Source organism: Ruditapes philippinarum, unplaced genomic scaffold (genome assembly GCF_026571515.1).
Source record: "Ruditapes philippinarum isolate M1 unplaced genomic scaffold, ASM2657151v2 ctg4105_1_1_1_1, whole genome shotgun sequence".
NCBI classification, from domain to species: Eukaryota; Metazoa; Mollusca; class Bivalvia; order Venerida; family Veneridae; genus Ruditapes; species Ruditapes philippinarum.
Window position 1 is genome coordinate 96,952 of NW_026862381.1, and position 72,089 is coordinate 169,040.

At 30.4% G+C, this 72,089-nt stretch overlaps 1 protein-coding gene across 1 annotated transcript; it reads left to right on the plus strand.

Moving 5' to 3' along the window:
* The first annotated feature begins 11,349 nt into the window (after positions 1 to 11,349).
* LOC132718934 (corticotropin-releasing factor-binding protein-like) lies at positions 11,350 to 41,865 on the plus strand. Its single transcript, XM_060702639.1, has 8 exons — positions 11,350 to 11,655; positions 33,306 to 33,369; positions 34,783 to 34,940; positions 37,191 to 37,401; positions 38,124 to 38,299; positions 39,304 to 39,412; positions 40,470 to 40,608; positions 41,645 to 41,865. Exons 1-7 carry the CDS (start codon positions 11,578 to 11,580, stop codon positions 40,604 to 40,606), a joined length of 933 nt encoding a protein of 310 aa, XP_060558622.1. The 5' UTR covers positions 11,350 to 11,577; the 3' UTR covers positions 40,607 to 40,608; positions 41,645 to 41,865.
* Positions 41,866 to 72,089: the final 30,224 nt, after the last annotated feature.

The following is a 72,089-nucleotide window of genomic DNA, read 5'->3' on the forward strand; positions in this document are numbered from 1 at the left end:
AGAACAAACTATCAAACAAGCGAACGAAAAATAATAAGACACGTGACCGAATACTAGGATCAATGACAAATAGCCAGGCCAACAACTTATATATTGACTGAAATAAATACCATTGTTTACAAACATTCGATGTATAAACAATTAAGATATAACATAATAACCGTACAATCGTTTCAAATGTGTATTGTTTTAGTTATTTACCGTTCCAACGCGGTGCCCCATCTTGTTCTTTCCTTTTGACTTGTCAAATTTTTTACATCTGCGTTGCTTTTTATGTTCACCTTGAATTTCTCTCCTTTCATATGACATCTCCATCCCACCCTTCCAAACACTGATACGTCTCATTATCCCTACAATTGTCTTCATAAATATTAAAAAATAAGATCCTATTTGGTTTACAATTGGCCCCTTCTCCGTCTCGTTTGTATTCGCGTTCGGCGGCTCTTTGGTTGCCGTTGTTGTACGATATTGCCGGGGTTTCGCTTAGTTTATATTGACTGTCATGTATTTGTTGTTGATCTGTATTCTCAAATTGCATGGATGATTTGAAATCAATTGCTACCCTCAGAATCATATTTATCAAATTGTTCTAGCAACTATAAATCTACATAATTTCTTCAAGGATGTAGACAATGATTTATTGCTACAATAAGCTCAAAAACAGTACTAAATTGCTTAAAGAAGTCACAAGAGGGACATCGTCTGTTGTTAAATATGTCGACAATTCGTATAATGTACTTCGATTGTCTTAACAGCAAGAATTTCAGGCCCGTTTGAAGCAATACAAAAGAACAAAACTAACGGGAATTAGTGTTTGACTGCTCAGTGCAGAAATAAAATAAATAGTAAATGTTTACTACTCTCGAGTCACTATTAAAGCAATTTTATGGTATATGTATCTTCACCAAATTTGCAATAAAATTGAGATACATCGTAAGTTCGTTTGTATGTAGATTTAAGAAACTTATTTTTAAAAATCTAAAATTTCAAATGAAAATTACAGACAAACATTTGAGGCGCATGGAAGAAAAGGGCTTCATCAATTTTTCAACAAAATTGGAGAATTATTGTAAGTTGTTATTTTGTATGTAACTTTATTTTACTTATTTGAAATAAATCTAAACTTCAATTGACAATTACTGAGAAACAAACATTTTAGTGATTTGGAAGAAAAGCTCAAGTCACTATAATAGTTATATAACATATATCCGTTAATTATCCAATAGAATTAGCAAAATATTGTAAAATAGAAAAAAAAAAAGAATCTCCAAAGAAAGCCCAAAACGACAAAATTGAAAATATTCCAGGCTCGGTTTGATTGGGCCTGTTCATGGACGGTACCGTTAAAGGCAAACTACTTTCCACGCCCCATAGCATCGGCTTAAGCAGAAGCAAACATTTATATATCAAATGGTAAAATTTTGAATTTAGAATCATCCGCAGATGTGTTCGTACGGCGGTTATCATGGAACCTTCAATGTGACACTTTCGTGAAATTCGATGAAAAGCGGCGCATGGTCCCCAAGTAATAGCAAACGTGTGCCCTAAACGAGAAAACAATGGGCGAAACAAATTAAATGGAATTTAATTTTGAAAGGGGTTCATAGGTTATGAAGCATATCACGGAAAAGACGTCAAATGACAAAGCTAAAAAGCAGGCAACATATCCTGCGGGTGATTTAACATTATTTAAGAAAGAATATTGGAACTACCCGAATAGAAAATGTAAGTTCAGTTGTTTGTAAATTCAATATACTTATTTAAAATGAACATAAAACTTAAAATGAAAATTACAGAGAAACAAACGTTTAAAGGACTTGGAAGAAAACGCTTTTTAGAATGAACTCAAATTTATATTGAAATAGTTGCAAACGAATTACTATTATACCAATAACACAATGGCATGTGAAGTGACTTACTTGTTTGTATTTATAAAGATCCTGTTATTCAATTCTTTTTATGGTTTTATAGAATAGATATATTGCTCAAATGAAGATTCATCAATATTGTAAGTTCAAAAAAGCATTATTTGTAAAGATATTAAGAATTTAGATTTCATGTAATTAAAGGCAGGTAATTAGAAATTTACTTTCGATAACGTCTTAGCTGAATCTTTCAGAAAGAAATGAATGCATACGTGCGTGCATACGTGCATACGTTTTAATGATTATTTTCAATGCATATAAACATTGCAGTACATATTTAACATAATCTTCGATGTTTGGAAATTGTTTTAGAAGAATAAATTAAAAACGTATATAAATTTCATTTATTATAAGTGTTGTTACATCCTTAATTACAACTAACAAGGAGGTCCAAAGCCCTTGAAACATGAAAGTTTAATATTTTACATAAACCAACTAGACCATTTAGAACGCATATGCAAACAGGAAATAGTTAAGGACAAAACAAATAAAATATCAATTGAAAATCGATTTTGTTTAAATCTTCGCTTGATTTCGAGTAAACACTGTTTAAATATATTGTCTTTTAATTTTGTTTCATTAATTAAAACGATTTCATTGGGAACAAGGGTGCCATATAGTCACAAAATACGCCCGTTTACGAAAGCTTTAGATGGAGATGGGGGCATTATGGATAAGTGTTATCTAGCAAGCAAGTTTTTATTCTTGGCACTGTGTTGTTAAATGAACCTTAAAACAAATCAGTAGGGAAGATATGCACAGGATGTGTGACCTTGACCTTGGTCGCAGGGACCTGAATTTTATGCACGGCACTCAGCCTCACAATGATGAACATTTGTGCCAAATTATATTGAAATCCCTCTATGCATGTAGAGGTTTTGCTCCAGACAAGCGTTTTTCTATGAGCTCTAACTGTGACCTTCACCTTTGACCTAGAGACTTGGTTCATGTGCAGGGCACTACGTCTCATGGTGGTGAACAATTCTATAAAGTAACATTAAAATTCCTCCATGCATGTAGAAAATATGCTCCGGACAACATCTGGATATTTAATCATCTCCAGTGACCTTGACCTTGCAAATATTAACCTAAATTAAATGTGTCACACCTGTAGTCATGATAGTTACCATTTGTGCTACAATCCATCAATAAATGATGACTAAATGGTCCCTATACACATCTTCAAATTTTTATCTGAACTTTGACCTCTATGTGTAACAGGGATCTGAATTTTGCGTGCGACTCTCAGCCTCACAATGGTGAACATTTGTGCCAAGTTATATTGAAATCCCCCTATGAATGTAGAAGTTTTGCTCCGGACAAGCGTTTTTCAATGAGCTCTAAGTGTGACCTTGACCTTTGACCTGGAGACCTGGATCATGCATGGAGCAATACATATCATGGTGGTGAACATTTCCATAAAGTATTATAAAAATTCTTCCATACATGTAGGAGATATGCTCCAGACAAAATCTGGATATTTCACCATCTTTAGTGACCTTGACCTTGCATATATTGACCTTAAGTACATATGTCACAGCCGTAGTCATGATAATGACCATTTGTGTGTTACAATCCATCAATAAATGATGATTAAATCGTCCCTATACACATCTTTATATTTTTATCTGAACTTTGACCTCTACCTGTGACCTTGACCTTGGTCGCAAGGACCTGAATTTAGCGCGCGACACTCCGCCTCACAATGGTGAACATTTGTGCCAAGTAATATTGAAATCCCTCTATACATGTGGAAGTTTTGCTCCGGACAAGCATTTATCAATGAGTTCTAAGTGTGACCTTGCCCTTTGACCTAGAGATTTGGTTCATGTGCGCGACACTGCTCCTCATAGTGGTGAACATTTCTATGAAGTTTCATTAAAATCCCTCCATACATGTAGGAGATATGCTCCGGACAAAATTGGACGCCGCCTGCCCGCCCGCCAGGGGCGTTCCCATAATACGTCCCGTTTTTCAAACGGGCGTATAAAAAGGAGTGAGCGAGTGAAATGAAATTTTGGACATAAATTATTGGTTATTATGTACATCTCATGGGATGCATTTAAAAAAAATATATATATAATTATATGTATTATACCCTGTAATGTTAAAGATTACCTCAGTTAATCAAGAGGTTTAATTCATTTTGACGAATTCTTCCAGCTAGCATACGATACTTTTTGTTGTTGTTCTTTTATATTAAAGATATCAATTATACTGATTAAAATAAAACAAATAAAAGAGATAATCGGAAATCTTTGCTTATCAACTCTGAGGCAAGATTAGTCTGTTCTAGAAGTCCAATGTCATTTCTATTAATTTTAAGTCTAGTGAGGTAAAGAAATTGTTTCACTGAACAATACGAAAATATAAATGACTTACGTAAGACTGCAATCAATAAAAATGTGTAGTTAATGCAACCCTAAAATGCAAGACAGAGTTGACAGTTTTCAATTGCTTTGGCATTGTATAACGTTTATATGATTATTGTTATAAAATTGTATTAAGTGATGGCCTCATGTCACTTTGTGTTCACTTGATATATTGCAATATTTGACATTATTGAATTAGACTTAAAATTCTCTGATTACTTCTTTTCAGCTCTGTTTAAATTTGATCATGTTGATTCGAGTTTCAAAAGGTTTCACTTGTTTATCTTTGTTCTAACATGTTGAATGCTCCGGAAGATTTTGTTTTTACCAAGCAAAGAGGATAAAGGTGTAAACTGAAAAATGCTTATACATGTATATACACTTAAAATCTGATTTTATTTTTATATTACTATATGGAATTTAAGATTGTACACCAAGATTATCATTTGAAAACAATAGGTCAAAGTAATAGAACATGAACTTCGTGATGGAAGGATTACTGGGTTGTCAATCCTGTATAGGAGAAATTTACAAATATTAATTAATTCATGTCACCTAATGCTTAATTTGGCAGTACGACCTCTATTGCCATTCACTGTCAATATAAAAAAAATAAAAGATGACATTGTTACGTTACTGTTGAATTACATTTCTATCAATGCCAACAATTAAAGAACATGCAATTTATCTAGACTTAATGATAATCGTTTTTTAAAGAACATTACTACTTGAGCTTAAAAACATATCTTAGTGTCACCTTACTTGGTTGACCGGAATAAGTTTAGTAATTTAGTTTTACAATCAAAACATGAATTTACACCAACATGTATGACACTGTCAACGATTTTCAATTAACTCGAGAGTTAGAATATCTTTGAAACTGAGAGTGGCTTTGTGCCTTTGACAGAGCATTCAACTCGTCAGATCAATTCTGTATATTGACGTATTTTAACAATGAACTTGTTGTTCCAAAAGTTGTTAACTTTTAAGAAAGTGTGGATTTAAAAGAGACCATACTATGGTATGATTCGTGTATTAAATGCCATTACAATTTAACATACCAGTTTTTATAATAGACATGAAGCAATTATATCTTAATTATACAATAAGTGGTATATAGTTAGAATATTGTTGTAACTGGCCTTTATTGTAGCGTTATTTGGAAGCCAAGAAAGCTGTTTGCTGACATATATTTACCTAAAATGTATAATCAAATGAGTCACATAAGGAATGGCAATCATCTGTCAAAACCTTTTTGATGTCATTAAAGATACATGCCTCCAGATGAGCGAACGTAATGTAAGACAACACTGAGTAAAATGTACAAAGATTCTTTTATGAAAGTAAAACATTCAAGATCCAAGATATGATGTTAATGTTATATGCAATTTTTCATTTCATTATCATATGTCTAATGCTTGATAAAAGCAGTAAGGCCTAATTTAGTATTTTAGTGCAATCTTTATGCAAACTGCTTTAAAGTAAAAGTGATACAGAAATATAGATATTTAAATACTAACAAAAATATAGCAGTAACATATGATGTTAGAATTGTACTGTTATAAAAGCAAACAGTAGACTCAATCTACGCTGAATACATTTTTAATTTCCAAATGCATGTTTATTTTTCCTTGATTCTTTGTGGAAGATCACTGAAAGCTAAAAGTGATCTTTTGACCGGAATAATAAAGCTCGCATCTTATTAGAAATATTTACAAGATTATCTCTATAGCGGATACTTCTTGGTTAAGGGATTTTACATTATCAGTACCCTAGGGACTCTTATGCATTACACGCTTTTAGGATGAATAAGGTTGTTATTAACTGATGTTAGACTCTTGTTCAAATGGTTCACGGACGTATCAAAGGACAACACTAGTTTATTTGGAAATCAAATCGGCAAAAAGAGATATTTTTAAAGAAATCATATGGTGATTTGCTTTATCAGCGATGACCGACAGATCCTTGTTAAAACTGCTAAATTCTTCAACTTGTATGATTAACACAATAAAGGTCGATAATGATTTGTTAAAGAGTAAGCTTGTATGATCTTTGTAGTTTTGAATCTGTCAATTCGCGTTTTTAATCCGCAATAAAAACAATAGAGCTGCCCGTCACAATATGTTTTTTTTTAATTAGGAACAGGTATGGAAATAACTCAATATGTTTTTATTAAATTTGTTTTGATAACTGTAAATAAATTTAACATTTTTGCGCTTATGTTTTAATGATGTGGATAAATTAGACCTATCTCTTTACCTATCAGAAATGATAAAAGTATTTAGCCTTTTGCTACGAGCATATGAGTGCAGTCTGACGAGGCCCAATTGGTTCAGAAAGATCCTTTATTTTCATATCAAGATAATTTCAGCTTAAATGGAATTAAGTGAATCATTTTCCAACGTTTTTTATCAGCTTCTTTGAGCATTATTGTTGTGGTAATATACTTTACGTTCGTATTTTCTTTTTCAACACTACAATGACATTACTTCGGAACTTAATGTTTTGCATTGTCAAATTCCCAATAGTTTTTAACGACCCATTTAGAATTATAATGGCTAAGAATTATTTTTCTTTCTTTCTGAAATCGTTCATCTGTTTTGTTATTTGGTTTTTTTATGTTAAAGGAACTCGTTCAACCGGTACATTGTTTACCTAGCGTCACCTTAATACTAAATAGGTATATACAATTACAGTAAAAAGCAATTATCGTTTAGATGACGTCATACATACAGTTTCTAAAAGCAAACCATCCCTTATGCGACCGTTTTATGTCATGGAAATGGGATACTCAAATATATGTTAAAGTGGTTAATGACACACGATCATGAATTTGTAACGTAAGCATTTTTAGAAAATATTTGATAAAAATTATGTTTTATCTTATTTTGTCTCTGATTATTGTTTAATGGTGGAACAGTTATTTATAGGAAAAAATATTTTATAGAAATAATAAATGTGCTATTTTAATAGATATTATGTGATTAGAACTAACACTGAGTTTTGTCAAACAAAGTCATGATCATAACTATGTATATTTTTCGTTTGTTTCCCACACGATTCAGAGTATACATATGTGGGTGCCCTTTGTTGTACCAAGGACTAAAATAAGCAATATTCGTTTAGACATTGATGTGTCAAACGCATTACACCTCTTATGACATAGTTAGTTTTCTCTGTGTTCGTATATTTATGACAGAAAACAATGTGCTAAACGGTATCTCATATACTAATTATTTCATTCGTTAAAAGAATTATTCTGAAATTATCAATTTTCACAAATGAAAAGTTGCAAGTCCAGTGTTCCGTGGTCATTTTAAAGCAGACAACTGTTTATGACATGACCATACAACATGTGGAAAGCAATATGAAAATCGACAAAAATTAACTTGCAATGGTATGCACATTTTATTACATTATTTATATTCCGTCACTTTCGCGATAAATTTAAAGTGCCGGAAAAGACATGGCTCATTTTATTACCTGAATAAAAAAATCACCGAACGCAATATTTATTGTTGATGTTTAAATACACTGTACTAAAGTTCGGTTTTATTACTTTAATTTGTAAACGACCCCCTTTAATAAAATCTTTAAGACATTTTTATCGTATAATCGAGAATAATAGTTGTATGTGTGTCATATTTTTACATCCAGAACGAACAGATTAAAGGTTGCCAGCTCCTAGGTTCAATCACATAAAGCTATGACACCAACTTATATATTGACATATCTATGCCATAATTCTACGAACATTGATGACATTGCGCAAAAGTTACAATTATAATTACAATTATTTCCAATGTGTAGTGTTTTAGCTATTGACGTTCCAAAGCGGTGCCCCAACTTGTTCCTTCCTTTTCCCTTCTTTATATTTCTGCCTAGTTAAAAAGTTTCACCTTGTCGTGGAGTAGTTCTCTCATTTTATTCATGTATATTCACCCTTCCTAATCTTGATACGTCCCATTCCCCCTACAATTTTTCTGTATAAAGGATTTAATCTAAGACCCAATTTGGTACATAATTAGCCTGTTTGGTGGTACTTTGGTTTTCGTTGCTTAAGGATATTGCAGGGGTTTCGTTCTGTGTACGTTGCTCTCTATCCGTTGATTTTCTAAAGTTCTAGCAAAATCAATCTACATATTTTTTTCAAGGATGTAGACAATGATTTATTGCTACAATAACTGAAACATAACGATAATAAAATTATTCTTTAAGATGCCACAAGAGGGAATCTCCTGTATAAAAAAATGCCAACAGTTCGTATAATCTACTTTGATTTTTTCAACAAAAAAGAAGTCAGGCTCGTTTGAAATAATACACAAGAATAAAACTAACGGAAATAAGTTCAAGTCTGCTCAGTGCACAAATAAAATAAATAGTAAATGTCCATCAAATTCTTTAAAAGGTTTGGAATGGAGTCTCCAGTCTCTTTTTAAATTTGGTCGCAGCAAAAGTTCCTTCCTTTACTTCCATCTACACATTAAGTTTGTTCATCCCTGGAAGTTTAAGCAAAATCTGCTATCCGGTTTAAGAAGAATTGCGTTCACAAAATTTCTATATGGTATTTATAGTGAAAAAATCAACAAAGGGCCATAATTCTGTTAAATTTGGTCGCAGCAAAAATTTCTTCCTTTACTTCCATCTACACATTAAGGTTGTTCATCCCTAGAAGTTTAAGCAAAATCTGCCATCCGGTTTAAGAGGAGTTGCGTTCACAAAATTTCTACAACATTATATAGTTAAAAAAAAGCAACAAGGGCCATAATTCTGTTAAATTTGGTCGCAGCGAAAATTCGTTCCTTTACTACCATCTATACATTAAGGTTGTTCATCCCTAGAAGTTTAAGCAAAATCAGCCATCCGGTTTAAGAAGAGTTGCGTTCACAAGATTTTGGAACGTACGGACAAACGTACGGACGGACGGACAAGTGCAACGCTATATGCTCCCCACTTTGTGGGGGCATAAAAATTAAAATGACAATAACAGAAAAACAAACATTTTAAGGACTTGGAAGAAAAGGCTTAATAGTTTGAACTAAAATTTATATTGAAACAGTTGTATACGAATTAATATTATACCAAAAGTCAATTACATTTATATCACAATGGGATGTGAAGTGTCTTCCTTTATTGTGTTTCAGGAGGTCCAAAGACATGACAACATAAACATTTGATGCTTTACATTACATTGCAATTAACTAGGACATTTAAAACGCAGGCATGCGCAAACAGAAAATAATTAAGAAAAAGCTCAAAATAAAGTCAATTGAAGATCGTTTTGTTATGAAAAGTCTTCGTCTGCTTTTGAGTAAAATGGAGGAAATAGGAATTTAAACATTTGTTTATGAGTTTTGTTTCATTGATTTTGGAAACAGAATGAATGAGTAAATGATTTGAAACAAACTTTGCACGCAAGTAACTGGTTATTATTTCGTCAAATGTTATTGCATTTTTATAATATATTTGTTATCATGTAACGTTAAAAATAACCTCAGTCCAACAAAATAGAGACTGCTTTTTATTAACAAAAATGCTTTAACTAAATTAGAAAAATTCTTCCAGCTTGCACATGATACATTTTGTTGTTGTTGTTGTTGTTGTTTATATCAAATACAGTTATAGTCTGATTTTAATAAAATAGATGGAAGAAAGAATTTGATATATTTGTCTGTTTTAAGGCAAGATCAGTCTGTTCTAGAAGTCTAATGTCATTTCTATTAATTCTAAGTCTAGTAAGGTAAAGCAAATTGTTTCAATGAATAATACGACAATATAAACAGTTTACGTTAGACTGCCATCCAGTAAATTGTAAAGTAAATGCAGTCCTTTAATAAAAGACAGAATTGACTGCTTTCAATTTCCTTGGAATAGTTTTACGTTTATATGATTATTTTTTATAATAATTGTATTAAGTGATGGCCTCGTGTCATTTTGTGTTCACTTGATATATTGCAAACGTTTGAAATTATTAGATTAAACTTAAAATTCTTTGATTACTTCTGCTCAGCTCTGTGAAATTTCATTTTTTTATTTTAGGTTTTTTTTTATTTTAGATTAGACTTGTTCATCTTTGTCTCCCATGCTCTAAGACCTAAAATGCTCCTAAAGCAGTGTAAAGATTTTGTTACCAAGCAAAGATAAAGATATGAACTAAAATAAATTAATACATAAAAAACAGACACAGATTTTATAAATATTAATATATTAAGTTTTAGACTGTACACTAAGAATGTCATTTGAAAGCGTGGATCAATGATATTTAGTACTTGCTTCCGGATGGAGAGATCCAATGGTCAACAGTTCTGTTTAGAAAAAAAATATACAATTCGTTATATCATTTCACCCAAATTAGTACAATCTATCGCCTAAGTCCTTTACAATCTGGAACTCACTTTAAAACTGATCCATATCTTGAACTATATAACCACATTGCTACTCGGGTGTACGCGTAAATACTCACTTTTATTGTATCGTTTTTATTGTATTGTATTGTTACAGTATTGCATTGTATTGCAAAAGAAAAGGAAGAATGCAATATTGAAATCACTAGTACCACCTATTATATAATCATTATAATGGTTCGACCGAATAATGAAAATATTATAATGTTCAACTTATACTTTTAGATTTTTTTTAATCAAAACATTAATAAATCAAACTTCAGAAAGATTATTTCATTATAAGAATAATAAGAAACAATATATTTAAAAAAAATGTACTTGGCTATTTCTTACAAAACAAAAACAAAACAAAATATCTGTAAATAAATACAAGACTCTGAGTAGGTAACAAAACACGTCTATTTTTTCTCAAATCAAATGCATAATCCCCCTCAATCAGTTCTACAACATTGTAACTCAACTATATCTAGTTATATTACACTATCATTTCTAAGTGATCTCATTTATCGCGAATCCCTTAACTGAAAATGATGTAGAGAATTCATACAAAACGTTTACAGATAACAGTCAAGTCGTTCCTCTGAATTAACCAATCGGATTTGCACTGTCAATTCGTAATTGATTCTGATGCCTTATAAATTGGATTCTATTGGCGATTATAGGAGCACTGTATATTAGGAAAGGCAATCACGCGCTGGATTGGGATCTGCATTAGGTTAAATCTGTTCATTTCATCTATACGCTGATAAGGCTTCATACATAAAATTTTTAGGGATTTAATCTATAAAGTATTTTTACCATAAAAAAGCATAAAACAACATCACGTGTAAATATTTATTTTTTAGTTAGGGTGTATTGATAAAATAATTTCAAAAAATGAAGAAGTTTGTAACAGTGTTGTTATGTGCGCTTCAGGCGGCGTTTATGTATGCTCTACCTGATTTACTATCATTGGTAAGTATTTTTATTTTTTTTCATTTACATATATATATATGATGAGAAAAAAAAATTAAAGTAAATCTGATTAAATTGATACTAATGATATTAACATATTTATTTGTTTTGTGTGTATATTAGTTTTTTTTATTATTATTTTTACTAGTTTTGTCAAATATTTAGTTTTGATTTTTTTAGATGGCCATTCATTAACATTTACATGATTTACAAATATGATGTTTCTTGACAGTTACTATCAGACAATTTCTTTAAAAAGCATATCAAGGACAACATTTATTTGATTTTATTAATTTTCTAGGCAGGTCTTGTAATGATGAATGCACAATTCTTTTAAAGAAATGACTACAAACTATTCTATCAAAGTGTTTAAAGCTAATTTCCTGCTGAAAAAACAACATAGTTTGAATAGTATTTTTTTTAAATATGCTTCAAAAATGATTGTATAAAATCAAATACGATAAATAATTGCCTTACAAGTAAATCGTGCATGCACGGAATCATTGTAAAAAGAAAAACAACTTACTTGAAACAACAGACTGAATTTTGTTCCTGAAAATATTATTTTGTTTACGTACAATATCCATGTGACATATAATGTTACCAAATCTGTCGGGAATCGACCATAAGAATATTGAAGTAATATGGATCTACTGCAGATACATTTTATAAAAACTTTTCATAAGATATACCATTATATTACTTAAGCTTCTGTTGAGATGTGTTACTTTATTTCCACAGTAAAAAGGAAACTGAATAGTTTTTTTTATCAAAGTTGAAAATGTCAATGGAACCATTCTGATTTTATGAATGATTATTTAATGCTTCTTTTGTAATTATTGTGATAACAGAATTTATTGTACTATTAACGACATTGTCTTCTATTTACTAACTTTCAAAAAGAGTAACAAAACAAAGATTATTATGCAGAATAGTATGTATTTACTTTTGATACCGAAATTAATATTCGTTATAGTAGTAACCAATCATTGTTAAGATAACGTAGTAGAAGAGAGTTTTTACAATTATAAAAAAATGCTTACAACATACATTTTAATGATTCAATTCGTGCTTATGTGAACAACACGTGTCTTTTAGAAGCAGTAAATCTTTAAGATGACCTTTAAATCGAGGTATTTCCCGTTATAGACAAGATATGTAAGCTCTAAGTTTTAATCGCTTATGACACGTTTATGGTTATCTATGACATCCGAAAACAACGGCAGTTTTCAGCTACTGTTATCAAGTTTATATAAACGGTTAGAAAGTTATATTCAAAAAGAGTAAAGACATTTAATATTTCCTATTTGCTTTATAATTGTTTAACAGAATATAGGCAAAGAGATGAGTTTTTGCTATACCTATTTAACGCCTATTATTCGCTTAACCAAGATAAATGTATAGATCTACGTTCAGAAAAAACTTAGAAATATGAATTGCGTTAGTTGTATAGTAATTGAAATTATTGTAATAGTTTTGTATAACAATTGTTATGTAATGCAAACTATTGCAAAGCGTATATCATAATTATCTGATGCTTATCCACTAACGTATGTGTAAGATTTTACCATCCGGTTAACACTGATTTGAGATGTGTTTCTGACGTCTGCGTCTGTGTTTATGACATTTTGTCATTAGGGCTTTACCTTTTTATGCAATACTTGGCAGTCAATAGTGGGTTGAAATAATACATACGGTCGGTTAGGTATATCATAATAATATTATATAAGTGTTTTTTTTACTAGCATAAAAATGTATATCGTTAAAACGTATATATTCGTATGTTAATTTTTTTAAATATTATATTAGTATCAAATTTAGAATAAAGGTGTCCGAAAACCACTTTGATACATTAACGTTTTTAAATGATTTAAGGGAAGCGGTGGCCTAGTCTGCCACTTTCAGTCCAGAGGTCTTAACTTCGTACATTATTTGCTTCACGACCATGTTTCCTCACAAGGTATCAGAACAGTACTATTTCAAGCCGATTCCAAAGATGTTTAAATAAGACTACAAGCATCCTTTACGACCAATTTATAATTTGATAATAAAAAGGTTTATCACATACCCGTGCCTATTTTACTACATTAACATTTATACATGGTGTAAAGACGCGCTAATGGATGGCGTTAACCTAAAGACACGTAAATGAAATAAAATATTCGTTTGCCCTTTAAAAAGTGTTTTTGGGATATGAGATAAACAGATTATTATATTCGTGAAGGTTCATAACTGAATTTATAAAACACGTTGGAATATTAAGCTCGCAAGAGACGCGCATAATATAATTGTATTCAACTCGTTCAAAAAATTCAGTACTGAACCAAAACTATTTCAATATCCGCTTTGTATCTTCAAGTTCTCAGTACTAGATAAATTGGCTTGCTTATTGCAAATGCATGTCTTTGCCTTTCAAGAAATGCTAATTGTTTCTTAGGTGTATTTAATTAACCCAATAGACCATCCTCACTATCGGCTTTGCAGTGTTAAGTTATAACAAGTATAACTATAGGAAATAAATGGGCCCGAAGTAACAGACATCTACAAGAAATTTTGCAGTATTTTTTATCAAAAGAATGGTATGCGTAAGCCATCTTAGCCATCTTCTTATTATAACTTTATTTTAGATGTAATCTATTTAACCATACAGCTGTTTGTAAGTAGCGAATACACAAATCCTCTGAATATATTCAACAGCAACGTTCCTATATCTAATGTGTTTCCCAATACCTTCAGATACGTGTTTTACAGAAACTGAACAGATTTAATAAACTTGAATCTGCAATTTTCATATAACATATTGTTGTTTCATTGCTTTTCAGGGATCATATTCTTCAGATTTGTTTTTTAATTAAAGGTTAAATGTTAAGTATTAATAAATCAATGTTGGTAATGTATAAAAATTGTTAACTCATTTGATTTAATTTATTGTTATAAATATTGGTACCAACAAGAACTTTGTTAAATGATGGCTAATTATCATATTTGTCGGTTTTTTAGAAAATTTATTGGTTTTTAATTTAATCAAATTATAACCGTATTATATTAAATGATAAATACATTTTTTATGAATTTCGGCAGTGTTATAAAAAGTTTGTCATCATTGATTTACAAGGAAAAGAAGTTATTAGAAAAATCAATGTACTAAAAGAAGATGTCCTGATAAAAACGTTTCATAATTATTATATTAACATTTCATTAAGAACGTTAGTTTGTAACTAAGAATTGATCAAAAGTATATTTACATGTACATTTAACTGACCATAATGTAAAGTAGGGAACCGTCATGTATCAACAAATCTCTAGAAAAAAAAAACAACAACAACAAAACAAAAGCAAATAGGAAACAAAGTTCAGACATCCAAGAATTATTTCATTAATCATTGAGGAAAAACCATTAAGACTTTCGTTAATGCTTTGGATTATGTCATATAGACACAGAGACAAAGGTCAGACATTCGGAAATTATTTATTTAGATTGTAGATATATCATCCCTTTAAGTGCACTTTTTTCTGGTCCTCCGGGGTTGATCATTGATTGAAACACGTTTAGCAATTCAATGATTGAATTCTGTGCACTAGCCGGTGGTAATGAGCGTAAAATATTGTGCACTTCAGATTATCTCTAAAGGACAGACTTAGTCAAATTGTGTTTGCAATTGTCATACAAATATGTTGTTTAAAAAACTTTCGAATGTTATTTTTAATCCAGAGTTTCAGATAAAGAGGAATCTAATGTTATGTACAATAGATTATTATAGTTGCGGCTAAAACCCAGTGAAAAGGTGATCCTTTTGAAAGCATTAATCACAACACAATAACATGATCACATGAAATTTGCTGACTCGGTATGATTCGGTCTGTACATAAGGGATAATGAATAAAATGCAACATTTCTCACACTACCTAGCACCAGCTTAAGTGGTATTCAATTTTTAACACTTTAAAATGCTTAAACACAAAGACACATATATATCCAAATCGATCATGATTTTTGTCCGGGGATTGTTGTCATGAACAACATTGAATTTCATACATGTATCTATGAAATATATTTGATCCATTGATCTATTCTTTCAAATAGACAATGGTTTGGTATTAAAACATAGCTCAATCATATGCATCATGTTATATATTTGCTTTAATATGATGCTGATGTTTTGTAATTCACGTAAGTAATGGTCACATATTCTTCCACTGATGTTCAAACATGGCCGTAAACATAACAAAGATTCAAGTTTCCAACAGTGATTCTTTTCTTTATAACCTAAATGTCTATCTTTCAAAGATGTAATTGAATCATTCTGCAGAAGCAAGTTATCCTTATCCCAGACTTGTATACCTGCAGCATCACCAGAAAAATCGACACGTCAATACAATTCAATTATCTTTAACTATGAAGACTTTTACACTTGTATTGTCACAATTTGCATACCAACACCTAGTACTATTCTAAGACAATCACGTCTGTAATAAAAACACTCGATTCCAACTGATATTTGTTCAGTCCTAGTCCTTTTCCCTTACCGCCTGTACATACGCCAACTTTTGTAATACTATTAGGATATTCCTTAAAGTTAACAAAATTACTAAAACTGGAAACGTGTATATATGTATCACAGAAATGAATGAGATGTTAATTGAACTTATAATTAAATTTACGTGCACCTAATTTTTACGCGAGACACTCTTAAGGCACAATCAGCAGACTTATTTAATGAAGAACAATTGACATTACTGTTTTCTAGGGCAAGAAAGTAAGGCATTTCAAATTTTAACAAACGACTATTTAAATTGAATATAAGCATTTAAATTATTTACGATATTTTCATCGTGAATGTTCTTAAAGATATACTATGCTCAAAGTTTGTATCTTTAAATATTGATAATTGCTACACAGTCTCTTTTTTAAATATAGAATAAACGCGTTTTGACCAAACACAAAGTAGATGTCTTATGTTCTAAACTCTAGGTAAACACTATAGGTTGACACAATGAGAATATATATATAGTGTCAATAAAACACTGGCATTTTCTTTAAGGGTCAACTTTACTTGAACTGTAATACGATTTGCAGCTTCTAATATTCAGATTGTACATTCTTTTATTAAGATTGAACATATTCAGAAAGAATTACATAGATTTCAATTATTATTTTTGGATACAAATTTTTTACTCTTAGATGAACATAGTATAGCTTTTATTTATTCTTGATTTCTTTTCAATCGCAAATGTTTCATATTGTTTTTCTTGATTGTTTTTTCTCCTGTTTTGGATTTGTGATATCAAGATCTAGCTTCTATTGCGAAAATCTCAGATAATTTAATACTACAGTCATATGATTTTTGCTTATGTCTCAGTCGACCTCCTTGTCACCTTTTTGTTTCGCAATGGTCTAATTCGATTTACACCTACATTTATTCAGTTATTCAGGTCTCTGATAAATCTGTATTGACTATGATCACATCTGAAACGTGTCTTTTTATTGGTCTATATAAACAAGTATTGGTCAGGAAGACTTCAGGCAATTGTACAATAATAAAGTTTATTTTGCTATGTTCCCAGACAATTAAACGTGTATTTTCTTTCCTTCTCTATGGTGTCGGATAATGTTTCAATACCTTTATCTGTGTTCATAAATTTCGCCAAATTATTAAAAAGAAAGGTCCAGAATCGGTCTGGAATCCAGAAGTCTCTTGCTCGATCCCCAGGCGAGGGATTTGTCTCGATGACAATTGGTCTCACACATTAAGTCTAATGGTCATTAATTTTGTCTCTCAATACTGATTCAGAAATCATGTGGGATTAGTAGTATGTCACTTGCTGGAAATTTGATAATTACTTGTTAGATATCCTTTAAAGACGGTTAGAATGACCTATCACCAAAATAATACCAAATGTGTATTAAAATCGTCGTTGAAACCAGTCAGCTTGTATGTAAACTTTAAAAAAAATCTATTTCAGCTTATCATTACAACTAAACATCTTTACCACCCAGCAAAATGTCATTGCACCCTTGTGATTGTGTAGGTCTTTTAATTCATTTCATTTTTGATTACCCCGTATGTTTTTATGATATTCTATTTTGAATGGTTATGGTGGCGTCCCATCCATTTGTTGCCCGTATCATCTGTCCTGTATGGTGTCCTGCTAGACCCATTGCTTTGTGGTTTGAGGGATGCGCGTTCAAGGAATTCTGTCTTTCCTTGTTGATCTTGGCCGGACATGTAATTCAAGTTTTATTTCTATATCAGACCAAAATGATGACTATTGAAATGTCTTGCCTTAACCAACCGGTCTTTTGCTTATACTATTTTACAAAAGTGAACTAACTAGTGGCAATCTCAAACATCTTGAAAGGTGACATACTAAATAAGATGCATATGTTAACAGCATTGAGCGTATATACGTATTTGAGTGGATTGTTTCATATTTCAAATTCAAATTCAAATTTTATTGCAATTAAGTATATACCAACTTATAGCAGATTAAAATGAAAGAAAAAATACGTGTAAAATATATTAAATATTTGTTTCCGCATTTTTTTAAAGGAAAAAAAAAACAAAAAAAAACTTAAACTATTTTTATATTTTACTTTAAAGTGATCAACAGCATGTTTTGAAATATATAATACACTTTCTACAACTAAATAATTAGGTCCTTATTGGTATATGTGAGGTCTTTTCTGTATGTATTGGTCTTTCTGGGACATGGCGTGGTCTTTGTAGTATTTATTGGACTGTGTTGGTCTTTGCCGGTGTTTTAGTATTTAATAGAACCGTTTGGCTCTAGCCGGGCAAATCTGTCAGACAGATCAATATGACATTGGTGTAAATTGTATCTAGGGAGACATTACCATACAATCATATAGTTGTCAGGTCATAAAATCCTTCTCTTTTGGGCATATAATAATATAATAACGATATGATATAATCTAAGTTGACTGATCACAACGCAAACTCGATATCCATTAAAAACACCTTTTATTAAATTTTGAGATACACAAAACGTGATCCCATCCCGGCTTAGCTTTTTCCTAGTCATAATTTATGTATTGTTAATGTTATATCATTCACTAAAGGTCCTTTTCTCTTTTTTTCTCGCTTTTTTTTGTCGTTTGATATAGTTGATATTTTTCGATAAAAAATCGGCTACTAAGCAAGTTGACATAAATACTGATAAATTCTGATGAAGTATATGTTAAATTAGATGTTACAATGTGCTATTAAAATATTAGTTTCTAAACAACTTGAAATAATGACAACTTAGTATTTCGCAATAACTTCATTGTTCACCTAGGTTTTACCGTTTGTTATTTTAAATTCGCTTCTAAAGAAGTTGAAAAATTACAAATTTTACATTTTGCAACCAATGAATTGTAACATTATGAGATGTACTATCATAAATTGACAGCCTGGCATCATAATAATAATAATAATAATAATAATGATAATAATAATAATAATAATAATAATAATAATAATAGTAATAATAACAATAATAATAATAATAATAATAATAATCATCATCATCATCATCATCGTAGTCGTCATTATCATCATAATCATCATCAGAATAATCAAAACATAAATAATAATAATAATAATAATAATAATAATAATAATAACAATCCTTGACACCATAGAGAAGCAAAGAAGAAAAAATGGAACACCTAACTAAGCATTCGCTACAGGACGCTCAAAACGGCACTACTGAAAATGTGGCTCAATTAAATCCTAATTCCTTCAAATTTATATAAGAAAAACCAGTGATATATTCAAAACAGTTTACAGCACCGTCCATAATTAGATACAAGATTGTTCTCCTTTTCCAAAAGTTTCAAATAGGTTTTAAAAGAACACCTTGCTATTCGGATTTCGCCAACGTAGGATCTTCTTCACAAATACCATTGATTATCAAATGTTGAAATTCGGAATTAGGTTCTCATTTCTATAGCAGTAAATTATTGAAAATTTGGGTTATCTAAGAGTACATATGTTTTCACAACAAAAAGGAGTGTACCCTTAGTTAGAGGGGATGATAAACTTGTACAACAGGATATGGGAACGTCATATGTTTTGTCATAGAAATTGTTTGATTTAAAGTGTTCACCATTTTTATGCTTAAATGTTGAATGTCAAATTCTGCTTAATAAGTCGATGTTAAGTGCGTGGACGGTTGTTTGTTATTGCAAGAACAGGCTCGATCAAACAGATCAACATTTTCAATTGTGCTGTTTTGAGCGTTCTTTAGAGATACTATCTTTCTCTATAATTGTATATGAATAACGTAAGGGTAAAACAGTAAATGATTTGTAATACATTGTAGCTGCTTGTTTTGCCTAATGATATTTAAACACAAGGTTCGGATAATTATCAAATTACAATTTAAAAAAAAAGAACTTATACATTTTTTGTGTGCAAAATTTTGATTATCATCACACTAACGAAATGCGCGATTTATTTTATTGTGAGTATACTCGTTGATTGGTTAGGACCATTTAAAGCACTGTAGCAGCAGCGTTGCTACATCTAATGATTTGGAAACCATGGCGTTTATTGACTTGTAATTTAAACCTGATCCGTCTCATTTAAACGCTTGTTCGTACCGGAAACTTACTTGTAGCGTTTAACCTAATTACGTTTAATACCACTTTTCCTTATATGGATTCGTTAAGGCTAAAGTCATATCAACAAATGCATCTGACAATACGGAAAGAAATAGGATACAGTCGTGTTGTACTTTTACTACTAGGTGTGCCTTATTATGATAATGCTATACATTTAACCTATTTGTTTTTGACACGTAATTCTCATATTTTATTCATGATATGTATAAATATGCCTATTTATGATAATACAATGCGTTTCACCTTTTTATAAGTAAAACATATTTTTCACATATTCACATTCTTTCATAATAACAAAATATTATCACCATTTTTCCAACGTGACATATATTCTTTAACTTTTTGTCATGAAAACAAAGCCAAGAAAACACACACATTCTCACTTTTCTTTCACGAAACACATAATTATATTGTTCATATTTTGCATAAAACAAACACTACTTTATCATAGTTTACATGAATGAAAAACATATTAAAGTAACACATATTAGTAACAGCACTTGTTTTCTAGATTACCTACATTACAAAATCCGTATTCCGTAACAATTTGGTTAACCAATTATTATACAAATAGGATTTTGAAATAATTCATTCAATTAAGTAGGCTGGTTCTTGCAAAACTTATGCCAGCTCAGGTGCAGAATCAAGAAAAATTAATGCTTGGCCACCCACAGTTTTATGAACAATTTGCTATTCTAGTGCTTAACCAAATTTCATAAAATAGGTGAACACTTGTGCCTGAATGATTTAAAGCAAGGGTGGCTGCGATTACCTAAGAGTACCATGGTAACAATGATTAAGTATGTGCAAAGTAATTAATAAATAACCAACGCATTATTTAAGAGGTATTTTTTACAAATGATATCGTATAGATATATAAACCTGGGTTAACAGCATTGCTAAGAGCTTTTAAAAAAAATGATTAGAAATGAGGCTTGAACTTTAAATTTCTACTTTTTTCTTAAAATCTTAGTAAATTTTTTCCAAGTTTGATTTTCTAGAGATAATTTTGCTCATCTAGAGGCAAGTGGCAGCTTTTAAAATGATCGGAAATATGGATAAAAATGAAACAACTGAACACATTTGCAGAAGTGTTGAATACGGTTTAAGCTGATGCTAAGGGTTGTGGACGGTAGTTTTCATTTTTCAGTACCGTCCATGAACAGGCTAAATCACACCAAGCCTGAACATTTTCAATATTGTCGTATTTTAAGTTCTTTGGGGATTTTGTTTGTTTGTCTTGTTGTTTTAATTTTTTTTATTTATTTTTTGCATTTTTTGTTTTGTTGTTGTTATGTTTTTGTTTTGTTTATTTGACAAGTAATTTCTCCATATTTATATTTAATTATATTATGATATACGATATGCGAACATCATCATAATGATGATTGGAAATCCTGAAATTATATGATTAGCTAATTGATTACTAGACTTTTAAAGAGTCGCCACAGAGTACAGTTTACTAAATTTTGAACAGTCAATTTAAAAATAAAATTGTTTTATATAGTATTACTTGTTTTATCAAAGAAAGCTTACTAAATATCTATACAATTCTTATTTTAAAATTAAAAAAGTCTACTATACATTGAAACACTTTAATTTGTCTCATCCCTTATTGAACATTTACTTTTTTATGGTGTAAAAAATTATGGAAAAATTGTTAATACTTCTTTTTATATCTACATAAAGAAATTTTGTAGTCTGGTTTTCATATACGGGCTGTAGTTGATTTCTCTGCGGCAATACTAAAGATATTTTCTGTTCTAAAATCACATAAGGACTGATTGATCTCTCGCTATTCTTAGAAAATACACATACGTTCTTTGGGTTGCTTTCAATCATATTTTGACTACGTCATACTTAATGATACCGGTATAGTGATATAAACCTATGCTGGTTGAATCAGGAAGCAAAAAAAATCATTCGGTATCTCTGTCTTTCAGGAATAATTATTTGTATTATTTACTAAGTATATTTATTTTCTCGATAAATTTACTACTCTCGCATATCTTTGAAGTGTCCCAGGTGATTAATGTAAGAAATATAAATTATAAATTATATGTTGTTGTTGTTGGTTTTTTTTTACTTCTGGACCACAGGGGAATCATATGGCACGATCATCCATTAAAATAATATCAAATACCATAAATTCTTATAATTTTTAAAAAGGAATAAATTTATTGGAAACAGTCAGTTATAAAGCATTAAATTTAATGAATTTAAATTATATTAAGACATGAAACTATAGCATTTGCCTCTTAAGTAAATGTCACGTTACAATTCTTAAACCCATTTACAGTATATTTATTTGCCATACATAACGCAAATCAGACTTTGAATGAAAAGCAATTGAAAATTTTCAAGAATTGGAATTATTTTGTTCCACGCAACAAAACACTCTACTTTGCGTGCGTTGAATCAATTAGATAAAAACAAAACAAATTTACTGCGTATTAACTTTAGCACCGAACTATTTGTACTTTAGTTAGTTGAATGAAAATCTTTTTCGTGTTCTAAGTCAATCGAGAATCTCACAAAAATGATGTTCTTAAGTTACAATTTCCGTTTGTTTAAGTTCAGATATTTATATGAGAATATTGTATCTACGAATATTTTATTATTCAATGTAGATTTGTAGTTAACACAAATAAATAGTTATATAAGCGCCGTCTTTGAATAGTGTTGGCCATGAACGGCTTGTGAAACCCACCTCTTTCTTTCTTTCTTTCTTTCTTTCTTTCTTCTTTCTTTCTTTCTTCCTTCCTTAAATTAAACAAGGAGTCGTTTTCCCTTTTCTTGAAAATGTCAACATAACAATTTTGGTGTTAATTTTAGAACAGATTTTGATTACCCCCAGGTAATTTGTTTTTTGTTTATTTTTCCACCTAATATTTATAGTTTGACATTTTAAAAAAACAAACAATAGTTTCAAATGACTTATAATTAAGACATGCGGAGTTGTTTGTTTTTTCCAGCCTTTATTTATTTATTTTGTTTCAGAGACAAATATTACACATCAAATCTTTCTTTTTTCCGTATTTATAGTTCCTATTATGGCATGTAAATATCACACTATTTAGAATACTTCACGAACATGCAAGCTTCAAATTATTTTCAATACAAACACGAAATCACGGAAAGTGGTCGTTCGATTCATATAAAACAACACGTGTAAGATATTCGTTGGCGATTTAGAACAACGGTTTATTTATTTACATTGATTTCTGAAAATGTCAGGCACATCATGCTTATCTGATATAATGTCAATATCAGGCAAAATGTATTGGCATAATTCAATACCTCATTTGTTAATATGTACCCCCAACTGAATATTTTCATCAATTGGGCTTGTCATTTCTTTAAATATGGCAAATGTGCTTGATCAGTTTGAAGTCGGAAGTAATACATGTACATGATTTAGCGACCAGTAATTTAAGATTGTTACGTAACTTATCACTGTCACAACACTTAAAATAATATTGGCTATAAGATTATGAACTTACAAAATCTACCCAGTTATCTGTCACTTACACAAATACTTTAGGATCTGAACCGATAATCTTGCAACGGATTTGCAAGCGACTAATTTTAAAACACTTATCTGAAATGTGTTGATTGTATTTGTCGCCGTTTAGTCGACAATTAAGGCCGGACACCATAAATATACAAATTTTTAAACGAAAATATTTGCGGAATTAAAGAAATTAACATCTAATTACTTAAATTCGTTATAAAAGTGTTATCTGACATTGAACTCGTTTCATTCACACAAAAATAACTATTCTTAAGTAAAACATATACTCTTCAACAAAAGCTCGTGTTACACGTTTTCGCAATTCAAAGTCACACTGACAGGTACAGTATTGGTGCGAGTGATAGGGCCACCCAGTCTAAGAACCAAAAAACATTGATTATGCATTTAAAAAAGTCAAATTAAACGAGGAACATAATTATGTATTTACTATGTGTAAACATTTGCCACTACAGCGAGAAGAAAATGAATTTAGATAAATTGCTACCATCTGCTGTGAAATATGTGCCGTCTTATATTTATTTTTATTTATTTAAAACTAGGAAGAAAGATCTTCTATTATTTTGAGTGAAACGCTTTTTTTAAAAGAACATGTGGATTATCCAATTGTATTTTTTCTGTTATTTTGCATGCAACTGTGAATGAAAAATACCGCTGATATTCACTTGGGAAATGAATTTAATGAGGTAAAAATGCACAATATCGTGTTATTTCTAAATATTTGGCAAAAAGACAATGCTTTTGATAAAAAAAATGTAAAACTGTTTCACCCAAATAGTTTTCAAAACAACAGATTCGTTTTTATTCGATGTTCTTTGACACAAATCGTGTCTGTTTTCTAAGCTTATAATTTCCACATGTCATACAGGATAGAGTGACCTTTAATACAAACTTATCGTTTCTTATTCTAATAAGTTACTACAGGTCAACAATCATAAAAAAATATTTACAAAAACGTAAAAGGGCATCCAGTTAATGCGATTATAAGGTGTACGAGACCTTATGGGCGAAAAAGGGACCAGATGTCTTTATATATTTGACAAAATCAAAAATCTACTTTCTAATTAAATTTTATTTAAAAAAAATATCACTTAAAAAAAATGGGCTAGTTATCTTTTAAATATTCTTTGTAGTGAGTAACCGTTTTAAAAAAGCCAATGGAAGAACCCAATGTCCTCAACATATTGGACAAAGTCAAAAAGCTCAATGGCATTTTGAACCTTTTTATCATTAACTATGAACTTAAGTTTTAAAGACTTACACATTATTCATATGAGAATACAATTTTCGTACCTAATGGCGCGATTTGATTAATTTCAATAAAAATAATGCTATAACTACAATAAATCTTAGAACCGCTCCTGTATACATAAATATTCTAAGCATTAGCTTTTAACCATTGTAATTAAAACTGTTCGTTGATGAAAAAACACGTTGATTTCTTTTTTAATAGCTCCCTTGAGTTTTAAGAAGGAATTTAAAAACCGTGTTTATAATTAACACTGTCTAAAAACGGCATTTTTTTCAAACGATAATGTTAAAGTTCGTGAGAATACAATTGACGATGAAGAAATGTGGCATACAGTTCAATTTTAGATATAATGCATTTATTTTAGATTTTCTGATCGAAAATAGATGTTCTTTTGTATTTCATTTCTTTGGGAAATTGTTCATTCAAGACACTAGCAAAGTATTTCATAGCCAAAAGGCAATCAGTTAACTACAATAACATAACTTTTTTTAAGGGAATACAAGATACCGATTACTTCGCATTGGCTTGGCAATCCAGCAGTCTCTTGTTTGATACAAAGCGGAGGCGAAATTTTCGGTTTCGATTGATATCGGACATTATATCTTACTGTTAAAATAAATATTTAATATTTTCTCAGCGTTCCATTTGCGCTATCTCTATGTGTTATTCTTTTATAAAACCTAATATTGAGAAAGCACGATACGTAGGGTACACAATGATACAAAATATTTTCTTTTGATAAAGCCTATTCATAAAAAGAAAACAAATGAATGGACAGAAAGTTACCAGTAATTGTCTATGCAATCAAACAAGGCAACAACCAATTATCTTAAAGTAAAATTACTAAAATAACTCCATGAATTATATTCGCAGCTTCATTTCTTGAAATTATTGTTGTTCGTAAGTGCTTCAATAAACGGCTGAAGTAACTAAACAAAAACTCCTGCTATCGTAAGGTGCTAATAGCAACTAGCACCCTCAAGCCTTAATAATTTCATATTAACAATAATTTGATTATTGCTGTGCAAAAACAAAACATTATGATGGCTGATTTGTGTCATTCGTATTTTCGCCCAGCGACCCCACAAGTGAAAATGCGAGAATTAACAACTTTAAATGGCGGGGCGCGAGCCGACAGAAACGCTTATGAGCGGGGTCGCGGGGCGAAGTTTAATAGATAAATCTACTCCCTGCGGGGTGCGCGGAGCGAAAACACACTTATTAGCGGGGCGCTAATAAGCATGTGTCCGCTCTTAGCCCCATCCGTTTTATTTTTTTAATCTCACTCAGTGCCCCAGCTGGGCGAAGTTTTATTTATCAAACTTCGCTCTGCGACCCCGCTAATCAGCGTGTTTTCGCTCCGTGACGCCGACATTTTCCCTTGGTGGCGTCGAGGGGCGAAAACACGAATGTCACAAATTAGCCATAATAAAACATACGTTTTTCTAATCCATTGTCCTTGCCATTTTTGTAAGTTTTCTTTATAGATATAGTCGCATGTTCAATCTAATATAAACCTATAATGTTCAAATGGAATGTCTGACTTTGTTTTGAGGTGGTCACGAAAATTACGCGTATGTTTGTTACGAATTTGGATGTCTAGCCGTGACAGATAAGTAGAACTGACATGTTTCGGTGATTTAGTGGTGCAAATAAACAACATATAATAATTATTTATAATAATGCAATGCCTAATATACTATTGCGTGTTACATTGTAAGTGAATTTGTTTGTCAAAAAATGCTCAGGACTAGACTATTACTTCAGAATAACCAATCATTTTCTGCTGGTATAACAAAGTCAAATCAATACTTTATAAAGGTAATGTAGTGACATTCCAGCTTTACTGGTAGATGAAGCCCTCAGGTGCTCCTCTGTTCCTCCGTACTATATTTCAGACACAATAATTCATCTCATTAGTAGAATCCCCGACGGAAAAAGCTAAAGCCATGAAAGCTGGATCATTCATTGACAAAACCAAAAATAACCACTTTCCAATAAACGTTTCTAGTTCTGTTTTCTTTTTGAATTGTGTTTCTTTTCTGTTTGTTTATTTGTTTTGAAGAAAGCATTTTTTGTTCCAAACTACTACCAATGTTTAGGCATTTTCCGCACAAATTGACAAGTTAGCTTTTGGAAAGGGTAGAGATAGAAATGTTGAATGAAACCAAGTTCCTGCACAAAATTTAATGTGAAACAAATTGAAACTGAGATTCATTTTTAATTGGTATGTTCATATTATTATGACGTAAGGAAAGCAAGATTACCTAGATATATTTGCTCATGGCATAATTTAAATAAATGCAGATCAATAATGAAATGTGCAAACAAAAATGTAACTGTTTATTTAGCAAAATTTGTTTATTCAACGATGCAACTAAGAATTGAATCGACTTAATACATTTGTTTGAATTGTTTGAATTATTTTACACTGGAACATATGTATGTGTATAATGAACAAGGTATAGTATAAAATGTAACTTTCTTTTCAGTACATTGTTTCATACTGCCAAAATGTTACTTGGCGATAAACATGAATATGATTTTTGCCAATCAATTATTTGATTTGACTTCTTATTTTATCATTGTTAACAGTATGAAGATTGTTTTGTTATTATAAAAGAAGCAATTCATATTCATAGTTGTGGTCTTTAAAGAGCATTAATTTACAAATTGCACATTATCTGCAAAACCGCATCGCAGTTGCATTTTTTCCGTCTTCCCAACTCATTATATTGAGTAAAAAGGCCTTAATGAATTTAATATTTCCTCTCTTTTTCAATTAGAGAATAAAGAGAGGAATCGAATTTGTATGAATGTAAAAATGCCATTTTTCTGATATGCACTTTATATTGTTGTTATTAGAAACGAAAAGATTATAATATGTGATATGTTTATGGCTTACCGCTATTTATTATGTTTAAAACACGTTATAATTATGCTCATTAAATAAATTGAATTGCATTGCATGTAAAACTATTTTTTTTTGTAAAAACAGTTAAACGTAATCTAAACAAAACAAAAAACTAATCACTCCAATTCTATTACATGGCAAAAGATACAAAAGATAATTCTGCAACCCCTTTATAGAAACAGTATTAGGACAGCAATGATAAAATCGTTTTAGGAATCAGAGTCATTACAGTAATTTCTTCGATGCATGGACCTTTAAACGACCAAGTCATCAGTACCAATTTTATTCTTTTCATTCGTATTTTTTTTCAGTTTTTAGATTGCGAAGATCTGAATCATTTCTTTTATTAAAACCTGAACTAAAAATAATAATATCTGTCATATTTTCCGTTACAGATCGGAATCTGTCCTGAGGGGACCCGCACATGTAACAAGATTTGCCGAGTTACCGCCAACGGGCGGGTTCCCGAGGGACGGATATTCCGATATTTCAGATACTTTTACTTGCATATTATACCTTTTCCCATCATATATAAATTCTTAACCTTAATAAAACAAATGTCCATAGAAATTTATGTCATTTAACCCGTTACTTTTTACTTACAACAGCATATTAAATTGCAACTCCTTTCATAACGGCGAAATTACGTCAACATATGCTTAAATACGCCAAAATGACGTCATTTTAACACCTTTCATTGGTAAATACGCTAAAATGACGCCATTGTATAGCTTATCTGGCACCCCCTATACGAGATGAAATTTCCGGGAACACCAGTCTGATATGCAAGAAAATATTGGAGTATAAAATTAAAGAAATGCGATTTCTAAACTAAATAAACATAAATTTATGATTTTTTTTGTTTAATTCATTTCCTTTGTTCATTATTGTATCTTGTAAATGTCTATTCCTTTGTAAACTTAAAGTTTTGCAATAATGTAAATTGTTCTGAACACATGTTACGACCGCAATGTAAATTGTAATTTTATGTGGCATTTATACAAGTTTCTAAATCAGCGAATATAAAAACATAATAAAAATACGACGCATAATAAAGAAGGTCGGATTGCTTCGTTAGAATAAGATCGTATTTCAACAAATGACTTTCTTTATCATTTTTAATGAAAAAAAGAGTAACATTTACAATTTGTTTTATTAAAATCCTGGAAATCATGATTTTAAATTTGCGATTTTCAAGGAACGGTTAATAAATATATTTCACATAAACTTAATGACCCTTACTGTAAAAGATATGAATAAAGTTATAGAATAAAATATTTGTATCACATTTCAGTGATTAAATTCAGTGATACAGTTTTCTTATATGTTTTTTTTTATCTTTTTTATCTTATTTCTTATTATTATATGTTTTAATCAATTCGGATTTTGAGCAACATAAATTGATTTCAAAGATGTATGAGTTAAGCACAAATGTATATGTATTCAATATAATAAACGATGAAATATTTAATATGAGGGTTGGGCGAGTGGAAGAATGAGGGGGCCTTTGGGAAGCTATATTTCTTTTGAATGATGTGTAAAATTTGTTATCGTGACATGTATCGTACCATTCAATGAATTGTGCGGTGTAATGGCATTTTTATATTTCTCCCTATATATTTCAATAAAAACTTAAATTTTGATTCTTCACGAAACATTTAACGAGCATGTCACGAGCATAGATATCATACTGTTATAATTATATTTTAAGTAATATGTAACGAATATTGCACGTCTATTTTTATCACGTGACATGTAACGTGTGTAGATCACAAACTGTTTTCAAGTAATATGTAACGAATATTGAACGCTATTTCTTATCACGTGACATGTAACGAGTGTAGATCTAAAACTATTTTCAAGTAATATTTAACGAATATTGAACGCTGTTTCTTATCATGTTATATTTAACGAGTGTAGATCACAAACTGTTTTCACGTAATATGTAACGAATATTGAAAGCCAGTTTTTATCACGTGACCAATCGCACATTCTCGGCCTTTTCCGTCAAATGTCGATATTATTGATAATTACCGAGATGTTCCGATTGATCACGTGACATGTAGAACGCAGACTATGATCACGTGACATGTAACGAGTGTAGAACGCCAACTGTTATCACCTGACATTGCACGAATTGAAATCTATTGTTATACTCCAAGCATAATTTTAGTGTTATTATTGATAGCGCACATCGGTACTAAATTTGCTCCAGTGATTTCATTTGTATTGTCACATGTGCATGTAAATGGCCAATAAATATAACGTTATCATACTTATGTACGTATTGTAATTCCACAATATATTGAAAATTTTGCAGTTTACAGGCAAACTTTCGACTGATTATATATTGACCCTAGGCTATGCAGTAGGACACCGTGTTTTAAACTAATACGTACCGATTGTCGAAAGTCAGACATTACGCAAAACAGCCGCCATTATGAACACTTTTCGTAGATTGAAAAACAATTTCGTTTTTGTCAGATATTTTTCTCTTCAAGATAAGTTGAACCAATTATATAATACTTACATTAATCGTTTGAATTCATAGCGAGAACAATATCTAACTTACACAATGTGATGACACTTGACTATATAACACGTGATGTTACAACACGATCTTTGCGACACATTGAAGTGCAAAGCAATTCGCAAAAGGATGTGTTTCTTACCAAACATCATTATTAAGCTCATGTGCGGAGACGTTTAATGTTTGTTTATTTATTTATTTATTTGTTTATCTATTTATCTATTTATTTATTTATTTATTCATTCATTCATTCATTCATTCGTTTTGTCAAAATCTATCATCTTCGTCAGATGACAAAATTGGCAGGCAATGGACATAGAAGTTAAGATAGAGGCCTCTTGACCCCAAAGGTCGTAAGTCCGAACTTTTCTTTGGCCACGCCATTACTCATAATTTTACATTTAAAATAAAATTGAAAAAAATATAGTAGTACTGATAAATAAAATATCTTGATTAAAAATTTAATTTCTTTCAAGCATCTCAAAATTTTTTGCAGAAAATTTAAAGGTGCATAGGCTGGGGTTGGGAATGTTGCCTTTTATCATTGCCTTCAAACCTTTAACAAACACTGAGTTAAACGTATTCATTGCTTAGATTCTGTAGCTTTTCGTTCAATAGTGTAAACATTATAGCGAAAGCACTTATACCCTATACTTCAATCAATACTGTTTCATATTTAATAACTAACCTTAACTTTTAATATCTTAGTTTTACATTTAACAGTTTTAGTTGGCTAATCAAGTAAACAATTCTCCTTTTCGTAAATCTTTTCGTTAAAATGTCAATCCTTTCATAAAAACCTCACACTTCAATCAATATTATTTAATATTAAACAACATGACCTTAAATTTTAATATATAACAGTTTCATTTGGGTAATCAAGTAAACTATTTTCCTTTTCTTAAATTTTTTCGTTAAAATGCTAAATTAAATCCTTTCGGTAATTTCCTTTTACTACAATGCAATATTGATGCTCCACGTGCCTCCGTCGTAAATATTCCTTTAATAACTTTTCATTAAATGCAATATTCTCATATGAAAATCTCATAAGCAGCGTGTAACAATGTCATCAGCATCATTATTTACAATGTTGATGCTTTATTTGATTTATATACCATATAATTATACAGTATATGAAATTGGATGCTCTTGTTGTTGACATTTGCAACTAAGCAACTATATTACAGTTAATTACCTCACAGAATAAGCTTTATTACATGAGTCTTTTCTCTTAAAGGCTAAAAGAAACGTTTAGATAAATATACATTTTTGTTTTTGTTTTACCACAGTGGCATTTCTATAAACATAATATATAAAAATTAGAAAGGAACCCTCAAAACATTGCTTAATAACAATTTCCTTTGGTGGCTGATATGTGCTATTTCGTATTTTCGCTCGGCAGTGAGCCAGGCAAAACAAATTTTGGTGTTGATTTTGGTATATGAAAACCACGTCGTGATGTAAAAAAAGATACTGCTATGAAATTGTCATACACACTGTCATAAAACTTGCTCTGTAAATCTATTATGCTTAATTAAAAATAAGCTTAGTTAAAAATGACTTCCTTCAAAGTCAATCTCACTATTCTCTAGGCAACCTATCAAGGGGTCTTCTACGGAATTGCACACTTAGAACTGATGGCTTTTTATCTAAGATTAAACCGTACTGGAGAAATCTTAGTATCTATGAAGACATAAAATTCAAGTATATTGACATCAAGCACTATATAATAGAGTTTTTAAAGGACCCTTTAACGGGCATTTGAAAATAGCTTTTTAAGTAACTTTTCAGATACGTTAACCTACATTTGAAACATAAAAGATTAAAACAGAAGATGAACCTCCTGTGCAAAGCGTTTCTTTTTTTATTCATCTAAGAAGCAAATATATCTTTAATGTCTTTCAATAAATTTCATTTTTTTTATTTCAATATCTGAAACTTGTACTTTAAGACTTTAAATTGTCGCTTAAACGTGAAACTGAATAAGTTCCATTCTCAAGAATTCCATTAAAATTGCGGAAACATTATTTAAACCAATAGGTTACGTTTGTTTTATTATTGAAATGTTATATACTTCTCGCGTATCATGAATAAGCATGTGTCGCAAAACATTGTATGAATGTAATATACCGGTACCATTGTGCGCTAGGCAACAAAAAGCAATATTAAAGTTCGCAAATCGGTAAACGTTTAACGCAAACAATAAATTAACTTTATGAGGATCATTTTTCCTGCATGCAAATGCTTTTCTCTCTTGCAAAAAATTATTACATTGTTATGTTGTGCAATAATTATCGTGAATGTAAAGGGAAACTAATATCTTTGAATCGTTGTATAATTTGCACTGATTCACCACGGCTATATTGCAATACATTGGAAAACATAAATAAGCTCATATTGGTTTCACTTTGACAGATTTTCTCACAAAATGACAGATTTTCTCACACAATGGTCGTGTCACTTGCCCGATTTTCTATTGTATATGATATCAAGAACTGTCATTTTTATGGGTGATTTATAATAAAAGAATGCATGTTATTGGCATATAAAACGGGTCTTGCAGAAAGTTATACGCCTATACCATGGATTTGTCCTGTTGGGTTAATGCATAATACAAATTAGCTTGGTCCAAAATTATACGATAAAATATTGAATATGAAATTGCGTCATAGAAAATAATAATTGTAAGATCTTATTACATCTGGTTCTTTTCTAAATAAGCAAAAACCACTAATCAATACGTCATCTATAGAAAACTAACATTTGATGTTTTTGTTTCTTCTTTTTTTCCAGAACACGGATTTTAAGGATTTGAATGTATTGCGGCGGCAGACAAGATCCGCAGATGGAAATATAGGTATGCATGCTAAACATTTTTTCAGCCTTAGATCTTGTGCAACGATTTTTATCAACTAAAATCAACGCTTAAGATAGATTTGTATATGTCTTAAACTATAAGACCGATGCATATTACTTTTGAGATATATCATCTTGATGGTAAACACCGTAACATCCCGAAATAAAGTAATGAAACGGTAAATCATTCTACTATTGTGTAAATCTTCTGTAATATATATTTAATTTTTCAATTTAATTATTTATAGATATTTTTGTAGAAAACATATCCAACAAATTATGCGACATATTACCCAAATAGTTATTATATCATAACCACTCAATAAGCCTGCTCAACTTCAGTTTTGAAACAAATCTGCTAAGCTACCAATGACAAATTGAAATATGGAAAGTGCCGAAATATGCCGGACAATTACCGAAACATGCCGAAATGCCTAAATACTTAGTTATAATAATGATTATTACAATATGCAGTATCAAAGCAGTGTTACAAAACATGCCTTTCAACTCAACAGAAAAATTGGTCATATACCGAAATATACCAAATTTTTCTGCAATAAGCCAAATGTTAACGGGATTATAATGAACGGTTTTATAGCATTATTTTAGGATGTATACATGAGGAAGTGTCAAAGGTGAGTTAAGATACGTGCTCAACTGGCCAATAGAACTAGGGATAGATATGCAGAAATATGCTGGATTTTGTCGAATTTTATCGAAATATGCCGATTGTTAACGAGATTATAATAAATAGAGGATATTGAATGAGTGTAAGTTCAATACTGAATTCATTGCATGAGTTGAATACAATTATATTATTAATATTATTTTATTCAACGTGTGCAATATATTCAGTAATGAACTTACACGAATTTAATATTCTTTTTAACACATACCAAAAATGAAGACCGTTTAAAGTGAAATAAGAGTCATTTTTCATTGACGCGCCTATAGTATAACACTAACATTCAGAACGTCTTTACACAATGTTTGTATAACGCTAATGATGTCACGTCCAAATATATGCACAGTCGTGCAATACTATATTTACAGAGTCGCAAAATCGGCACGGGTGTGTGATAAACCTTATTATTACCATATTTTAGGGGTTTTTTTCAAATCAGAGAGTAACAATACGTTGCAAACTGGTCAATCGAAGTCGGGGCTTATACCAAAATATACCGAACTTTGCCGAAATATACCGAAATATGCCGATTGTTTAGGAGATTATAAAGAACCATGTTAATACTTTATTTTAGGATGTATACACATCGAAAGAGTCAAAACAAGTGTTACAATTCATGCAGAACTAGTCAACAGAAGTATGGGGCTTATACCGAAACATGCCGCATTTTTACCGAAATATGCCGAATGTTTACGATAAGTAATGAACCAGTTTACAACTATATTTCAGGATGTATACATATGGAAAGTGTTAAAGGGGAATTACAATATGTATCCGACGGTTCAACAGAAGTATGTGGCCTGTATCTTATAGGTCAACCAAACGAGGTTGTTGTTGTAGCATTTCTAGAATTCAACGTTAATTGTGAAACCGGAGGTGTTTTGGCGGTGAGTCGTATTTCTTTTATGTCGTAATAATTACCATTTCTTTTATGTCGTAATAATTACCAATTGTTTCTCTTTTTAAAATATATTAACCTTTTTATCTTATTTCATTATGTCAGTTTACTTTTATTCTGTCACCGCTCTCGAGGGACGATGCATCTTTTTTTCTTTCAAGATTTCTTTTACTCTCACAAAAATCAAGCTTTGATGAGTGTTGTATGGAAACTGTCATTTGTGTCCTATTTTCCTAATTCTGTAAGAGTTACACTCAAAAGATTAACCAAGTCATAACCTGCGACTTTACTCTTTCCAAGCTTTTCTTCTAAATACAAATAAATAACACACAGCTCATTGCATAAGCTTATTAAAACTACGGGGGCATTTTAAAAATCTTAAGAAAGAGTGATCCCTCTAAAGTCCGCTTCCAATGCTTCTATACCAGGATAAATCACGTGACAGTACGGATTTAAAAACCATAAGCAAATTAAGTTTTTAAGGCTGATTGCATCACAACCTTGGTTTAAGAGGATTAAAATTTGTCTGAAATACGGTCTGTGATTTTCAGCAAAATTGTTCAATTACTCAGTCAATACATCTCCGCAGACTAACAACACCCTGTCAAATAAAACCTTTTGGTTTGTCTTTTATATTTTAAATAACAATCATTACTGGTGGATATTTGATCGGGTTTTGATTTCTATATTTAGAAATACAAAATTTACTATACAAAATTGTAAAGAATTTGAATTTAAGAAGTATAGTTGTTCAAATTGAATATGGAAATGTATGGAGTGCATTTAATATTATTCTCGTTTATATATCTTTATATATTTCTTTTATTTAAAGTGCCGCACTTGATTAAAATTAGAATTTTTAGTTTTATATTTTAATGGTTAAAGATTTTTGGTTTAAGGTTTAAGATTTATGGTTTATGGTTTGAGGTTAATGGTTAATTGTTCAATGCATTTGGTTTATTGTTTAAGGTTCAAGGATTATGGTGAATGGTTTATTGTTTATGGTTTAAAAGTAAAGGTTTAAGATTTAATGTTTATGGTTTAGTGTACATGGTTAAAGATTTCTTGCTTATGGCTGTAATGTTTATTTTTAATGATTTCTTGTTTTTGGTTTATGGTTGAAGGTTTTTTGTTTATGGTTTAAGGTGTATGGTTTAAGGTTTCTTGCTTATTGTTTAAGGTTTAAAGTTCAAGGTTTTTGGTTTAAGGTTTTATGATTTAAGGTTCATGGTTTAAGATTTATTGTTTATGGTTTCTTGTTTATGGTTGAACGTGTATGGTTTAAGGTTAAAGGTTCAAGGTTGAGGGTTTATGGTTTGTTATTTCTTGTTTATGATTTAAGGTTTAAGGTTTATGGTTTAAGGTTGAAGGTTTATGATTTAAGGTTTTAGGTTTTAGGTTAATTGTACGGAAAAGGTTTAAGTTTAAGGTTTATGTTTTCATGTTTATGTTTTAAGGCCTTTTGAGTCAGAGAGTTCCGATAAATTCAACTTTGTAAGTGAAGACGTACGTTTTTTTTTTTTTTTAATTTTGTTTGTTTGTTCACTTGTCATAAATTGTATTTTTTCTATTTTGCACACTTTCTTAATTTTCATAAAACAGCAAAAATCAGCAGTCATGCTACTTTTAGAAACGTTGTAATGAATTTTCAAAGCAGGATTAAATTGAAATTTGGCTTAATAACAGATTGAACAGAGAAAATAATTTTCATTGTAGTAATGTCTTTTATCATTTTGTTTCATTTTAAATTAATTTAACGGCAATCAATTTAGAAAAGAAAACTCATTTTTCCGCTTGAAAGTTAAAACATTGTTTTAATAAAGTTGTGGTTAAAGCGGCATTTAGCTTTTAATTTATGTTAGAAAATCAATTCTGTGTTGTTTCAAACTAAGTCTTTCAGTAATTTTATGTAAAGTTTCTTGCTCAATGTAACAACGGATTATCCCTGACTGGGTCCTAACTCACGCGTCCAGCAATCCAAAGAATACTGAGTCAGTGAATGAATAAATGAATGATTGAAAGAATGAATAAATGAATGAATGAATGAATGAATAAATGAATGAATGAATAAATGAATGAATGAATAAATGAATGAATAATTGAAAAGCGTATATAATCCCTCAATACGACATTGATAAAAAAAACTTGACCATCGGTTTACACATCTTTCCTATTTTCTCGTTCTTTTCTTATATATAAGGTTCTTAGTAAATATTATTAATATCATTTATTTTTCTAGACATTAGACGGCTGGGAGCTCCAGGGTGACTTGTTCCCCAGTGAAAATGACCACACCCTCAGTCTGGCAGAGAGGTATCACATGTACTGTGGAGAAACTAGGCCAAAGAAAATATTTATATCTTCACAAAACGTTGCCTTGATACAGTTCAGACTCCCCAATCCAGGCGAGGGATTTAAAGTGTTCGTGAATTTCAAAAAGAATCCCCAACGTAAGTATTCCTATTCTTATATATAACACTTCACGTTTGTAACGCCGTTTTTCATTAATTTAGCTAATCGTGTCGTTTACATAGTTTTATATACACGCCTGCTGTCATTTTATAATGAAATATCACTTTTATCCAAAAAACAACTAAGTTCGCCTCGTATTTTCGTTATAAAGATTCTTGACAGCTAGGTTTTATGGCCATATAACCTGAAAAAAATCTTTATAACTTATAATATAAACACATAATACTGATATAACACGGTAAATGTTGAAAAAAAAAACGCCTACCTGGTGATGGTGTCCGTAGTTTTCTCTCCGGATCACGGCAATAAGCCTTATTGAATTTACAAGAGCACAGTTCAGACACCGCACCGTTACTCGACAGGCTGTCCAGCAGTGTACCAGTACTAGTTGAATTCACTTTCGGAAGGAACTGAAACTTCTGTATCTACCAGAGCAGATATGTACAGTGCGAATGACCGTTGGAAAGATTTCATGATCAATCACAACGAAAGTGACCTGCGCCGTCCGGGAATCGAATCCCGGTCCGTCTGATTCGCAAAGTTGATACTATAAATTCACGAAGTAGAATTCGGGAAGTTGAAATCGTGAATACATGAAGTTGAAATCTTTAATTCGTGAAGCTGAAACAGTTCATGTAAAAATGCATCGAATAAAGTTTGCTTTGACTGATATTATTGGATTTAAACATTATATTTCCAGCCTGTAACGCAGTGGCCATGTTTGATATGGGAACACTTACTATGAAGAATTACGGCTTACGTCGTAATTGCACGACGTCTATCATCTACCCTGAGCAAATTCACATGTTGAACGTTGATGTTGGTGTGACGTCAGAAACCAAACCTATTGAAGCAGAAACCGGACTCAAAGAAACGGTAATCAATTGTTTTTATGTTTGTCTTACTGTAATGCTTTCCCGCCAAATTAAATCTAACATCGGCCAAAATCGTAATAAATCGGCCATTCCAGGACCGTAATGTTTCACAATCTTTGCTATCCAATAATTTTTAATCGTTTACGCACAGGAATTAAGACAGAGCTGTAAAGGATAAGTGATTGTAAATAATCTAATGCCCAAGATGTTGAAAAAATAACGTTCCAAAAATAACCGATTTGCTACGATATAGGCCGATGTTAGAACTTTTTGGCGGCAAAAAGACCCTGTAATGGTCATATGGCAACTTTTCAGCTTTACTGGTTGAAAAACATCTCAGGTGAACATCGGTGCATTATTTAAGGCATAAGCACCGAAGAAGAAACACCGACTTTCTGTTAACTAACTGGAAAACTTCCTTACATGAATTCAAAGTCCGTGACGGGATTAGAACCAACAGCGTTAAGGAATAAGTGATTTAAAACCAACGACCTTAATAGCTCGGCTAAAACGCCCACCTACTCCCCTAAGTAATAGATTTTCTTCTTTGATGGTTTACTAGTTTTTATTTTATATTTTAGCACTACGCCTCCAGAATCACGATAATGTTCAGGGAAAGTTTGAAAAAAGTATTGAAAAGTAAAAGTATTGAGACACGCAGTAGAAATATTGTGATAAATACTCCAAAATCACATTATTGCATAAATCATGAAAATTATTACTTGAATCTTTTTTCTTTTCCTAAAATCTACAATGTTTTCAAGTTTGATTTTCTTTAAATATGTTTGCTGATCTACCACCTCGTGATAAAATGTGACGTCTAAGTTAGACACATCGTCAACGTAATAAGTGCTTCTATATTTAATAGCAGTTATTGAGTTCTTGCACTAAGGTGACGACATGTCCTTTAAGGTGAAGGTCAAACTTATTGTTTATTTATTTGTTGGGAGCTTATTTTTTATGGATTTCGGTCATTGTAACCCACATTTACTTTTTTAAACGCAGTGCATGAATTACGCTGGTGGAGACTATATAGAAGTATTGAATGGTAATGGTTTGGACCCAAGGTCAATGGCAATCAAAGGTACCTTATGTGGAATGGATTCAAATAGCGGTAAGTAAAAGTTGTAGTTGTTTTTTGTTGTATAATATGAACAGGCATCTGTTGCCGTGTATGTTTTGGTCCTTGACTTTGAATTACTTGACTTTTGTTGCAATCAGTTTAAAACCCACAACGAGTATTAGTTTATGCGATATGCGAAAGATATCTTGTTGTCTTATAAAAGCCCGGTGGTTCTATGCGAGTATAGTCTTGTGTTTATTTTGTTTTTTTTACACAGAAGGTATTGCAGTACGGATGCCCTAACAGTGATGATTTTAATCAGTAATATTAGCCTATTGACCTTACTAGCGTTTTTAAGTGTCCATGAGCTTATATACATGCATATATAACCAAAATAGATTGTCCATGTAGCCAAAATAGATAAAATAGATACATGAATATCATTCCACAGCGTTTATTTTATTATTATATTTATTTATTTATTTTATTTATTTATTTTTTTGGTGGGGGTATTTTTTATTATTTCATCTTTAGTTATTATATTTATATTTTATTTCTTTTTTTTTAAACTAGGTTTATTCTCTATCTGGTACTCTGACTTTTATCTGTTATTTTAATGCCCGTAAAATGTTTTCCTCCGTTTGTTTAAGAATAGTCTTGATAAGTCTGACCGGAGTTTGCTCCCCTGAATGTGAGGTGTTCCTATGTGCGCCATATACCTATATAGTAGGATAAGATTTAAAAGGCATATTATGCCTCAGAAACAAATAAAAGGTTATTTCTTTAATGTTAGATGTTTGTTGCCTGAGGAAAAGAGCGACAGATGTAAAATAAATTTGTCAAAACGTAGTAAAATGTAAGCAAAGTAGTATTTTGACTTCCATACAAAATACTTATTCACTATAACTTTACTTATTGCCGAAAAAAGCAACAGATGAAAAGATGGTTCAGTAAATTGGCCAATAAGTATTTTATGGGTACTATAAAAGTACACCAACATTAAAAGCTTTTGAGAAATAAAAGTAAAAACATTTCTGAGGGATAATGGGCCTTTAAGTTATAATCATATTTTATTTGTTGTTCAACAACTTTAATATTTGACTTTCAGACGCTCCAGAAAAGTTTGTATTAGGCTGCCAACATTCTGTAGTAAGAATGGTGTCCAGTGGCATTTTCCACAACACTGTCACATTCCAGTACTCACCTCCGAAAGAAGAGGAGATTAATGCCACCGATATGTGCTAAACGTAAGTGGTTAAAGTGACACGCTTCCAGATATGTCAGTGCATAAAAATGCATTTCTAAAACAAAAAACAAAACAAAAAATAAATTAAAAAAATTTAAAAAATATAACGCCAAAACAAAAACAAACAAAAAATCTCGAGTAAAAAGGTTTATGATGTGTTTTCAAAATTAAGATGAAACTTCGAATGCATTCCCTAAATAAGGCAAAATTTACCGTTCTTACATGCAATTAAATGCAATTCAGGACTTATAAAAACTTCCATATTTTCTGACAAATTATGGGTCGCTTCTGTTATAATAACAACAACAAATGAACAATAATGGTAAAATCATAATTACAACAAATCTGGAGAAGCGTCGTTTTAAAGAAGCTGATATACATGTATAATTTACAAGTCTAATTATATTCGGTAATGTCATGATAATTTGTGTTTTTGTTTGATCTTTATGATTTGCAAAACTGTGACCGGTGACATAAAGTAGCTTTAATATAGAATAAATATAGAATGACCGAAAGTAATGGTCAATGTATTACAGAGATATGTATACTAAAACAGCAACCCAGACAGATTGTGCTCGGCTGTGTCACTCCTATATTTAACTATTGAAATAGTAGAGGGAAGAAAACAACAACAAAAAAACAACAATAACAACAACAAATAAGTTTTTAATCTGTATGAACATAAATTATGTTTAAGTATAGGTTAAAGTTTATTAGTACTTATTTACAAAAATAAATTTTAACCGGCTGAGTGTGTTAAATTATTTTTATAAACAGTCGATTTACTAGACTGATTAACAGTTTGCCGATTTACCAAAGTAAATGTGTTACGATTCATGTGAAATACTGCGATCCTATTGGACAAAAATAATTTCAAACACTTAATAATTTTAACAATATTTCTCTTTTCAAAAACGTTAATATGATTGAAATAAAAATGTAATTTTCACGTTCAAATATAGAATTCGAGAGAATTTTCTTTTTTTTTTGCATCAATTATTTAACAATATCTTTATTCTTTTTTTTTTCGTTTTCAGAGCAAGGCGACACAAGTTATCAACAACATCTACTAGTATGCCATGTTAGAGCACCAATTTCGTTACTTATGTTTAATATCAAAGACAAATATTATAGTGAAAGCTATTTTTTTTTTCTTTTGCAAAAATATGCGAACAAACATTTTCCAATAACAATTGCCTTGAACATTACTGTCACATTTGATAATAATCAAATAAAAGAGGAAATATACTCTATTAAAGTGGCGTGATTTCGTAATTATTATTATTATTATTATTTTTATCATCATAATTATTATTATTATTATTATTATTTTAATCTGACATAGTCAATTATAATGAAATAGTATGTAACTTAACACGCACAGAAGAATTGGATGTTACCAAATAAAGACAGACAGTCAAATACAATACAATACATATACAAATACCCCTTCAAAATGACCAGGACACATGTTCATAAGAAAATTAACTGCATCAAGATCTATCTAATTTTTGCTGATGAGTCCTTTTCGAATTTCAATTTTTTTGTTCTTCACTTGATCTATATAAAAAATTCTAATTTTATGCTTAGGCTAAAAGAAGCTCTTCTAACATGTGTCGTTTCAGCACCAATTTTAGGTAAATATTGAATATCAAATCTGTTTCTTGTTCTGATCATGATACTGATGCCTAAATCTTATGCTTAGTTGACACGGAGCTAGAAGATAAATTGGTTGTGTGTGAGAATAATTATTTCAACGAAAGGGATCGACATATCGAAGCGATGTCCAGAACTATGTCCGGATCATTAAAGACGCAATTGTAAACAACAACAACAACAACAACAAACGGAAAAAAAAACCTATAAAAAACACTTACTTTCGACTAGTAGCGACACCTTTATTGAAAAGTGGACACAGCTTAAGGTCTTTTAGCAGAACTGTGAGCCCACAAGCATTTACCGAACTAAAACCGGAAGCCAAAAGCTGAGGCATTTACCGAATTAAAACCGGAAGCCAGAAGCTAAGGCATTTACCGAACTAAAACCGGAAGCCAGAAGCTGAAATCCGTTTGCGATTCGTTTGTTGTTTAGGACTGACCAGGTCGAGGACAGATATTTATGTTGCTAAGACAGCTAAGCATTTCATTATAAACATTTACGTAACTCTGTACGACTTAATGACAACTTGTTGGTCTAAACGTCTTAACACAATATAAACGAATGAGAAACTTTTTGTAATAGGCGTCCGTTTAAAGCTTCCGTACTGATAAGCTTCCGTGGTGTTAAAACATCTTTTCAAATCGATTTCAAATCATATATTATACACCTCATGATCGCACAAAATCGAGGCCCTTTAACGTTTCCGTAAATATCTTTATAAAAACTCCATCTCATACGTAGTAACATAGATTTGATTTCTTGCAAAGGGTAACTGAAGATATTTCTTGGAGGCTTGCCCGATTACTTTAGGTATCGAACTAGTAATTTAGGGATCAAAAGCCGCGTAGATTCAAACTACGTCAGGGGCAAGCTGTCGTTTCCTTGAGCAAAACAATTCTTAAACTCATGGCTCATTACTTGTTAGTTCCAGGAACGGATTCGATAGTGTGTGAATAATCATTTAGCTTCCTGCAAAATAAATTCTGTATAAAGTATTTGAAGATTAAATATAACAACAAACAATGCAAATTGGTACATTTGTTATAAGTCCTTTTACAGGTCTTTGTCCAAGGGCTTAATCGGTTTATTGCAGTTGTCTAGTTTAGTTTAGTTTAAACATATTTTATTGTATATGTATACATACAAACATAAATTTTCACAATTATACATAAATACATTAATGTAAATATACAAAAGGGTTGGTCCAAAAGTTATAACAACATTATCGGGGGCCCTCCCCTTGCAGTTGTCTGAAGTACAGCAATATGTACAATCATAGTCCAAGGTGATAATGTTGTTGTCCTCAACGTTACGGCATTTGTCGCTGTCAGAGCTTCCTAAGAACCACTCACGGTAGCAGGTGTCAAAATTGCCGCAGCTGAAATATATATGTGTTTATTTCATAGTTTATATAATATAATCAATGGACCGTCAGCGTTTGCACTACATGATGTTCTATTGCAAAATAAAATGACATATATTCTTTTCATTGAATATTTTAAATTTAATTTATACGCGTCATAAATGTAATTCAAGAGTGCTACAGTCATTGCGGAGTTTTTGGTCCGCTTGGACTTGTTGTTAAAAAATACTTATTAATAATCTATGCATTTACATAATAAGGTAAATAAAATAAAATTTGCGGACAGAGTAGAAAGCCTGAAAAGCTTTTGGAAATCAGTATGTAACAAATTTTATGTAAGTGGTAACAAAATATTCAATACATAAACTAAACTATACATATCATATCGAATTGTGCTTGTTTTTTACATATACATACTATCTTTATAATAAGTATTCTTGATCTAAATTCAAGATTCATTACTGTTCAATTTTAGGTATAAGCACGAATAAGCATTTTTGTAAGGTAAGCTCGGACTTCTCGCGTATAAAGTAAAATGTTTTGTGTACACTGCAATCTCAGCATACCATATACCTCTACCAATTTTAGTAAAGTAAGACTTTGGACCAAAATAAACCTTTTCCAGGACGACTTTCTTTCTTAAAATGAATCTGAGGGTCTTATGAATGGAGATATATTGTCGAAAACCATTATGTCGTGTACCTTTGAACGTGATTGTCACCATTGCTACTACATTTGGTTTTACCACAAATAGACTTACCAACATATGAGTTTTGGACAAGTCTATTCATCAATTTTAGGGAAGTACTTGCAAAATGGATGTAATTGCGGATATTGGTCTAAAATGATCGCATATTTTCTATTGTTTTCTTTTTTTACACATTTAATACATTACTATATAAAACACAGTATCTTTTATGTTTGTTAATAAAGTTATAACAACTTTAGCTTGATATCAAAACAGTTAAAAAGTAGGACAATGACTTGTAACACATTCATTATCGCCGACACACTTTAGAAATCTGGAGACATTTTGCTCTACTTAATCTTCTTATCGACTAAAAAGACCGCCACTTGGCTTACATTTAACATGATTGACGGTTATTTCAGATTGTCTGTGCTATTTGACCTCGACGGCCTGTTGCAAATATAGTTGTTCCCAAAGACAATGCCAGTGAGAAAACATTTAATGAGAATACGATACAACTGATAGTTTTAACGATATGCATCTATTAGTATAATCTTTGTCGGCAAAATGCCAACACATTTTACAGTGTGTTTGTTAGCTTTTTGGGGGTTTTACTCCGATTTTTAAACACTTTTTAGCCATATTTCGGCAGTCAATTCACTTAACCGGCTTACTTGGATACAGTAATTATCAATTTCTCTGCACATGGCCTGCTCCTTTTCCCACCTGTTTTATGAATCAGAACTGATAGACAAGTAACCAATAGACTCCATTTCAAAGATCAACTGTCCGGAATAAATACACAAGAATAAAATCAGAGATCACTGGATGATCCGGTGCTCTCCCTAAAGAGCTAAGCGGATGGACTTTTCTGATTTATTTTCAAACTTTATTAAATGCGAAATAAAGAAACCATGTTACACTGTTGGCAACAATACTAATTATATTGGATTCATAGAAAACTGCAAAACCTATATCGGACTCGGCTATCGACTCGACCAAATATAGATCTGACAGCTCTGCTGTGTACTCGTTCAATAGAATTGAACTCAGAAATTCATAATAACAATTGGATGCTTACGTGAATCATTATATTAACAGTAGGTCCTTGTTTGTCAGTTAATCTTCTAAATATGGTGCAGAAGGCTAGATTCGCATTTTTACATATATTCAAAAGCCTCTTAGGAACGTACATTCCACTTAGATAAGTAAGGATCACCAGTACTTGGAAAAAAATAAAATATATTTTTTGAGTAGATTGTTTCGCAAAAAATCAGCATGTTTTCAATGAAAAAAAACAAGTATTTATCAAAAATATGCAGTGAAGACATAAACTACAGCGAAGGAGTTTAACGGCCTAAAATATAAAGACTGCAAATTAAACATATCCGATAATTTTCGTAAAATAATTATATATATTTATGTGGGTCACTGTAGTAATTGATTTTTTAGGTAACGTATATTGAAAAAATTAATAAATTAAATACTTTAACTATATCCTTCATTTTATGTACAAACGCATTTTGAACGCATATACCAGCATTGTGCACCGACGACTGTCTACTGCTGATCGGGAGAAAAACATTTCAATAAAGCACAACATACATTTTTAGGTTTGATATTATCATGACACAATGATAAAATTTTAGTTTAATTCTACACTTACTAGACAGTATAACTGCGTGTTTCATCTACTGAAATAAATCTTCCAAGGCAATATTTATGTTCACAAAGTATATGTTATCAACAATCTATAAACCATTCTTTACAGCATCACTTCATCACTTCAAAAAAAAAATATGATTGTTTGTCATGTCATTGAAATATTTTATCTTCATCATGTTCTTGGATTTCTTTTCTTTACTACACAGAATGATTTTCAAAGGGAGTGCTTGTTTTGACATCTTAAACTTGATATAAATTACATTACAATTATTGCTTTGGCAGTAATTGTTAACAATCACTAAATATTTGATACCAGAAAAACAAAGGTATCTCTTTGACATAATAGCAACAATTTTCATTAATTTATTTCTCAAAGAAGTACCGCACGTAAACATTTGTTAGTAAACCAAAGATATTGGTTGAAGGATTTCATTTATTAACCTTATAAAAGGGAACAATTAACATTTCTGTCTTTTTGCGGTGGTTATAAATAAAGTAACGCTGAATCTGTTGACATTAGGGTATTCATGTGTACTTCAATTTTCAGAAATATCAATTGTTCGGAATAAAGATTAAGTTTTTCATATGAAGTAACCTAAATTCACCTTACCTATACAATTTAATCTGAGTAAAGTACAATTATAACAAAATGTCAGTTTAAAAAGTATATGGATCACTCATTTGTACAAGTTCTTAATACATATTTATTATTGATAAGGATGTTGGAGCACCAAACCTAATACCGTATCCCAGTATATACCGAACAAGGCTCTTGAATGATTATATTCTAAAATAACACATTTTCACCGGCTGAAATGCTCTTTTAAATTTAAACGTCAAATTTATCTTTTCACACCGATTTATAAACATGAAATATAATGAATGAAAAATGTACACATCAGCGAAAAAAAATTAAATATTTCTCGCCATCATGTTCTCTGCAAGCGTCTAGAGGTAGCTCTTCAAAACTGTTGTGTGTCAAATCCCTTCACAAATGATATAGCAAGTGTTATCATGATTCAACTTACCAGGAATCATGTCATACATTTAAAGAATTACCAGGTTCTGGTTAACACTCAATTATTTTCATGAATAAATATACCAGAGACGTGTAAAGCATTCGTATATTTTGTGACAGGTAATAAAGTATCAAACGAACAAATTACATTGTTAAAAATGTTTATATGTAGATCTGATCTGACACGTGGAATTTTCTGTCAATGACACGTAGCCACTCCCTGCGACACTAGATAATAGTAACTTAACGATTTTTACACTGTCACACTTAAGATTCTACATATTCCAATATTAAGCAAACTTATTTGTCACAAAAGATTTCTTTATTTTGTGAAGTACATTTTATATGTTTGATAAACTGTTATATGTTTTTGGTGATGAAAGTATTTTTTGCAAATCTTGGTACAAGCATGTTTTTTGTATACCATTTATCTATATGTACAGCATTATCTGAAAATAATAAATTAATTCACAAAATAGGTCATCACCTTAGTGCAGTAACGGGTTATGCCCTTCTAAATTTTATAGGAGTTTACCAGTTATTCAGTTGACGAAATATAGGTTAGGAACTTTCTAATTTGCACTAATATAAAGGACTTTTTATGTTTCTTTTTTTGTTTTGTTTAGTAATACATCTGGGTTTTATTAAAGGTATACTATGCTCAAATTTAATATTAGAATATACTCAGTCTGGTAATTTGCTACATAGTCTATTCGTTACTAAAACTATTAAAATGTTTTGACTTCACATAGAGTAGATATGTTATGTTCAAAATTCTACACACTATAGGTGGTCACAATTTGAATATACAGTTTCATTCAAAAACTGGACTTTTTTGTTGTAGTTGTTTTTGTTAAGAAATAAACAACTTTACTTGAGTCCCTGTAATAGGGAATGCAGCTTTCCATCATAGTTAATTCTTTTATTCAAATTAGTCATATTCAATACGAGTTAATTAGATTTTAATAAATTCCTGTGATTAAACTAATTCCTTTAGAAAGAGTCTAGTGCATCTTTAACTATAACGTTTTCTATACTTTACTTTCTTGGTTTCAAGTCACAATGTTTTACAAAGGCGATATCAATCAATTCAAAAGCAAAAACTACATTTGTTTCGAGCCATGTCATTGGGAACACAATATTACAATGAAACAACTCAATAGACTTTTATTCGTTCCGTTTGCGAAATAACTATCAATAAATTAGACCACTCCGCTTTGTATTTTAATTCTTTTCAAATATACGCATACCGAACGATCCTGTGTGTTATTATTAAGACGACAATGGAAAACCTTTTATTATGACATTTAAAATTTTCATTATACAAAGAAATATTTCAACATATGAAAATATCGATGAAATCATTTCAGAACATTTAATGTCACATAAAATGTATACCTGTATATCTTTAAAATGTATATAAAAATCTTGTTTTCTTTTCCTCAAACAAACGCTGTTCATTGATTAAACACAATGAGTCACTTAATATTTGCAGATATTTTTCGCCATAAATTCTGAAATCTGAGGTCGTCAAAGTATAGTGATATTATCCTAAATGCAAAACGGCAAACACAGAACATAAATATATGCGTGTCTCTATGACAAATGATTTTCAAGAAAACAATCTTGTAGTTGCTTAGAGATAGCAATTGTCTTTCGTATTTGCTAGCAGACGGCATTCAAATAGACAGATAAGCAAAACGAGTAGATGACAAAATATTTCATTTTATAGAACGTAGAATTATATATCAGATTTCACAAAAGAAGAAATCCTTAAGGATATGCTAAATGTTTAATTCAGGCCAGTTGAGAGTTATACAGAGGATATGACTTTTTCATTATTTCCAAGATAGATACGTTTTTATTCAGAATGATACCACACAATGATACAGGTGATATTTTTTGCTTATATTAGATGAATTATATAATGTATTTGAAATTCTATTGAAGGGTACCTGTTGATAAAAAAGGGTTTCCTAAGTTTTTATATAAATAAGCATGCCTTTAGACAGCGTTTCTTTAATGGCATGTTGTAAGGGAAATACACAATGTTTTTGTGTGTATTTGTTTTTTTTAATATACCCCTTGTTATGTTGTTTGAAACATTATGATATTGAATTGATTATCAATTGGTATTAAAAAATATTGACGTCATAAATATCATTCCAAGAAAGCTTTGAATAGACTGTTTTGTTTATAAAAATACGACCTAAGGAATTCTATTTCTTATGAAAAGTCATCACACTGACTTGATAAGTCAAATAGCAATTTTTTTAATCATTCAAGAATTTTATGTTCTAAAATAAATGATCTACCGGAATGCAATTTAATTTTACAATATAATTCTCATTAATATACATATATTTTAAAATCAAAAAATTATATTCTGTATTTACGATAACACTTTGGCGGCATTAGCTGTGTCTTCAAGACCTGTTACATGTTGCCAATTATGAATATAAATTATAATCATGTCTGTTTGTTAATTGCTCATTATGTCTCTACTTTTTATGTTTAGTTTCTCAAAAGCTTTTTAATTTTAGTGTTCTTTAATAGTTTAAAAAACGTTACACTTTGACCAATTACCAGAAATATCCTTAACCTTTTTCTTTCTGGCTGTGTGTACAGTTATAGTAAATTAGTTTTTTGTTTGGAAGTCAAAATACTACCTTGTTTACATTTTGCTACTTTTTATTTCACATTCAGCACTGATTTCTCCAGGTTACAATTATTCCCTAAAACTATTATTTAAACATTACGAAATTCATGTTTGCTCTTTCTTAAAAAATAAAAAAAATATTTCGGAGGCATAATGGTGCCTTTAAGTATGTCAGTGGTGATCTCTTTTTCTTGTTTGTAAATTTTCATTTTACAGTCTTAGCCAATCGACAGTCTGTAGACAGGATCGTTTTGAGTTCATAAACTGTTACATTTTTTCATTGAAAGCACATAATGCCTAAAAAACATTTATCTAATCTTTAGAAATCTCAAAAAGTAGCGATGAACGTGCAGTTACAAGTCATAAAGTTAGCAAAATGTCAATAAAGCAGTATTTTGACTTCCGTACAAAATACTTATTCACTATAATAATTATACCTATTGCTCAAAGAACCAAGGATGCAGGATGTAATCTATATTGCAAATGAGTAATTAAATAGAAACTGTAAAAGATACAAGAAAACAAAAAGCTTTTTGAGAAATAAAAGGAATAATGGACGTTACGAAACGGAATGGGTATAACATTTTCACACGGCTATAACATAATCGTTATCGTGGCCATTATTGTAGTCGTTATCATCGTCGCCGTCGTATTTCCTTCTTCGTCCCCTCCCACTTTCTCCTCCTCTTCAACGTGATCATAACTATCATCATAACATTTTTAATCTAGAGCTGTTTCATGAAATAAGAGCTTGTTGGTACCTTCTTGTGCAGCAATGTCTCTTTTGAGAACACTTTATCTTAATTTACATTTTTATCAAAAATTGTAGAAATAACACTGTCTAATATTAATCGTAAAACAAACATAACGTTATATTCGTGCACATACATGTAGCTTGTAAAGTAAGTATATTCGTCCTAAAATAACTCTTTATGACAGGCATGTCTTCTATATAGTAGATGCCGCCCTGCTATGAGTCATAAAAAAAACTTCTAGCAAATATTACCTCATAAAAAACGCCAAAACCGACGTTAAGTCACGTAAATATATTTTAAGAAATAAAAAAGAACGGAATATTGAAGTTTTTCTGAAGTAAAACCAGATTTTTATGTCTCCTTATAAAAAGTGTGTTTATTTGATTGACGTTTACACAAGTCCGTTTAAGAATTGTTTTACCCTTTCAAAAGCTGGGAAATTATTTTTTAGTTCCGCTTAAACATATCACAACGAAGTCTGGGTTGCTGTCGCAACAATTAAATCCAATTTGAATTTGATATCTTACTTCTATTTTAAAATTTATAACATTTTAACCTGGAGGCTTTTAATGCGGTCTTATAACGGAAACAGTTAAGATTCTTCAGTTAGCATCATAAATTTAACGTTTTAATACTTCCTGATGCATAACGCAATAAATTATCCGCCTGTTGATATCGCAATATGACACATATCATATTAGAAGAATGAATATTCAATATTTTTATGCCATGTCTTATTTATGACCGTAATTATTTCATGAACGGTATAAAAGAAATGAAATGTTATAGTACTGGCTAGGAAAAAAGATACTTTTCGTTATTAGTTATAAATTTTTTTGACAGGTTATATGACCGTATATAAACGGTTGTTTCAATATATATCCCGAGCCGCTACGCGAGTTTAATAATTTTTTTTTAATATGAAGGTTGCTTTCAACAAATGTATTGATGGTTTTGTCTTGAAATATCAAAGGAAAAAACTCTCATTGAAATGCATTGTTCACATAAAAACACAACTATTCATAGTTTTCTGTTGGAAAAATAATTCTATGTTGTTTCAAACTAAGTATATATTTTTTATCATGGAAAAAAGTATCTTATTTGAATCGGTTACATATATTAAGTAGGGCACTGAAACCGAAAGATATTCGTAAGATAATCAAGAAATGTACTAGGAAATATATATAAAATCATATTTGTGTGTTATCTGTCGCCAAAGATTGATTGAAAAGGTGTTACAACGGTTTTTACTTCAAGATTAAAATAATTATCTGGAAAAAATGGAGTGAGCGACTGATCTGTAATTTCGAACAACAACTTTTTGTCAAGATGTACATTAAATGGCTTACATATCTCGAAAACAATATTTCCGGTCCGGTCATGTTAAAAACAAACAACTTAGCTGCGTCCCTTTAAAGCACCTCATGTAATATGAATTTAGCATTTTTTTTCAATTTGGGTCAATACATATTAAGTTCATAAAGTTGTATTCTATGAACAAGCTTATGTGCAAATATTATTTATTCTTTATAAAGGAAGGTCGAATTGTTGCCATAAGAATGTCACTTATCACCTTATCTGTAGCACACAATCTCAATTAATTCTTACTGACATTTTCGTTTTAATGATTAATTCAAGCAAATTGTAAATCGTCATCACTATCAGCCTAATAAACCACACTACAGTTCGTCTTTGTCTTTAAATGTTAAATCAATCAATTCAGAGATTTTGTTTCACAAATCCATTAAACTTCAAAGGCTGCTCTGACATTTTTAAATGTTGTGTTTTCGTGATCGATATTGACATTTGCCTTTTAAAATACCAATAATGGAATACTTAATATTGTCAAATATTTATATTTTTACCAAAGTAAAGCATTTTGTCTATTTACAAACCATTATCTGCAATAGCATAATATATCTTGACATTTACATTAATGATCATATCAATAAAAAATGAAAAAGTACTTTGACATAACAAATTGGAACTACTTTAAGATAGTTTAGAAAGATAACATTACCATTGAAAGAAATAGCATGGTTCTGGCTGTGTAATAATAATAGTAATTTTCTTACAAGATTATTTCTTTGGTTCGGTCTCTTCCATTGTGTGTTTTAATTCTTGCCCTAGCTGGTCTGTGACGCTAAATTCTATAGTGACACCAAAAACTAAGATTTGTTTTATTTCACTTAATTTGGTACCTTTCAATAGTATGTCGGAATAACGTTTAGATTGGCCAGATCATGCTGTTTATTACATTCATACAATATTTGGTCATTTAAACATAATTATGATGATCAAATACTCCACGCATTAACTCACATACATATATACATGCATCGTAATCTTATGTGTTTAAATTATTTATAATCTATTTCGTATACGGATTTTATTGTATGATTTCTTGTTATTTTTGATTTTAAAATTCTGTAAACCTTTACTCTCTGACGGGAATATCTAGCTAAAGGGTAACTGTCTACGCTACCGAGTTTCCACTACACAGTTACCTGAGAGCTAGATAATCCTGTCTGTACGACAGCTTCGTTTGATTCTTTCTCTTGCCTATTACATTTTTATCATATTTCGGATAGAAATAAATTACGAAAACTAATACTGTCATCTAGTATTTTTTGTTGAATTTCGTATAAATTTTAACTTCATTCAAAGGAACAATGTTGTCATTCTAAGACTGCATTAATTTATAAAAGGCTGGAAGGAATGACGCCATTTTAGACAAGCAACTTGTCTTACATGTGGAGGTTCTAGCACCAGTGTAAACAGTCGAGCCTGTTCATGGACAGTACTGGACAGTACAAGGTACTGTCGAGACCACTGGTACCGGCTAAAGTAGAATCAAACATTATAACAGGGTGGTGGAGATTTTTTAAATAAAGAAACACCCGTAAATGTATTCATACGTCGGTCATCATTTTTTGACTTATTCGGCCAATTACTTTTTTTATAAAATACTGATATTCAAAACTATATAATACTATTCAAGAACCAAAAGCTTCAAACCTTATTATAATAATGATTGTACGTCCTATTATTTTATAAAATTATTTCAAAGAAGTTAACTTAGAGGGCTAGACAAAATTTTAACACATTACCATTTTTAGCACCCAAATAACAGTCTGTCATACACATATCAACGTACTGCCAATTTAAGTTTTGGAAATTCGTTTATATAATGGCGTGGTCTCGATGTAATATATTTTTAACTGAACAAACTTAAAAATTGAAAATTCAAAAACGTCCAAAACAATCGACCTTGATAACTTTAATGATGTTAATAAACATTATTTTAATAAGTAGATTCTAAATGGGTAATTTACTTGACAGAGATAGAAAGGACCCTTGCCAAGTCTATCACCATATCACTATATTTAAGTGTAAAAAAATAAAATCCATTAACTGAGTATATCTCTTGCAGAAGCATTTTCAACAAAAAGGATATTTAACAAAGAGAAAAACCCATAAAGATTCATTTAAACGTGTAATATTTCAAATTATTGTTGTCATACAAATGATTAATATGTAAATCAGTTAATACGACAGATGAGTGTACGAGTGTTGTCCCCCGAAATTTTGTTAAGTTAACTCAGAGGAACAAATTCTTCTTCTCAATTAGTTCTATGAATATGAAGTTGATCTTCTAGATAATGATCTTCTAGATAATGATCTTCTAGATAATGATCTTCTAGATGCTGTTTCATCCAAATAGTTGGAATTCGAGAGTTCACGCTTTCCTTCATCATGACTTTCTTCCGACGATTGATTTATGATAGCAGAATTACTATCTGAAAGCAAGTTAAACATATGTGTTTATTTATGAGTAAGTATTTACACAATTAAATTTGTCAAGAGCAACAATTTTGATAGCACGAACGAATAAAAAAAATCTGAGAGTGGTATTCAATTTGGCGGGATCCATAGGCGATCGACAAATCTTTAGCAATAATGCGCCAAATATGAACTAACTAAATTGTGCAGTAAAGCCAAATACTTTCCATTAGTAATAATAAGCTCCGTTGTAAAGCTTTGACTTGATCATGTTCATTTAAATTGTAAATTTTGCCAAAATTATTTGTCGAGTAAGAACACAATTTTGTTACATTTTGATATTAAAGTAAATAACACATATGTACTTAATCAATTACAAAACTTTACTAGAACACACTTCATAAGTACAAAAAATTACTGTATCCACATTTTGAAAAACGGTAAGAGTTGCATTAAATTTGTTATTCATATTTATAGAAAGATTGTGTACGATAATTATTTCAACTGTGAACCTTAGAAAACGCGACAAGTTATAATAACATTATGTTAAATGATAAATATATATTACATAAGATGTGACAAGAAGTGATTGATCCAAAATGCAGTGCACAAGAATTGTAAATCTGCACTCCACTTTGTCTTTTACTACTGCCCTCTGTAAATTTTCATACTTTATTTTTTGTTCGGTCCATTTTCCCTAAACTATAAAAGCTATGGACTTGAAACTTCATGGGATGATAGATCGCATTGAAGAGAAGAGAAAGGCATAAGAACCGGTACTCTGTACTTTGTGGTTTTTGAGATTTTGCTCTTCGTTAATTTTAATACTTTATTTTTACCCGATCATTTTCCTACACTTTAAAAGCTATTGACTTAAAATATGATAAACAAGATCGACAAGGAAAGGCGGCATTCAATGAACGCAGCCCCCACCCGACCCAGCAACAAGCGGCAAGGAGCCCAGGAGGACCCCAAAGAAAAACAGGACAGGGCACAAGGCAGAGTACGGGCTGGCAAACCACTACATCAGAATACATAACTAGTAACTTATAAGGAACTAAAACAAAACAAATAAATGATTTAATATAAGGCCCATAATGTCAAAAGGCACAGGGGAAGGGGACTAAAAGCTATTGACTTAAAACTTCTAAGGATGATGGATCTCATTTAGAAGAACTGCAGTGCACAATAGCATGTACTATGAACTAAATGATGTTTGAGTTATTACCCGAATTAACATTTTAACATTGTTACAGTACGTTCAAATGCTAGAATAATAACGGTACATGTACATTGCAAGAGCAATGCTTATAAATAACCTATATTTAAAAAAAATGCCTAACTGACAGCTTTGTTGTTGACAAAGCACCTTATCCGACCCGCGGAGTTTAGTTGAACCTAGCAAGGATTTTTTCAAAAGGTCACTCGAAAGATGCAAAAATTCGCATTTTCACGCATATACTTACTCTGAAGAAAATGTATATTGTCAGAGAAAACAATGATATTGAATGAAATTATTGTTCTATGATAAAGATTTCTAACAATTTTCAAAGGGTAAGTAAGTAAGAAAAATTATAGACAATGTTTGTTTAAACTGTGGGACTTGTTACGACCGTGTAATTATTACGCGACAAAGGCGGCTTTCATCTTTAACAAGTAATAATAAAACGGTCATATTTAATGCAAAGACGCAGCGATAGTTAGTTCAAATGGTACCTTGGTCATTGTTTTGATAAAGAAAATCCCTGGGACAAAAAATATGTTTACATAATTATTTACATATTAATATAAAGTTATTAAATACCGTGACAGAGTTGCTGAGAAAATTACGCTCCAAAAAGAATCATTTTCCAAATTTACGAAAGGAATAGCATTAACAAATAAAAGCAAAATAAATACCAAAATAAATACCTTCATGTCCTTTTACACTGAAAAATAAAATATAACAAATATTATCTCTCCATATGCATAATTTTATTATTTCATTCACATTGTACATGCTTTTCGGTAGATTACGAAGAAGATAAGATATTTACAGTATATGCCAGTGAAAGTTCTAGACATATTCCATGAAATGCGCACTGAATGCGATAACATGAAAAACAGGTGTTTCACGGATTTGATCTTACATGGAAAACAATTTATTTATGACATTAATTAAAGAATGTTACAGAATGAACAGGCTCAAACAAACCGAGGTGTCAACATTTTAAATTTTGTCGTTTTGTGCGTTCTTTGTTTTTAGAAATTTCGTGTTACTCTATTTTACACAGGTGATTGCTTGTTTGCAATTATCTTAAGTTTTTCCACTTATGTTTCCAGACATGCCATTCTTGGACATTCAAATACAGTTCGACGTTTCATGCCCATGATTACACTGTTTTTTTTTTCTTTTAAATTTCACAATGCTTTTTTTTCTCTTCTTCTTTTTTTCTTTTTTTCTTAATTTTACAGTGTAGTTGATTCAATGTCAAATATGTTGTTTTAAAAATATAATATTGTTAATGATGCTAATGTTTAATAAATGGTATAGAAATCACATTAAAGGCCCATCATACCTAAAAGAATAAAAGTGTCTTCTTTCGTTTATTCTTGTTCAAAAGCTTTTTTCCCGTTTTTATGTATATTTGTTTGTCTTGTTATAGCTTTCAAAATAAAATTTATTTGAAAAAAATACCTGAATTATGTTTTGCTTCACTTGCATCTTGGCAATAAATACATCTATAGTGATTGAGTATGTTGTAGGGAAGTCAAAATAATACTTTGCTTACATTTTGAAGTTAAGTTGTCTTGACAAATAATGTCACATTCAGCGCTTCTTACGTCAAATGATATACATCAAATTTGCACAAAAATCATTATCTAAACGTTATAAAACTATTAATTCTTGCATTTCAAAAAGTAGTGTAGAAAATTTATTTGAATGAATTTATATAAGCCTACTAATAAGCGAGTAAAAAATAATAAACAATACTTACACTAAGAGAAAGGCGAACGAAAATATGCAAATATATGCAAAAGAAGCCATTCTTCTGATATTGTAATTTACAACGGTATCATCCAACGTTCCAAATGAAATGAAACCATCCGGTTTTATAGTAACATTTTGATACAGAAATTGGAAATAGATGTTCATCATGTCATAATGCTGATGCCATCAATATAAAACAAACAAATATGCAGTGGAAAAAATGCATGAAAATATTTTAATTACTCAAATTTACATTAAAAAGAGATTATTGTGTAGTGTTGGTGAAAATACCATTTACTTTAAACAGTATTTATTATTCAACACTAAATAAAGTCGTTAATGCTTGGGAAAAACGATTATAGAATACGTCATGGGTATTCTAAATATATAGAAAGGGATTTGTAAAGCATTTAAGGGCGTTTTCTTCTTTAACAGCTGTTTCATTAAATTGTTTTGTTTACATACTGTATTCAGATTTCGTAAGGAAATGATATTTATTCTAATGACATTTGACGACCATTAAATAAAAAATAACTATAAAAATAACAAGATATTTTATATACTTGCCCACCGACTAATTTTAAAACTGTCCATATACCATTTCTAAGGCATCAATGTAAAATAAAATTGATTGACATTCAGAATAGAATAAAGAAAAAAGTAATTTCTTAACAAAATATGCACAAATCAAAAATGTTGCAGGCTTGATTGTTTATCGTTACAGTCTGGTCTCACTGGCCTGGCTTTATATATTTTGGTGCCATAAAGTAAAAGTGTTAAAAAACAGATAAATGTTTTTTTATACAAAAGAGAAAAAAAAAAAATCTTTTAAGGGGGAAAACCCAAACGAGGTTGTCTAAAAAATGTTAACCCCACAAAGGGAAGCGTTAACACATTCCCATCACTACATTTTTAGATAAATAGTGAACGGGAACTTTTGCAGGGGTGTTTAATGCGATTGCAGTAGGTCTGAGTGGTATACATTTTGTCACATCAAAACGACAAAACCGGTGTAAAATAGCCAATAAACAACGCTCAGACTGATATTATTTCTCAGAAAAAAAAAATAAAATTCAAAACTAAATCCAGAACTTAAACATCTACAAAAGAAATCGCACAAAAAACAATATTCTTTTAATGAGAACCGGACGAAAATATAAAGCGATCTACTTTTCTACGCTAATACAGATTTGACAATTTTTATCTTTTATATATCTTTTTTGCAAAACATTTCATTTCTCGATGTCTAAATGATTATTTCTGTCAGGAAAATGGTATATGTGTATTTAAGAACCGGTCAACAATGTTCAAATAATAATAATAGTACCATGTGTGCCATTTGCACAACCAGTAATGTAGCTTGAAAGAGGGCCCGTAGTACCGCTAGTCACCTGAACAATGAGTTATGTACATGGGCCATGACTATGTTTCCTCATATTACACTTCTACTGGTTGGTTCCAGGACGCGACAGTGATAATTATAAGTTACACGAACTAATTTCGCAATCGAGCTTAGATAAGTATGTTTAAACCAAATATAGATGGTCACTTATATCTAGTGACACTTGAACACCGAGAACTACGTTTATATCATTGCACCATGTACAAAATATGATAAACAAGATCAACAAGGAAAGGTGGCGTTCAATGAACGCAAAGTGTACAACATGTAATGTTGACTGGAAAAAGACTTGTAGTAACACTCATGGCTATTGACAATTTTAGGTGGTCATGTAGTACCTTGCACCATGTGAACAACGAGTAATTTAGATGGTTATAAAATGGCTCGTGTACAACGTACATGATCGCATTTTTCTTTTAAATCAATCAAAATTTAGTGATGGGTTTGGGCTAAATTTTACCAGAATAAATAAATAGAAATATAGTACAGAGTCTATATATGATAACTTGATAACTATGATAAGTTGATTATTTTCTTGCTGCTCTTTCAACTTCGACTTACTGTCTACTGTGCTCAAATTCGCCCTTGAAATCTTATTGATGTTTCAACCATTATTTTAAGGTAATGAGTAATGTGTGTGGCATAGATAGAAAGGCTACACCTGCACCATGCCAAACAGCGTAAAAGCATATGAATTGCTTCCAATTGCACAAGCTTCGATTGTACAATTTAGCGTTTTATAAAATATATTTCTTATCAAGTTTTAGTTTTAGTGTTAATATACAAACGTGTTGGTACAGAATAAAAAATAAAAGTCAAACTAATGATTTTATATCATACAATTATGGGGCGTTGGAATGATTTGCTTAAATTATCAGTAACTTTAAACAACCCTTATAACCATCTTTATCATTGACCTATTAAAGCAACAGAAGACCTTATAATAAAATATAATGACTAAGGAAACTTTTTCTATCAATTAGACTCTTTTAATCCAAAATAGAGGTTATTTGCCGGAATCACTTATTCTTTTGCAGATAAAATATTACCAACAATAGAGGCGTGAATCACAAAAAGAGGAAGCAAGCAGAACTGGCTGAGGAGGTATTATTGATTATTATTGCATTGGCGAATTGAGTGGGAAATTTTGGGAGCTATCAACAAATAATTGTTGGATTGAAATTATGGATTAACGTTAAAGTAGTTCGTTCCGAGTGCAATCCATTGCAACCGATACAGTTACAAATAGTAACGGATTACTCATTTGTACAAAGTTCTTCAAGTGACATTTGCCATTTTTTCACTTTCAAGCTGGGTTAAACTGATTTATTCCTACTTTGACATTTCATTTGAAAAACATAAACATTAACATGTACTCTTATGATAACAAAAATGGTGACGTCTTATCATTATTGTATCCACACTTCTGATAATTTGATTTAGACAGCTTAGGGATCTAAGAATTACTTGCTTATTTCAAAAGATAATAATAGCGGTTGAAAGCAAGTATTACAAAATGTATACTAATTTAAAATTTTACTTGAACAGTCACCAATTACTCTTGGATGGAAATAATGTCACTTAAGTACATATTTATTTTTCTTTGTAAATGACATAGCAAGTGTTATCATGATGCCACTTACCAAGAATGTAATACAAATAAAGAATGACTCAATTATTCTTATGAATGAATATACCAGAAACGTGTAAAGCATTCGTATATTTTGTGACAGGTAATAAACTATCAAACTAACAAGTTTCATTGTTAAACAGTTTTTATATATATCTGATCTGACACGTGGAATGTTCTGTCAATGGCACGAGGCCACTCCCTGAGGCACTGGATAATAGTAACTGAACAACTGTTTACACTGTCACACCTAAGATTATACAAGGTATATTCCTTTATAAAATTATAAATAAGCAAACTTACTTGTCACAAGAAATGTCTTTGCTTTGTGAAGTACATTTAATGTTTGATATACATTTTTATTATTTTGATGATGAAATTCTCTCTTTTTAATGTTTTGTTAAGTTTGTTTTTTACAAAACCTGGTACTCAAAAAGTCCTGTATCAATAGCATTTCTTTACTTACAAGATTATCTGAAACAGGGATAATTTGTAAAGAAATGTAAGTTAAGGATTTTCAATTTTTTTAAGTTTGCTCTAATCAAAAGCTATTATTCTATTTACTAATATATTTTATTTTTTATAAAAGATATACCATGCTTAAATATGATATCAGAACATATTGATAATGCCACAAAGTCTCTTTGTAAATATTATTGATAAAAAAAGACATGTTGTGACTTCACATAAAGTAAATTTGTTATGTTCCAAATTCTACACACTATAGATGGTCATAATATGAATATATATTGTCATTTATTAACTGGCAGTTTTTGTTTTTTAAAAGAACATGAAGAAATGGCCAACTTTATGTTTTACCTGTAATAAGGAATGCAGCTTCCAATACACATTGTATTCATTTTTTTAAAATAGTATTCAAAAAAAATGAGACTTATTCAATAAGAATTTCATAGGTTTCAATAGAATTCTGTGATTAAAATAGTTAACTTAAGGATGAGCAAAGTATATTTTCTTTAACTAGAATGTTTTATTTGCACAACAATAACATTTTCATCATGTTTCCTTAGGGCTAAATCAATCAATTCCAAAGCAAACACTACGTTTGTTTCAAGCCATGGCATTGTGAACAGAATAATACAATGAAACAGTTCGATGGACTTTTTATTCCTACGCGACAACTATATTATTAAAGTTGACAACTCCGCTTTGTATTTTAATTCTTTTCATTTTTTTTTCAAATGTACACACACCGGATGATCCTGTTTATTATTATTAACGACATCAATGGAATACCTTTTGTTATGACGTATAAAACAGATAAATGAAAATCATTAAAATTTAACAATTGAGTTCTACGAACTGAATGACGTCATAAATCATTTTTACGCAAAGCTATCAATGAAATTCTATTTTTATGAATAAAAAATAAATAAAAAGACAAATTTATTAGATTAACATTATCAGTTTTTAAGAAGGAGATGTTTGATTTACGAACTCGCCGTTATATGCTTACGAACAAGAGTATTCAATTCACATTATCGTTGATATATTTAAACAACAAAATAAAACAACATGGTTAAAACGTACAAAGAGCTTTACGTTAAAATAAATACATAAAGGCAACTGTCGATCGCTTTCCTCATCAAATATGCTAACGTTATTTGTATCTCTAGATGTTGTTTGCATCCCCGTCATTAAAGGCATGTTAAATAACGTATATATAGGAAACATTTTCATTATACAAAACGTGATTTAAACTTATGAAAAACTTATGCAAAAGATCCAAGAAATCATTTCATAGCATTGTCACATTAAATATTATATCTGTAAATCCTAATATTTTTCAATAACAATTTTGTTTTTTTTGGTGTTTTTTTTTTTTTTTTTTTTTGTTTGTTTGTTTTTTTTTTTTCTCACGTTTTCCCCCTCTATATTCACGTTAAAAAGCGCTATTCATTGATTGAACGCAATGAGTATTTAAAAATGAGATATATTATCCTAAATGCGAGCATAAAACACTGTACAGTTCGTCTTTGCCTTTAAATGTTAAATAAATCAATTAAGAGATTTTGTTGCACAATACATTAAACTTCAAAGGTTGCTCTGACATTTTAACTGCTGTGTTTTCGTGATTTATATTTACATTTGCCTTTTAAAATAAAAAGAATGTAATACTTGATATTGTCAAAGATTTATCTTTTTACATCGTTTCAATATTTCCTCTATTTACAAACCATTATCTGCAGTACCATTAGATAACTTGACATTTACATTAAGGATTATGTCAATAAATTAATGAAAAAGTACATTGACATAACTATTTGGCATTTCTTCAAAATATTTTGCGCATATAACATTATCTTAAAGTTAGAAAAATAGATATTTTATGTGTAAAAATAGGTCATTGTCTTGCAAGATTATTTTATTATGTATTTCATTTCTTATTGTTTTCTTTTTCATCTGTTCTTGCCCTTTGATGCACTAACCCGTAGTGATGTTAAACTAGGCATTTTCTTTTTTTCTTAACATTTTTACTTTATATACCCAGACCTTGCTTAAAAATTTTCTTCAAACACTCTTTGTTAATAAGAACATAAATTAATGATCAAATACTTTACCTATTAATTCACATACATGTATACATTTTGGTATTATGTGTTAAAACTATCTATTATTAAAGTCGGTATTGTATTAAGATACCACTCAAGGGCTGCCAAAATTAGTCTCTTAATAAAGTGGTCTCGCAATAGAATTCTGGAAAATTCGAGAACGAATACAGGGTTTCCTTTTTATACTACAAGTCATAGATATAATATCATCCTTTACAATACATAAAACTGTACAATATTATGTATGTATTACAGTCTCATAATTACATTATGCCAATTTTTGAAAAAAAAACTATCACCTGTACTAGTGTGTGATATCAATCTGAATAAAAGCGTATCTTTCTTGAAAATAATGAAAAAGTCATATCCTCTGTGTAACGCTTAACTGGCCTGAATTAAACATTTGTATCTCCTTAAAGATTTTTTTCTTATTTGTAATCTGATATATTATTCTGCTTTCTTAAAATGAAATAGTTTGTCTACGTGTTGACCTTTCTTCTCATGTTTAGGAATTTAATTATTTTCTTCATTGATAACATTTTTGGATGTCTAGCCTCCTTATGTATGTACATCACACTGTTGTATCTGTTTATTTGAATGTCGTCTGCTAACACATACCAAAAGACAAATGTTATCTCGCAGCAACTAAAAGATTGTTATCTTGAAAATCATTTGTCATAAAGATACGCATACATTTATGTTCTGTGCTTGCTGTTTTGCATTTACGATAATTTCACTATATTTTGATAACGTCCGAATTACTCATTGTGTTTAATCAATGAAAACCCTTTGTTAAACAAAATAAAATATCTAACGAATTCATAATAAAGCAAGCATCTTTTTTTAGAGAACAAAAGTGATTTTTCTTGAAAAAAATGACAGTATCCGTGTATATAAAATTATATATCAATATATCAATCATCACTTATACATGTTATAAATATTTCTCAAAAGAAAGAAATTTATTGCGAAAAATAAGTTTTCTTAAAGAATATGCTTTGTAGAATCTTATTTGTGACAGTGTAAAAAGTCATTAAATTACTATTAGCTAGTGTCTCAGAGAGTGGTTTCGTGTCATTGACAGAACATTTCATGTGTCACATCAGTTCTGCATATAGACTCGATTGACAATATAACATGTAAGTTCGAAACTTTAATACAATTTATACGAATGCTTTACATATGTCTGGTTTATTCATTCATAAGTATAATTGAGTGTTGACATGAACCTAGTCATTTTTTAAATGTATTACATGTTTCTTGGTACGTGGCATCATGATAACACTTTCTTATATCATTTGTAAAGGGATGATTTAACTCACTACTGTAACAGTTTTCAAAGCTGATTATAACGTAGAAAAGTATCGCTTTTTTTGCAGATTTTTACATTTTTCATTGTCGTATATGAATCGTTGTGAACAGATGAATTAGATTTCTTAATTCAAAAGTGCATTTCGGGCGGTGAAAATGCGAGACTTCAGAACTTAATCATCAAAGCGCCTTGTCCGGTTTATACCTCTTTGTTAAAATAATGATAAATAATTATGTATCAAGAACTTAGTACAAACGAGTGATCCATATAAATATTAAACTGATATGTTGTTATAATAATACTTCACAAAATTTAATGGTTTGGATAAGGTGAAGTAAGGCTATTTCATATTAATTAATGTTAATCATTATTCCGAGCAATTAACATATCTGTGTATTTAATTGAAGTAAATTTGAAGTACATTAAAGTAAATAGCTTCAGTATTACTTTATTTATATCTTTCTAAAAAAAACTTCAAAAAAATGAAATAAAAAGACGAAATTGTTGTTATTATTATTATGTTAAATTGATACCTTTGTTATTCCAGCATCAAGTATTTAGTGATTGTAAACAATTACTGTCAAAAGCAATAATTGTGATGTAATTAACTTCGAATATTATGATGTCAAAACAAGCATCATTTTAACCTTTAGAAATCATTATGTTTCGTAAAGATAAACTATATCAATGATATGGCAAACAATCATATTTTGTAACATAAATACATTGCGAATCTTTTTGTTAATAAAAATAGTTTGACAGAATTGTACAGAATTTGAAAATCACGGATAACAAGAAATTTATAAAAAAAAAAGTCCGTATTAGAAATACAGTCGGCATCGTACTTGCGTCTCCTTTATTAAGCGACTTCTTTATTAAGCAACCGCATAAAATCCCGCCCGATGATTTTTACTATGCAAGTTATTTAATTAAACGACGGTTTCATATCGCGGCCAGCGTCCAGTAAATATCGGCCCAAATATACGAAATTTTAATGGAAATACACAATGTTGTTTGTGTGTTTTTGTTTTTGATATTTTTCTTTATTATTAAAAATACCTGATTATTGTCCGTACAATGAAATGCCTTCTATTATAGATGACAGATTGCTTTTCTTTAATGTTCACATTAAAAGAAAAATGCTAAATGATCTTTATTATCATTGAAAACGAAAACAAAATACACCTTGTTATGTTGTTTGAAACATTATGGTATTGAATTGATTATCAATTAACAATCAATTTTTGCATTCAACTGATTGACGTCATAAATATCCATCCAGCAAAGCTTATAATAGACTGTTTTGTTTATAAAAAATACGACCTAAGGAGATCTATTTCAAATAACAAATCATCATATTGATTAGATAAGTCAAATAGCAAGTTTATTGATAATAAGTCATCCCAGAATTTATGTTGTTCTTTGAATGATCTGACAAAATTCAATTTAATTTCACAACATTATTCTCATTTATATACAGTCATGTACTTTAATGTCAAAAAATGATATTTTGTATTTTTGATGACACTTTGGCGCATTTACTGTGTCTGCAAGATCTGTTACATAATGTGTTTTATCTATTATCATCAAACATGGAATGTGTTATAAAGCAATTGACTATAATTATAGATTTTCTATCTTTATTGACACTAAATATATAATTATATACTGTTTAATTGCACTTACAGTTAAATAATAAATCAAGTAAATCGTAAATGCAAGTTTCAATTACAAACATTTCATTTATTGTAATAAAAACATAATGAAGTAGACGAAATAAAAAGAGAAAAGTGCCTTTGATTATATGGCCGGTGTAAACCTACAACTTATAATACGTTGCCAATTATAAATATAGATTTAACCATGTCTGTTTGTTTGTTTACATTTTGCTACTTTTAGACAAGTTATTACACATTTAAAACTAATTTCTCCAGGTTAGAAGAATTCTCTTAAACTATTATTTACATATTACGAAATTCATGTTTGCTCTTTCTTAAAAAAAAAGCAAAATATTTCTGAGGCATAATGTACCTTTAGGTATGTCAGTAGTGATCTCTTGTGTGTAAATTTTTGTTTTACAGTCTTAGCCAATCGACAGTCTGAATACAGACGTCGTTTTGAGTTCATAAACTCTTACTTTTTTCATTAAAGGCCTAAAAAACATTTATCTTATCTTTAGAAATCTCAAAAAGTAGCAGTTACAAGTCATAAATTTAGCAAAATGTCAATAAAGCAGTATTTTGACTGCCATACAAAATATTAATTCACTATAATAATTATACCTATTGCTCAAACAACAAACGATGCAAAATACAGCTAATCTATATTGCAAATGAGTAATTAGATAGAAACTGTAAAAGAAAATGAAAAGCTTTTTGAGAAATAAACAGGAATAATGGACTAAAAAACGGAATGGGCATAGCAATTTTCACACGGTTATAGCATCATCGTTAACATGGCCATAATCGTACTCGTTATCATCATCGTCGCCGTCGTATTTCGGTCTACGTCCCCTCCCACTTTCTCCTCCTCTTCAACGTGATCATAACTATCATCATAACATTTTTAATCTAGAGCTGTTTGCTGAAATAAGAGCTTGTTGGTACCTTCTTGTGCAGCAATGTCTCTTTTGAGAACACTTTATCTTCATTTACATTTTTATCAAAAATTGTAGAAATAACACTGTCTAATATTAATCGTAAAACAAACATAACGTTATATTCGTGCACATAAATGTAGCTTGTTAAGTAAGTATATTCGTCCTAAAATAACTCGTTATGACAGGCATGACTTCTATATAATAGATGCTGTCATGCTATGAGTCATTAAAAGAAAAAGCTTCTAGCATATATATCCTCATAAAGAACGCCAAAACTGACGTTTATTCACTTAAAAATAATTTAAGACATAAATAACGAATTGAGGATTGAAGTTTTTTCTGAATTAAAACCAGATTTATACCTCCTTATAAAGACGTGTATTTACTTGACTGACGTTTAAGTCCGTTTAAGAAGTCTTTTAACCCTTTTTTACCCTTTCCAAAAGCATGGAAATGAATTATTTAGTATTTCCGATTAAACGTATCAAAACAAGGCCTGTCGCAAAAATGAAATCTAAGCTGTCATTCATAACTTACTTCTATTTCAATAATTTAAATCATTTTAACCTGGAGGCTTTTAATACGGTCTTAGTACGGAAACAGTTAAGATTCTTCAGTTAGCATTATCGATTTAACGTTTTAATCCTTCCTGATACATAACGCAATACATTATTCGTCTGTTGATATCGCAATAAAACAAATACTAAATTAGAATAATAAATATTCGATATATTCATGCAATGTCTTATTTATGACCGTATTTATTTCATGAACGGTATAAAAGAAATGAAATCTTATATTACTGGCTTGGAATAAAGATACTTTTCGTTATTAAATATAAAGTTTTTGACAGGTAATATGACCGTATATAAACGGTTGTTTTGATATATATCCCGAGCCGCTAGGCGAGTTAAATAATTATTGACGATTTTTTTAATATAAAGGTTGCTTTCAACAAATATAGTGGTGACTTTGTCTTTAAATATCAAAGAAACAAACTCTCACTGAAATGCATTGTTCACATAAAAGCACAACTATTCATATATCTATGGAGTTTAAACACTAGTTTTCTGTTGGAAAAATAATTCTGTGTTGTTTCAAACTAAGTATATAATAATTTTATCATGGAAAAAAGTATCTTATTTGAATTGGTTACATATATTAAGAAGGGCACTGAAACCGAAAGATATTCGTAAGATAATTAAGAAAAGTACTAGGAAATATATATATAATCATATTTGTATGCTATCTGTCGCCAACGTTTGATGCAACGCTTTTCAATTCAAGATTTAAATAATTATTCTGGAAAAATTTAGTGAGCGAATAACCTGAATGTTTGCACAATAACTTTTGGTCAAGACGTACATTAAATGGCTTATAAATCTCGACAACACATTTTCGATCCGGTCATGTTAAAAACAAATAACGTAGCAGCGTCCCTTTAAAGCACCTCACGTAATATGAATTTAGCATTTTTTTCAATTTGGGTCAAATACATATGAAGTTCATAAAGTTGTATTCTAGGAAAAAGCTTATGTGCAAATATTATTTATTCTTTATAAAATAAAGGAAGGTCGAATTGTTGCCATAAGAATGTCACTAATCATCTTATCTGTAGCACGCAATCTCAATTAATTCTTACTGACATTTTCGTTTTAATGATTAATTCAAGCAAATTGTAAAACGTCATAACTATCAGCCTTAAACACACTACAGTTCGTCTTTGCCTTTAAATGTTAAATTAATCAATTAGGAGATTTCGTTTCACAAATCCATTAAACTTCAAAGGCTGCTCTGACATCTTTAAATGTTGTGTCTTTGTGATCGATATTGACATTTGCCTTTGAAAATACCAATCATGGAATACTTAATATTGTCAAATATTTATGTTTTTACCAAAGTAAAGCATTTTGTCTATTTACAAACCATTATCTGTAATAGCATAATATATCTTGACATTTACATTAATGATCAATAAAAAATGAAAAAGTACTTTGACATAACAAATTGGAATTACTTTAAGATAGTTTAAAAAGATAAAATTAACATTGAAAGAAATAGCATGGTTTCTGGCTGTGTAATAATAAAAGTGATTTTCTTACAAGATTATTTCTTAAATATTGTATTTTAGTTCGGTCTTTTCCATTGTGTGTTTTAATTCTTGCCCTAGCAGGTCTGTGACGCTAAATTCTATAGTGACACCAAAAACTAAGATTTGTTTTATTTTACTTAATTTCGTACCTTTCAATAGTATGTTTGAATAACGTTTAGATTGGCCAGATCATGCTGTTTATTACATTCATACAATCTTTGGTCATTTAAACATATGATGATCAAATACTCCACGCATTAAATCACATACATATATACATGCATCGTAATCTTATGTGTTTAAATTATTTATAATATATTTCGTATACGGATTTTATTGTATGATTTCTTGTTATTTGTGATTTTAAAATTCTGTTAACCTTTACTCTCTTAGCTACCGATACAGACGGGAATATCTAGCTAAAGGGTAACTGTCTACGCTACCAAGTTTCCACTACACAGTTACCTGAAAGCTAGATAATCCCGTCTGTACGGCAGCTTCGTTTGATTCTTTCTCTTGCCTATTACATTTTTATCATATTTCGGATAGAAATAAATTACGAAAACTGATATTGTCATCTAGAATTTTTTGTTGAATTTCGTATAAATTTTAACTTAATTCAAAGGAACAATGTTGTCATTCTAAGACTGCATTAATTTATAAAAGGCTGGAAGGAATGACGCCATTTAAGACAAGCAACTTGTCTTACACGTGGAGGTTCTAGCACCAGTGTAAACAGTCGAGCCTGTTCAAGGACAGTACTGGACAGTACAAGGTACTGTCGAGGTCCCTGGTACAGGCTAAAGTAGAATCAAACATTATAACAGGGTGGTGGAGATTTTTTAGATAAAGAAACACCCGTCAATGTATTCATACGTCGGTCATCATTTTTGACTTATTCGGCCAATTACTTTTTTATAAAATACTAATGTTTAAAACTATTAACTTTTAATACTATTCAAGAACCAAAAGCTTCAAACCTTATTATAATAATGATTGTACGTCATATTATCTTATAAAATTCTTTCCAAGAATTTAATTTAGAGGGCTAAACAAATTTTTAACCCGTTACCATTTTTAACAGCCAAATAACAGCGAGTCATACATATATCATCGTACTGCCAATTTTAGTTTTGGAAATTCGTTTATATAATGACGGGTCTCGATGAAATATTTATTTTTAACTGAACAAACTTAAAAATTGAAAATTCAAAAACGTCCAAAACAATCGACCTTGATAACTTTAATGACGTTAATAAACATTATTTTAATAAGTAAATGGGTAATTTAAGGATATTTAACAAAGAGAAAAACCCATACAGATTCATTTAAACGTGTAATATTTCAAATTATTGTTTTCATACAAATGAATAAAATGTAAATCAGTTAATACGACAGAGGGGTGTACGAGTGTTGTCCCCCGAAATTTTGTTTAGTTATCTCAGAGGAACATTTTCTTCTTCTCCATTAGTTCTATGAATCTGAAGTTGATCTTCTAGATAATGATCTTCGAGATAATGATCTTCTAGATAATGATCTTCTGGATAATGATCTTCTAGATAATGATCTTCTTGATAATGATCTTTTAGATGCTGTTTCATCCAAATAGTCGGAATTCGGGATTTCTTGCTTTGCTTCGTCATGACTTTCTTCCGACGATTGATTTATGATAGCAGAATTACTATCTGAAAGCAAGTTAAACATAAGTGTTTATTTATGAGTAAGTATTTAAACAATTAAATTGGTCAAGAGCGACACAGCCTTTCAATTTGGATAACACGAAATAATAAAAAAAGTCTGAGAGTGGTATTCAATTTGGCGGGATCAATAGGCGATCGATAAATGTTAAGCAATAATGCGCCAAATATTGGCTAACCAAATTGTGCAGTAAAACCAGAGACTTTCCATAACAATAATACTAAGCTCTGTTGTAAAGATTTTAATTGGTAATGTTAATTTAAATTGTAACTTTTGCCAAAATTATTTTTTGGGTAAGAAAACATTTTTGTTACATTTTGATACATAAAGTAAATAACACATATGTACTTTATCAATTACAAAACTCCACTGGAACACACTCCCACAGTACAAAAAATATTTTTTAGCCATTTTGAAAAACGGTTATAGTTGCATTAAATGTGTTATTCATATTTATAGAAACGCTGTGTACGATAAATATTTCAACTGTGAATATTAGAATGCGAGACAAGTTCTAATAACATCATGTTAAATGATAAATATATATTATTCACATGAATTTACTACATTTTTATTGTCTCCTTGAAATACTCGACATATAGCGTTTACTTTTAGTGGCGGTCGGATCAATCTTAACTTGGTATATAATGACCCGAATTGCAGTGCAAAAGAATTGTTACTTTAGACTTTTTTTAATTATTGCTATTTGCTAATGTTGATACTTTATTTTTTGTCAGGACCATTTCTCTTCAACTATAAAAGCTATTGACTTGAAACTTCATATGTTGATAGATAGCAAAAATTTTAAAGAAGAGCAGTGTACAAGAACCAATACTCTTTACTTTATGATTTTAGTTATTGTCCTTTGTAAATGTTCATACTTTCTTCTCGTCCGGAGCATAATTCAGTCTCTTAAGGAAGGATTGATCCAAAATGCAGTGCACAACAATTGTTACTCTGCACTTCAGTTTTACTTTGCTATTGCCCTCTGAAAATTTTCATTATTTATTTTTGTCTGGTCCAATTCCCCTAAACTATAAAAGCTATGGACTTGAAACTTCATGGGATGATAGATCGCATTGAAGAGAAGTGCATAAGAACCGGTACTCTGTAATTTATGGTTTTTGAGATTTTGTCCTTTGTTAATTTTTATACTTTATCTTTTATCCTATATTTACAAAAAATGCTTAACAGACAGTTTTGCTGTTGACAAAGCTACACATCCGACTCACGGAGTTTAAGTTGAACCTAGAAAGGATTTTTCAAAATGCCCCTCGAAAGATGAAAAAAAATAGCATTTTCACGCATATACTAATTCGGAAGAGAATGAATATTGTCAGAAAAATGAAATTGAATGAAATTATTATTCTATGACAAAGATTTCTACCAATTTTCAAAAGGTAAGTAAGTAAGCAAAATTATAGACAAGGTTTATAAGCGTGTATAATCTGTGGACCTGGTTACGATCGTGTGATTATTACGCGACAATGGCTCGTACCTTTAACAAGCAATGATAAAACGGTCATCTTTCATGCAAAGACGCAGCGATAGTTAGTATAAATGGTACTCATTGTTTTGATTAAGAATATCCTTATGACAAAAATATGTTTACATGATT

Excerpts from the sequence above, each read along its gene's own strand:
- LOC132718934 (XM_060702639.1), top strand. The coding sequence starts at position 11,578 with ATGAAGAAGTTTGTAACAGTGTTGTTATGTGCGCTTCAGGCGGCGTTT. Across the intron at positions 33,370-34,782 it reads ATCCGCAGATGGAAATATAG|GATGTATACATATGGAAAGT; the intron begins GTATGCATGCTA and ends ACTATATTTCAG. Across the intron at positions 37,402-38,123 it reads TTTCAAAAAGAATCCCCAAC|CCTGTAACGCAGTGGCCATG; the intron begins GTAAGTATTCCT and ends TTATATTTCCAG.